The sequence below is a fragment of the Sceloporus occidentalis genome, unplaced genomic scaffold, assembly GCF_023333645.1.
Source record: "Sceloporus occidentalis isolate IW3139 unplaced genomic scaffold, rSceOcc1.0.p SCAF_26, whole genome shotgun sequence".
NCBI lineage: Eukaryota > Metazoa > Chordata > Lepidosauria > Squamata > Phrynosomatidae > Sceloporus > Sceloporus occidentalis.
The window spans coordinates 13,905,094-13,977,182 of record NW_028317006.1 but is presented as its reverse complement, the minus strand read 5'-3'; the positions used below and the strand labels follow the sequence as shown (position 1 = coordinate 13,977,182).

General features: G+C 42.3%; 2 protein-coding genes across 2 annotated transcripts; one reads left to right on the top strand and one right to left on the bottom strand.

Annotated features, from left to right (window-relative positions):
• Positions 1 to 30,244: 30,244 nt before the first annotated feature.
• On the top strand, positions 30,245 to 39,277 carry LOC149300213 (PH and SEC7 domain-containing protein 1-like). Its single transcript, XM_089485661.1, has 15 exons — positions 30,245 to 31,180; positions 31,886 to 31,943; positions 33,035 to 33,179; positions 33,716 to 33,847; positions 34,237 to 34,317; positions 34,667 to 34,779; positions 34,923 to 34,981; positions 35,218 to 35,307; positions 35,439 to 35,482; positions 35,640 to 35,809; positions 36,934 to 37,004; positions 37,193 to 37,338; positions 38,216 to 38,360; positions 38,448 to 38,591; positions 39,020 to 39,277. The coding sequence occupies exons 1-15, from the start codon at positions 30,245 to 30,247 to the stop codon at positions 39,275 to 39,277; spliced, it is 2,592 nt and encodes an 863-aa protein (XP_089341787.1).
• Positions 39,278 to 50,714: 11,437 nt separating this feature from the next.
• On the bottom strand, positions 50,715 to 65,841 carry PAX8 (paired box 8). Its single transcript, XM_089485631.1, has 11 exons — positions 65,817 to 65,841; positions 58,048 to 58,213; positions 57,170 to 57,367; positions 56,974 to 57,056; positions 56,594 to 56,719; positions 56,019 to 56,194; positions 55,819 to 55,939; positions 54,928 to 55,134; positions 54,324 to 54,422; positions 51,743 to 51,829; positions 50,715 to 50,791 (listed from the first exon to the last, which is right to left on the bottom strand). Exons 1-11 carry the CDS (start codon positions 65,839 to 65,841, stop codon positions 50,715 to 50,717), a joined length of 1,365 nt encoding a protein of 454 aa, XP_089341757.1.
• Between the last annotated feature and the right edge of the window lie 6,248 nt (positions 65,842 to 72,089).

Genomic DNA, 72,089 nt, shown 5'->3' with positions numbered 1-72,089 from the left:
GTTTGTTATTCACACTGTTCAATGTCTTTGTGGACCTTGCTTTGTGCACTCAAGAAACTGTTCCCACAAAGTTGGAGCAGAGCACTGTACAAAATGCCTTGATATGCTAAAGGGGATAAACCAAGACATCTTGGACAATGCTATGCTTCCATCTTTATGGGAACAGTTTGGGGAAGACCCTTCTCTATCCCAGCATGACTGTGCCCCAGCTCATAAAGACATGGTTGGATGAGATCAGTGTGGAAGAAGCTGAATGGCTGCACAGATCCCCGACCTCAACACCATCAAACACATTTGGGATGAACTGGAATGGAGATTGAAAGCCAGACCTTCTTGTCCAACATCAGTGCCTGACCTCACAAATCCTCTACTGGATGAATGGTCAAGGATCCCAACAGACACCCTCCAAGATATTGGGGAAAGCCTTCCTAGAGGAATGGAAGCTGTTATACCTGCAAAGGGGGGGGCAACTACATATTAATGTATTTTAAGATTTAGAATGCAAAGTTATAAAAGTCCCTGTTGGTGTAATGGTCAGGTGTCCCAATACTTTTAGTATAGTGTGTGTGCATATATATATATATAAATCTAGATATAATCTAGATATAAATCTGTAATACAGTTACATGGGTTTATTTATTGTATTAAATATAACATGTCGAATTTAGGAACAGTAACAAAGCATTTTAAAGTGTGAGCAGCTAATACTGACATTACATCGGTTTGCGCCATCATTGCATAATCCTTACTTCACCAGGTAATTAATAAAAGTATGCCTATTTATAGAAGTTATTGGTCTTTGAAATTGTTTCCTCCATTTTAAAGCATCTAAAGACAGATCCCACACCTTCCATAACATGCCCTTTATCACTAAACTAGAAATGCACCTCCATGAAAATGAATGTTTGATGCACATACCCGCATTAAGCCAATTGGGGTTTTCCCCTCTGCTGGTTCCTCTGCTTACTACTTCCTTAAACTGGGATTTTTCAGCAATTTTCTATACTATTATAACAAAGTCAGCATTCAGAGTTTGCACAAAAGGCACTGGCCTAAAATTTAGGAAGTTTCAAGTCTATGAATACTACAAATACTCACCTTGACCTTGACAAAAGTTAACTGCTGTAAATACTAATCTGTGGAGCATGGGATTACAACTCGCTATTGCAATAGCAGAATTTAGGACAATGTTTATTTGTGCAGCTAGGTGGGGGTTAATAATTCCCACATTGTGCAATTTTAATTACTTTCTCCCCACTGTACCCTTTTTTTCAATTCAACTGTACCCATTTGTTTCAGTTGCCTCTCGGTTCTTCTAGTGGCAGTATAGGGTTATGCTGCTGTGGGAGAAAATTCCAGCAATCACCCTATACAGCCATTAGAACCTATACAAGCTGCTTAAACACAATACTCATATTTCAGTAGAGTAGCATATTTACCCACAGAGCTATAGAGTGATGGCTTCTACATCTGGCCTTGAGGTGCTGCTGTGAATCCATGGTCATGGGTTTCTCCATATTATCATTTACACAAATAAAGTATTCTCTTATGGGTGTAGATATTTTGGTAAATGTTCAAGATTGGCAACTGCACAATCAAGGATCCTGGCTGATATTAACAAGGATTTACCTATTTAAAAGAATATTTATCTAATTAAATAAGGCATGGAGAGCAGTCATTTAAAGGGAAATAACCCCACTTGGTTTAGTGAAGTCTGGATGTCTGTTCTACGTAGAATTATGTCTCAGAGACATTTTACATCAGAACAATGAAAACTGGATTATTTATCAATCATTAAATACATTGATGTCAATCATCACTTGAAAGTTGTCATTCTAGTTCTCATTCCGAACTGGTTCTTACCATAAGCACAGAGGTTAATTTTGTGAAATCCGTGGAGAATTCCTCACGCAATTAACATTATTAGTAGACTTGTGCATTCGTATTCAGGTGAACATGAAAACAAACACAAAGGGTGCGTTTTTTTTAATTGGTTCTTAGGGCGCCATGACCCTAATTTTGATTTATCAATTCTTTGTTTGGGCAGACTAACCATTTCTATGGCTTAGCTCCCTGTGATCATATGTATTAATAAATACCTTCATATACCCCCTGATCTGCCGTAGGGTGTAGATCAGGCTAAGATAATAGAACTAGAACACATACACATGGTTAATCTGCAGCTGCCTGAAAATACGGTATTCTTAGAAAACTAGAACTGCTTCCAACCTAGAAGAAAAGTGGGAGTTTTCAACTCTTTGCTTTTGATCCAAGTCTCTGAGTCACTTTCTTCTTCTCCAAACAGGGGAACAACATTTAGCTACATCCACTTCCCAATCCTACACCCTGCCCGCTTAAGATTGTGGGGGCTAACCTTGCCCCTATGTGCAGTTAGCCCCGTCTCTATGTACAGATGGCTAGCTCCATTCCTTTATGAAGCCACTACCACAGAATAGGGAGTAGCCTACTGTGGGATGCTCCTCACATAAAACTGTATAGTTAATTTTACCTGTCTTTAACACACTATAATCATAGCGTGAAATGCATAACAGATATCTAATTAATCTGTAATTGCCATACAATGAGCTGACCTGGAGATTTTTTGAATATTAACCCTACAATAGCTCATCACAAACTTTCTGTTGTAGTGAACCTAAAGGTGAAAAACTAAATTATTCTAATAACTGCCCTTTTAAAATCAATGTTAAGTGGTTAGTAGTATATTGAATGAAGTCGCCTATAGTCATGCAGGGATTGCAGCTGTGATATACCAGCCAGGGAAACACCAATCAAGATGCAAAGTTATGACGTCAGAGTAGACATCTAACCATCTTATGAAGTGGCTTCATATAATATTATTATATATTAGTGCTTCTGGGTCTTGGATGCAGTGGAAGGCTGGCACCTTCAGAGTTCAGTTCTTGGGCCTCTGCTCTTCTCCATCTACACCTCTTCACTTGGACAACTCCTATCTTCTATATAACCTATATACAGATGACCCTCATCTATATCTCCTCTCCTGACCTTTCACCCTCTCTTCTAACTCGCCTCAGCAACTGTCTTTCTTGAATTGCATCATGGATGACATGGCATTACCTGAAGCTTAACATCTCAAAGACTGAACATATAGTTTTCCCGCCATCCACTCTGGCCACAATTCCTGACAACTCTATCTGTTGACAACTCCGCCATCCAGCCTACAGGCCAAGATCGATGCCTCGGTGTCACACTTGACTCTGCTCGATCCTTCATCCCTCACATCCAGTCCCTCACCAAATCCTGCAGCCTTCCTCTGAAAAACATCTCCCAACATTTGGACATACTTACACAAACAACCAAAATACCATTCCACTCAACCCATCCTCATCCAAGCAGTCCTCTTCTACTGTTTCACTTCCCCCTCAACTGACTAGATTGTAAGCTCCCAAGAGCAGGGACCTCTTCTCCTTTTGTATCGGTTTGTGATTTCATATGTATCCTAACGACACTGATTACTGATCCTAAAGCCTACAGAATCGGCCTAAAATGTAATCTAATGTTCTGGCCTGGGGAGCAACTTAAGACTTACAAGTCATCCCTCGCTTCCACTCATGTCATCATAACTAGGGTGTATTCCATATGTAATATTTGCAGTATAAATTACCAATAATTTTTGTACATTCTTTTGTGATGTCAGTAGGGCTTTTGTATATTTGGCCAATTTTTTCAAAGTTTCCTTGAATTTCCAAACTTTCATCTACTCCGCTTCCTTTCACGTCTGCTTCAATTTCTCCTGTGCTCTTCTTCCTCATATTTTGAAGTAGTATTAACTTGTGTAACCTCTCTGTGGGGTCACTAAGATTCCTTTGTGAAGAGCTTAAGTTCCTTTTGTAACTTCACTTCATAAGCCCTACAGCACTGCGTGATGCAACAGTTTACGGAAAAAGGCTGGTCTTCATTTCTTAGAAAGTATTGCATACGGGCGACTCGATTCCTGTTTATATCCTTTTCTGATTCATGCTTTTTATCATGTATCATGTATGTGTATGCATAAATTCTGTGTATATACAGGGCTATCCTTATTACATTAAGCAGTGAGGCTGACCTGGAGGGGTGTCTCTAGGTTTTAGACAGGAGCATGCCTAACACAATAAAAGCAATTAATTCAATGTTCTTGTGTACATTTTAAACATATAGTGATGTAACTTTATAATCCATGCCATTGTTGGCCAGGTCACGGGACCATCCCTAGCATACAGGTCCCCTAGGCACTAGGCCAGGGCGCTGAGCTGGTTTTGGAAGCCACCATGTATCTCTTTCCTATGTGAGAAGGAGGGATTATCAGGCTAATAGTTTGACTGGGTTAGTAGAAACTGTGAATATTTGTGCTATGACATCACAACACGCGCAATAACTCTGTTTACTGCCTAAACAGAGACTGTAGTGTCACTTATTCTTGTATTTCTTAAAAAAAGTGGTGGGGTAAAAATGATAACAACTTACCAAAAGGATGTAGGAGGGATAGAGTTGCGAGGGGTAATTTTAGCAATGCCATTTTCATAGTCAGTGAGGCAAATCTATCAGAATTTTAATTGTTAGCAGCGTTTTTTCACGCATTTAGAATATATTTTAAAATACAACATGTTAGAAGAAAGCTTTCATCTTTAGCTATTTTACCGTGTTGAGCTTTATATTTTAAATTCATTGAAATTAATACTATGAGCACTGCTTCTGGTTGCACCAGTGAAGGCATTTTTCAAAAATCTTAAAACGTATTTACATCTAACTATTAGCTAATAAATAAAAAAGAAACATATTCACAAGGAAGGAAAGGTTGGTAGATAGGCTTCCTCTGCTGTGTATATATATTAATAATAATATTATAATAATAATAATATTGCTTTCTTGTTATACTACTGTACCCCACAATAGGTGGCATATAGACAGTAGGGGGCGCTCATGCTCTATGACAGTATTTTTTGAGAGGGAAACTAGACTGCACTGTTACTTGGCTGTTCAACTTTATGCGCTTTATCTTTTACGCCAGTGTCCTGCTCCATATCGTACCTTGATGCGCCTGCCTATGCATGTGAGATGCACATTGAAACCGAGGGGCCGGAGTTGGACAATAAGTAGCCCCAGGCCTATCAGCGGTTTTGCTGGAATGCACACATACCTCTTTTCAGAGACGTCACATGAGAACCATTGTCCAAACTATCACTTCCCGGAACCAAACACCATCAATGTGGGTGGCAGACAACAAAGCCCCCATACCTAGTGCTACGCAATCGTCCCACAAACTTCTCTTGATTGTTACATTTTTTAATATACAGATTTATAGTTTCCTGTGCTGCAGATTTTATACAATACCATTGAAAAGTTTGGGGTCCCTTATCGATTGTCCCTGTTTTCCATGAAAACAGCTGGCTGTGTAACATAATTGCAAAAGGGTTCTCTAACGAGCTTTTAAACTTCAACTTGGATCAGCGAACACAAAGTGCCATTGGAACACAGGAGTGATGGGAGTGATAAAGGGCCATTGGAACACAGGAGTGATGGGAGTGATAAAGGGCCTCTGTACGCTTATGAAGATATACCATTAAAAATCAACCGTTTCCAGCTACAATAGTCATTTACAACGTTAACCCCGTCTGCACTGGATTTCTGATCCATTTCATATTATGGTAATGGACACATTTTTCTTTCAAAAACATTGACATTTCCAAGTGACCCCAAACTTTTGAACGGTAGTCCATCTGACACTTAGTGGGTCGACACCATCTACCTTGTGCAAGCGAATATGGCGGGGGCAGCTCGTTACCTTTCAGTCACTGAAATACCGTCACCTGGTTATATTTGTTCATAAAGCTGATGGAACAATAACTATACACAGCCTGTAGTGTAGTCTGCATAATCTTTGGTTTCAAGAGACACTGAATGAAATAAGTAACCAAGACGGACGGAAGAATACAGTGATGGCCCCCGCATTAGAGGGAGGCTGCCCAGTGAGGGCCCCCAACACCAGAGCTGGAAATTCCCCCCCCCCACGTGCTGGGCATACTGCTGGGCCAGTAAGTCGCCGACTTCCTCCATCGATCAGTCCCTTGTCCAGCAATAAATACATAGAGGGTCTGAACAAGGTAAGCACAGCCCCCAGGAATGCCCTCCATACTGGCGCTCCTTGACGAAGTGGCAGTGTATGGCATTATTTCCCGGCCCTCAGCCGTAGGCTGCGTATAAGGACTCCGAGGGTGCAGCAGAGCTATTAACCGCCGGTGGATTAGCAATTGTTACAAAGAAAGAAAATCAGAATCACATATGTAAATGTATAAAACTTACACTATGTGAACTGGACTAAAGATGTGTTTGTATACATGTATATACCGTATTTGCTCGATTATAAGACAACCCTGATTATAAGACGACCCCCCAAAATCTCAATATTAACTTAGGAAAAAAAGAAAAAGCCTGAATATAAGACGACCCTAAAGGAAAAAAGTTTTACCAGTAAATGTTAATTCATGTAAACTATTTTTTTAAATAAAAGCTATGATTGAGAAAAATATTTTTTTTGTTTTTATTTCCTTGTATTTTCCAACCTGTCCCCCAGTTACGCACATCTGCCCCCAGGCTTGCCACACCAATATGGCACTGTGGCCCATGATATGCCTTTTAACCCTCTATATGCCACTGTGCCCCATGGTATGCCTTTTGACCCCCTATGTGCCACTCTGCCTCCAGAAATGCCTTATACCCCTATATCCCATTCTGGCATTTAGGGGGTTAAAATGCATATTATGGGGCAGAGTGGCATATAGGGAGGTATAAGGCATTTCAGGAGGCAGAGTGCTCTATTAAATGCCCCCTTAACGCCACTCTTTCTCCTGAAATGCCTTATACCTCCCTATATGCCACTCTGCCCCATAATATGCCTTTTAACCCCCTAAGTGCCAGAGTGGCATATAGGGGTATAAGGCATTCCAGAAATGCCCCATGCCCCCATTTAACACACACACGCACACACACACAACGTCCGCTGCAGCCGGAAGGAGGTGTGGCTAGCAGCGGGGGTTTGTCTGCGTCCGTGGCGGATACCTTCCCCGGCTGTCGCACCGGTGCGGGGAACTCTGATCTCTGACAGTCGGGGAAGGTATCCGCCACGGACGCAGACAACCCCCGCTGCTAGCCACACCTCCTTCCGGCTGCAGCGGACGTTGTCTACGCGGATCGCGTAGACGTCAACCCGCTGCCCCGGCAATACAGCAGGAAGCACCGGTAAGTGTGGGGGGGGGGACACAGGAGGATCCAGGTCCCCTGCAGCGGTGCGGGGGATCTGGATCTTAGTCTCATAATCAGACCTCTATTTGAGGTCTGATTAGAAGACGACCCCGATTAGAAGACGAGGGGTATTTTTCAGAGCATTTGCTCTGAAAAAAACCTCGTCTTATAATCGAGCAAATACGGTATATGTGTAGATGTATATGTGAATTTGTGAGTATGTACACTCACTGGCCACTTTTTTGGCTTTTTTTTTTTTTTTAGGTACACCTTGCTAGTACTGGGTTGGACCCGCTTTTGCCTTCAGGACTGCCTTCATTCTTTGTGGCATACTTTCTACAAGGGGCTGAAAACATTCCATTCCAACTTTCATGTTGTTTACGCCAAATTATGACCCTGCCATCACAGGCAACGTTCTTCCATTGTCCAATTATGGTGAGCCTGTGCGAATTGTCGTATCACTTTCCTGTTCTTAGCTGGCAGGAGCGGCACCCGGTGGGGTCTTCTGCTGCTGTAGCCCATCTGCTTCAAGGTTTGACGTGTGTTCAGAGATGGTATTCTGCATACCTTGGTTGTAACGAGTGGTTATTTGAGTTACTGTTGCCTTTCTGTCATCTCGAACCAGTCTGCCCATTCTCCTCTGACATCAACAAGGCATTTCGTCCACACAACTGCCGCTCACTGGATATTTTCCATTTTTTGGACCATTCTCTGTAAACCGTACATGCCTAAATGCATTGAGTTGCTGTCATGTGATTGGCTGATTTGTGTTAACAAGCTATTGAACAGGTGTACCTAATGAAGTGCCCAGTGAGTGTATGTGTGTGATTGTGTAAATGCGTATGTATATGTTAGTGTAGACAGGAGGCTGGGGCAAGTGTCATTTAGAGTGCAAGGAACCTGATAGTGTGGGAATATGACACGGAGACGTAATGGTGAGGTGCACAACAGAAGTAGTAGCCGTGCAGAACTTCTCAGGGTTGGCTGCCCAGGGCTAGGGCGTGAGAGGGGCAGAGTGTGGCCAGAAACTGAAGGCTCAGCTTCCCAGCAATTCAACTAACCCAGGGAAGCTGCAGCTCTCCCAGAGACTCCGGCTAGTTTCCAGATTTGTATATAAGTTGGAGCGAGTAGGTCCACCACTAACCTCCATAACGGTTTTGAGTTTCAGGGTAAAGGGGTCACAGGAAAGCTACGTTTGGTGAACTGTTTCCTATTTTGCTAAAAACCATACCTAGTATTCTTATGGTATGGACGTCCTTTGTTCCATACTTCTTTCCTTTTTTTGGTTTTAAGAGACCTCAGCCACCACATTAACGCATACTGGTGCTTCTAAGGTTCCTAGATCCCTAGCTCATGAGGTGAAAATAACGACATATCACTAAAGAATAAGATTGGTAATTCCATGCCGTGGGCTTGTTATTTTAATGGACAAACCAAGGAAATTTCTTAAGTGACCCCAAACTTTTGAACACTAGCGTGTGTTTATAAGCTAACTCGTAAACAGAGTTACCGTAATAGGTGAGGCTTTGTCTCCTAACCATCCTAATCTTGTATTCAGGAAGACTGAAAAACATGACTTTCAACACTGCCGTATACTGCTGAAAAGAGCAGAAAGTTACACAATGCTGAGCAGGAAATTATGACATTGTACCTTCTACGGGTGAGAGACGTTCAGCTATCACAGTAACCACGTCGCTTCTAGACATAGCTGCTGATAAAGGAGCCACAGGCTACAGCTTCATTAAAAAGAGCTTACAAATAACATATAAAACCTCTAAAACCGCACACATATTCCTGTCCCACCTACTTGAAACGCTGCGACCGTGCAGTGGTGGAGCGGCGGCTCACATAGAGAGTGTGAGCTGCACTGAACGCAAGGTTTTGTGTGGAGGAGGGAGGGGAGAGCTGTGCCAGCTGCACTAATACTGGGAGTGGGAAAGCGTGAATGTGTGTGTATGTATGTGTTTATTGTTATAGTGTGTATGCGTTGGAGAGAGTGTGTAAGCGTACTAGAGTATGTGTGTCTGTTAACACTAACACACATAGTAACAGCATACAGTGTGTGTGTTTGTGTATAAGTGTATGGTGTAAGCATGGGTGTGTTAGAATTTGTTGTCCGCATATGTATGCATGTTAATGTATGGTGTTAGAGCTGGCCTTGGGAGATTAAGGAGTGAAGTTAAATGTGGGAGGGGCTAGATGCAGGTAAATAGGTAGGGAGTGGGAGGAGGATTGGGCACAGTGGGTGTGTCTAAACACTACTCCCTTGCCCAGGAGAATGAACCATGGAATGATCTCCTCACCCCATGACTCCGGATCAAACTCAGAGTTCCCAGTTGTGTGCATCACACATATTGCAGGTGTCGTGTGTTATATGTGGCTGTCGGCAACATGTTAAATGTACGGGTATCGAGGGGGCGTGGTCTGCTCGCGGACAAGATGGACGCGTGAGTCCGGAGCTCTGGTACACCCGGCCCGTAATAAAGCTTCTATTCTGCTTCTATACGCACGATGGGCAAAACAAATAAGCCGCATTCCACCCCGAAGGCTTCGGGGTCAAGAGACAGGGGTTCACTTGCCTCGGTGCGCTTGTACTTTGCCGCTTCCCCGGATCGGGATTCGCGGGATTCTGAGCATAGGCCGCCATCTCCTTCCGCAAGCCTGGACAGCGAGGCCACTGGTGTGAGTGCCCGGAGACTGTGGCTGCCTTCTCCGGGTCCGCCTGATCACTCCTGGAAAGAGAGGCTCGACTTGCTCCCGACTAAAGCGGACATCGCCGAGATTGTTGACCAAGCGACCAAAGGGATCTGCTCAAGTCTTACCGATATCCAATCGGATATCCGTCATATTGGTGAGCGCGTGGCGACGCTTGAGGACGACCAACCGCGAGTACACGCAACGGTAGACTCCCTGACCTTCCATCTCCGGGAGCAGTCGAACATCATAAGACACTTGTCTCGCAAGTTGGAGGATCTAGACAATAGGGGCCGCAGACACAACATTCGGGTTCGGGGATTACCTGAGTCAGTGGCGCGTGAAGATCTCCCTAACACTCTTTGAGCCCTTTTTAACAAGATTCTGAACCGCGATGTTGCCGCACCCGTTGGATTTGATAGAGTACATAGGGCCCTCAGACAGAGGCCTTCTGACTCGCTACCTCCACGGGATGTGGTCTGTTGTCTGCAGGATTTCCCTTTGAAGGAGGACATTGTGCGGGCGTTCCGAGCTAGACCTACCTTTGCGTGGGAATCCCACGCCATCTCTGTTTTTCAAGACTTGTCGCCTGTCACCGACGTGCGCTCCAGCCACTTACCAAGGCTCTCCGTGCAGCGAACATCCCCTATCAGTGGGGCTTCCCCTTTGCCCTGCTTGTACGGAGGGTTTCTACAACGCTCGTGGTACGTCAGCCCGAGGATGTTCCACCTCTCACCAAAGCTTTGGGTCTTCCGCACTGTGAGGTACCAGCATGGGAGTACTCCTTTACTCCCCCTGCCAGCCTCTCGGACCCTGCCAGGGAGTGGTCCCCGAGACCTCAGAGACCAAAGCGCCGACGACGCCCGGACGACGCACTGCCCTGATGATCCCATTCAAGCTCCTCTGCTGTGCAGTTTTCCATCTATTTGCTGAGCCTCTCGTGGTCGTGTTGTTGCTCCCCGGAGGAGTTTTGATGTTTGACCTACCTGTTGGGAGCCTAGACCTGCGAGCTGCAGTACCCTCGTTCTTCTGCATACGCCGGGCGGTGGTGGCCCTCCGCCGCTTCAGCTCATCGTTTCTGTTGTACATCTCGACGAACACTCTTGGCCTCGTTGGGCCTCTCTGGGGACTTTTCGCGGAACAGTGAGTGGGACTGTGGGTGTGGGGGGCAGGTGGGGTGGCTGCTCCCGCCGTCAGGAGCGTCCTCTGGCTGGTTCCTGCCCGTTTGTTTGTTTGCTGCGGGCGGAGACACTTGGCTGCTGGTTTTGTGGTCTCATTCCGGAGACCACGCTGGGGGCACCGGCAGTTTGCTGTCTTTGCCCTCACCGCTCTTATCCTCTGGCGGGGCAGGTTTCCCGATACGGTCTTGTGTTTTTCTATTTTGTTTTCCGCTACGGATCGACTCGTTTTTGAATTTATTTTATCTTATTATATTTTGTTTTGTATGCTCTCACCCGTTCGTTTTTCGTTTTTATACGCACTCCCGCTCGCACACACTCGCACTCACTCACTTGCTTACACACGACTGCATGCCTCGCTAATTTCATATGCGTGCGGTTGTGATGCCTATCGCGCATGGCCTTTGCGGCCCTTTGTCGCACACATCCACTTCATGAGTCCGCCCCTACATTCTCCTACTTCGCCGGGCTCCTGTGCTATCAGGGCCGGGTGTGCCTCTCAATCCGATATGACTCAACCTACACAGATTGTAGGAGTTTCCGTTGTTATGGTTCACTTCTACACCCCTCGGAGCCGTCCTGCCTCCTTCTCCTATCGGAGTGGAGTGCAGGTTGTCGACCTTTCGTCTGGTCATTGGGCTCATTACTCGGTGCTTCGGCATCCAGGGTCTTTGGTGGCTCGTGTTGTGCCTACTTTTGACTCTAAATGTTCTCGTTTGGTAAGTTTGGTTTTACTTGTTTTATTGTTTCAGTTTGTACACTGCTCGGGTCTCGCCGGCCTCCTCTGCTCTCTCCGGATCTCCATAGATGGGCCCTGACTTAGTTAACTTCGCCTCTCTCAATGTACGAGGCCTCAATAAGCCCCAGCAAAGATCTAAATTGCTTCACAATCTTCACTTATCCAGGACGCATGTTGCGTTCTTACAAGAGACCCATTTCAGGTCTGCGCGGGAATTTAAACTTACAGACCACCGTTATACTCAGGTGTTCTTCTCTAGCTCACCTGACTCTAAGACCAAAGGAGTGGCTATTGTACTGCATAAATCACTTTCCTTTCGCCTGTTGGATATCTGGAGGGATGCCGACGGTAGGGCTATATTCCTGAAGGGTTTCGTGGGTAATCGCAAAATTACCCTTGGCAATGTTTATGCGCCCAATCGTGGGCAACATCTATTCCTCTGTCGAATGTTGTCTAAGTTCGCAGACTTTCAGGAAGGTATAGCTATCTATGGGGGGGATTTTAATATGACCCTTGACCCTCTTAGGGATTCCTCAGCACAATCCTCGCATATACCCTTTAAACACATTAAGAAAGTGAGGAGAGCCCTACACGCTTGTCAATTGGTGGATGTCTGGCGTTCGCAACATCCTCTGGGGAAAGATTACACGTTTTACTCTGCGGTTCATAACCGTTATACCCGTATAGACATGCTTTTTCTCTCCCATCATCATTTATTGCACTTACATTCGACTGACATTGGCGTGCGCTCGTTTAGTGACCATGCCCCGGCCCTTTTATCTCTTAAATTGTCTCAGTCCTCCCGCAAACCCTGGTGCTGGCGGCTTAATGAAAATCTGCTTGACAATCCCTCATCACTAGCGGACCTTTCGGACCTCCTTACCAATTATTTTCAGGACAATGATTCGGACGAGGTTCCCTTTCCCACGGTTTGGGAGGCCCACAAAGCCTTTATTAGGGGTCACCTTATAAATCTGGGTGCCACACTTAAGAAGCTTCGGTTAGCTGATATTACCGCCCTGACTAACCGTATCCACCGGTTGGAGCAATCACATAAAGCTACGTTAGACGCGTCTCTGTTGTTGCAATTGCAGGCGGCTCGGGAACAACTGGCGTCTCTCCTGGATAGTAGGGTGAAGCGGTCTTATTTATTGACTAAGAAGCAATTTTATGAGCTGGGCGACAAGCCGGGTAAACTGTTGGCTCGGGCTCTTAGGGCTAAGAGGTCAGACTCGTTTATCCCTAGGATTCGCGATCCTAAGGGTCCAATCCGGTTTGGATCTCACGAGATTGCCCGCTGTTTTCGGGATTTCTATAGTGACCTATACAATTTGCCGTGGCCAGACTTGCCTGAGTCTCGTCACTTGGCTATGATGAAGGAGTATCTTCATAAATACTTACCTCGGCGTTTAGATGTCGAGGCCTTAGCTGCATTGAATTCCCAGATAACGTGCGATGAAGTCAAGGCAGCGCTGAAACTCACCCCTACGGGCAAAAGTCCGGGTCCAGACGGTTTGACGAGAGGTTACTACAACCGCTTCTTCCCAGTCCTGGGTACCCCTATAACAAACTTTTTTAATCAGCTTGCTAGCGGCCGCTCCCCGGATCCACACACTAATTTAGCACATATTGTCGTTATTCCCAAGCCGGGTAGAGATGCGGACTGCTGTTCCAACTACCGTCCCATCTCCCTGATAAATACAGATCTCAAATTACTTGCCAAGGTGATGGCGCTTCGTTTCCAACGGTACATACCGGGCCTGATTCACGGGGATCAGGTAGGCTTTGTCCCCGGGAGGGAGGCCAGGGATAACACCATTAGGGTGTTGAACCTGATGTCTTACGCTCACGCCCACAAGCTTCCCTATGCTCTGGTTTCTATGGACACCGAGAAGGCGTTTGATAGGGTTGCTTGGCCTTTCCTCTTCCAGACGCTGGATGCTATTGGCCTGTCCGGGAATTTTCTTAACCTTGTCAAAGCCTTATATTCTAATCCCACAGCCTGCATAAAGGTTAATGGTATCCTCTCCGATGCCCTCCGTATTAGCAACGGTACGTGACAGGTCTGCCCCCTGTCACCGTTGCTATTCATTCTGACCATGGAGCCCCTTGCCTGTGCCCTGCGGGAGAACGTCAATATCACTGGCATCTCCATCGCCAACCATGTCCACAAACTTGCTATTTACGCTGATGACATGCTCTGCATGATAACGCAGCCGCACTCCTCTCTTCCACAGATTGTAGCGGAGCTCGACTCCTTCCAGACGCTCTCGAATTACAAAATTAATTTACAGAAATCTGAAATTCTGGGCATTAATGTTCAGGACTCGCTTAGGGAGAGTCTTGCGCGTGTCTTCCCCTTTAAGTGGCAGCCGGTGGCGATTAAGTATCTGGGTTTGATGCTACCTTCAGATTTATCTCGGCTCCGTCAGCTGAACTTTGATGCCTTGCTTTCCTCTGTGATAACGGATCTCCGTAAATGGTCGGTTCCGCACATATCTTGGTTTGGCCGCATAGGTGTCTGGAAAATGAACATTTTGCCCAGATTTCTGTATTTGCTACAATGCCTGCCGATCTCTCTCCCCAGGGCGTATTTTAAGACCTGCCAGAGTGTGTTTCGTAGATACATCTGGGGGACTCTGAACCCCCGGTTGGCCCTCACTCATCTGATCCGGTCCAACCGTAGGGGGGGTTTGGGGGTTCCATGTGTGGAGTGGTACTGGATGGCGGCTCACTTACGCCGCATAGTGGAGTGGTCCTTGGAGGTCCCGAAGCTGTGGGTGCCCCTGGAGAATTCATTCCTGGTGCATCACATCGCGGCGGTGCCGTGGCTCCCAGACCGTTATCACACTTTGACAGTGTCTTCTCACCCCACTGTTACGGCTACCTTACGGGTCTTTAAACGGCTGACCTCCCGCCACCTCATTTCGACGTGTCCCAGTCCCCTCTTTCCCCTCTCGCATAATCCTGCTATTGACCGAAATATTCAGGCAGGCCTCCAAGGTTTCTGCCTACAACTACGTACGAAGCACATACGCCTCTTTCAATTTCTTCAGGGTTCTCAATTTCGGCCCCTTAGGGACCTCTTGAGGCAGGCCCCGCATTCCTTTCCCTGCGTTTTCTTACATCACCAACTCAAGCATTACATTTCCTCTCTCCTGCCGAACGCACTCACCAGACCTCTCTCCCATTTCGAGAACCTGTGCATTGCTCCCCGCGAACCTGCCCACCTCCTCTCGCAAATCTATAACATACTGGTTGATGAACATTGTAAAACTAAGCCGTTTTTCCTTAGTTTGTGGGAGAGAGATCTTTCCCTGCCTGTCCCCTTTTCTGATTCTGAATGGGATAAGATCCTAGTGCTGACGCATAAAGGCTCCATTTCGAGCAAGATACAAGAGTGCTCCTATAAGTTATTATCCCGTTGGTAAAAGGTCCCCCAGGACCTTCACCATTACATGCCTCAGGTCTCTCCTCTATGTTGGAGGTGTGGCGTAGCTGTTGGCTCTTATATTCACCTTTGGTGGGAATGTAGGGACATCAAGCCATTTTGGGATACGGTGGGGGCAGTGGTCAGGGAAATTGCTGATCCCGACTTCGTCCCCTCTCCAGCGGCGTACCTTTTCCATCACACCCGCTCTTTCTGTGGCTCCTATAAACGGTCTTTAGCCTTCCATCTTATCCAGGCGGCTAAATCAATTATTCCCCATTTTTGGAAGACCCCGGGTCCGCCTCCCATAGGGGCCTGGATCTCCAGGGTAAATACAATCTCCCAGATGGAAGACTTAGTTGCTTCCGCCAAAGGGGAGGAATATTGGAATGCCCTTCGGTGGCTCCCGTGGTCAATGTTTCTATCCTCGCCTCGTGTGCGGGATCTGGGTCTGGTTTAACCCTACCTCATCTGATTCGGTCTTCTCACCCGTGTGTTGTCATCCTTACCTGCTGGGCTACCTTTATCGGCTGGGGTTACCGGTCGTATTTCGGAGTTTCTCACACTTCGGTGTGGGTTGTCATGTCTTTGTCCGGACTACCGTGCAGTGTCTTTCTTTCTTATTTTGTACTTTTTGTTTTTATTTACTTTGTTACGTTTTCTTTGTATCATTGTTTCCTCAATGTCTCCAGCATTATCTGTATTTATCCATATTATTGTGTAGCGGCTCTTCTCTATTTGTGTGATTATGGTCCCTGGTGTGCCGTTTATACTTTCATGCGACCCGGTGCTCTCCACCTTTGTACCGACCGCAGTGATCGGCTCTAGGTCGCCTATGAAGCGTCTTACACTTGTCTGATTTACTGTACACATTGTCTGTATAACCTTTATGTGCGCTCATGTTTTCTCTCATTGTGCATATTTTCAATAAAGGAGAATTGAGAAAAAAAAAAATGTACGGGTATCCTGAAAAAACTAATACTGGCATAACTGGCTCTCCAGTTGGTTTGTGTCATAGTGACGTAGGCTCCTCGTTCACGGGGACTGGAGCGATATAATAGTATGAGGCAGAGTCCTAATCTCCTTTTATGAATGAGCAGCCCAGCATTTGAACAACTTTGATAAGTAATCAGTTCAAATGTTTAACCTCACTTTGACAAATTGTAGCAATACCTCACATTCATAGAGCAGCGTATATAAACATTATATTTTATTGTTTTAACTAACACGGACTGGTTGTAAATGTATGAAATTACTTCAAAAGTCAAAAGCACCTACCCCACCAAAAATCAGGAATCCTGCTGCACTCCGGCATTTCCAATGATCAAAAACGATGGTAATATAAATTTAAAAAAGGCTCAGCATAAACCAGATTTAAACCCACATCATGGTATCGTGAGCAACAATTAGGAGGGCGGTCACTGATTAGACTTATGCGGACAACGAACGGAACAAAAACGGGTAAATAATGGCACAACCAATGTTTTGTTATTTTTATATTACTTAGATTACTATTTTATAAGCAAAATAATCCACAGCCTGGGTTACTTGTATAGAATCGCACAGCTCTTTGTACGCTATTTCCTCGATGAACATTTGTGTATTGTGCGAGATGCTTATCTGCAAGAGTCCTATTGCTGGATTTGTGCAAAACTTAAATCAATAAAAAGGGTATTGTAAAAATGAGAGTCATGAACCCCCCAGTCACAGGCCAGGCTAGCGTAGAAGTGCTGAGAAGCGTGACGAAGGGCCCAGGATGTGGCCAGTGCAGCGATCGGCAGTCGTGTGCGGTGCACCCTTCACGGAGACACCACTGTGACGGGTGCCCAGCGGGACCAAACTTCACACCAAACCCACACCTCAGCTTTAAGGGCCGGAGACCAAGCTTTTACCCTCACAGATACTCGCCTAATATAAGCCATAAAGCAGAGAAGCGACAAACACTTCTAAACAATGCATTAATGCGCGTACAATATATTTTTTTTATTATAAAAGGCCTTCTGGTTACGCTTTATGACACTTCTTTTAAGCTGCTGATATGGCAACCGTACACATTCCTGCTCCAGTGATATAGTTGTGTAAACGTCTAATACATTAAACTTTACCACCTCTGCTGGGTTGCTGATGTAAGCAGAGCCGGCCTTAGGTGTTCCGGCACCCTGTGCGAACTACTCCTCTGGCACCCCCCCCCCCCCCTCTGCCCCTTCAAACTACCCCCTCCCCTACTTCTCCTTATCCTAACTTACCTTGAGGAGTCCTGCCGGCATTTCATGTTGAGCGCCGGAATTACCGGAGTCACGGAGAGTAAGTGGCGTCGAGCGGTTGCTGAGAACTTCACGAGCAACCGCTCAGCGCCCCTGCCCGGGACATAAATGAAAACATTGTTGGTTTTTTAACTTTATGTAACATCCTCCATGTTAAATAAAGTTAAAAAAACAAAAAAAAAAACAACAATGTTTTCATTTAGGTGCAGAGGGGGCGGCGGTGGCGCCCCCCCCCCCTGGAGTGTGGCGCCCTGTGCGGTCGCACACCCCAAAGGCCGGCCCTGGATGTAAGAAAGTATCCTGTATTGATGCCTGTAGCAATACCTGCATGTTTAAGGCATATAATGCCCAATTGCCCATAGCTCCTCGCTTATATGCCTGTGGCCTGGGAGCCCAATCATTGTCATGGAAACTTATGGAGCTCAATAACCCCTATATAATACGTTACACTGCGGGCGCTACTGTACATTTACACTCCAATGGTGGGCAGGCTCAGTTACCTTTGGAAAAAGAATAGGCCTTGGTTGCCAATGGGGGGTATCAGGAAGGCCAAGGAATGAGCAAGCGGGCTGCGAGCTCTCACAGCAGGTGGGGGAAAGGCTGGTGTGGAGGGGGATGGTAAATTGTGTCTGCCTCCTGCCATAAGGTAAATGCCTCTGGGGTTATAACCATGAACCTCTGTGCACACAATGCTCGGGCTCCACGGACGGCTTCCTTTTGTAGGTTGGAGTTCGCAGCAGCTCTGAGAAGAAAGGACTGGGCTGGCTGAGAGTGATGGTTGTTACAGATAACTAAAGTGTTCTGGTTGTTGTGGCTGGCTGGCGGAGAGCGGCAACTGCAGGTAACTACAGCAGAATGGAGCTCTAACCGAAGAAGAGATTCTATTGGCTGGGAGTGATGGGAGTTGCGGCCCGGCGCTATGGGCTGAGGTCACGTGACCTTGAGGGTAAGTCTCGCACTGAGCTGTCACGGTGACGGCGCTGGGATCCGTGCAGCCGAAGCCTGAGACCTGCCTGCCTGTTCCTTTTTTTTTTTTATTTCCGGCAAAAAAAAAAAAAAAGCTGCGACTGACAGCGAGGAAGACATTCCGCTCACTTCCCAGCGTCACCGGGGAGACTGCCGGGCAGGGAGGCCCCGGAAACCCCATCTAGGAGGCCCGGGGGTGGCATCAAGGTGTGAGGACGGGGCAGCCACAGCAGGGGATGCCGGAGCTGGTACCAGGGGGTGAGTAACCCGGCCACCGTACTACGTATTCCCCTGCGTACTCCCGGGCAGTGTATTGGGAGTAAAGAGAAGTCAGGTCACCGGGCATGGCAGGCATACGGCGGCCAGATTAAGCAGGACACCCCCCCTCCGAGTTTCTGCAAGTCCAAATTGGTATGTAATGTAGTTGTGTCCTGTGTGCCCCTTGTACACCGCTGCAGAGTATGGTGGCGCTATAAATATATATATATATATATATATAATGTGTGTCAGTATTTAAGAAGAAGGATACATTCCATATGTATAATTGGCATTTCTTTCTCAAATCTGTTGGTGTATTTCCCCCTCAGTCTTAAGACTTATAAGAAGCCTGCTATGGGGATTCAGTCCTGTAGAATATACCCCTTGGTGCGTGACATGTTAGTGTACAGCGCTCCGGTATATACGTGTGCTATATAAATCAATATATAATAACAATAGAGTTTGTGATACAATAAAGGACATAGCTGTTGTTATACAATCTTGCTGTACAGCTTCGCTTGAGCAATCATGACTTTTTTCCTCTCCTTGTGTTTATCTGTTAGACAATTCCTGAGCCATGTGTAGAGCAGACTCTTCCTGAAAGTATAGCTAATAGCGAAAATAAATACATATACAGTATATATGTGTGTGTGTATATATATATATATATATATATATATATATATATATATATATATATATATATATATAGGAAATAATGGCATAGCCAAGTTACAAGGGTTAATTTCAAAGGCGCAAAGTCTGAAAAATGGTCCAACAGGACCATCACATAGGTTGCTATGGCGATAAGACCACGTTTGCTCACCTCATTCAAATAAAATGCCTTCTAAACCACAATAAGGAAGGGAAACCAGTTTCTATTCTTGTCTGTCTAAGGCGTAGATTCTAGTAAATATATATTTTTTTTATTATAAAGAATTTGCATAATTTATCATTTTTTATGCCATTTTTTTGTTAGTCTGGGGAAGGTTTGATTTGTTTAACTTTCTGGGCCAGACACGATTATCTGAGATACTATTAAAAAGAAACTAATCTCTGTTTCCCTGATAAAGGATACAATTATCAGAGAAATATATCTGCATGTATTTGCTGAGCCCAGATAAATGTTATCGGTGGTTTGTAACTGATTTCTGTTAAAAGGTTTCCGTTATAATAAATGGGAGGATTGGTTGCCAGAGACGGATTTATCGCAATTTAGAGCGTATTTTGTGAAGTCGGGCTTTAAAATGGCAATAGTGACAGGTTGTGCTGCGCATGGAATATATATATATATATATATATATATATATATATATATATACATTACATACATACACTATTGGGTTGGATAGTGAATACCATAACGACGTCAGAGGGGCGTTCGCAACACACGGCAGCTGTACCGGAAAAATGAATAATGAAGCTGTTTTGTGTCTAGAGTAACTAGGGTTTTTTCAGCATTTACGCCACATCTGGATTCTTTATGTGCGCCTATTACGGGACCCTTGTCCTGCACAGCCCCCTTTTGGCCCATATTATTTGCTCTGTTCAGCAGGGTCTCCCTTGAAGGCAAATAATGCCAGACCCCTGTGCCATGTGTACTTAATAATTGTGCTCTCGCCTTCTACACCGGACAAGTAAAGGGGCACCTTCTTTGTAAGTATATAGACTTATAGGATCTGATGGCAAATAAGAACCCATTGTTCCTGATTTTAAGACCCTTATTCAGTCCTTGGCCTTGTCTTAGATCCAGGATATTTATTCCTACGCCATGCATATTTAACCGCATTCACTCCACCTGCAAAAGAAGAGCGAGCTGCAGCCCCCGATGCTCTGTCTTTCCACTGCATTGCTTAGATTTTTACATATGCTTACAGGGGTCTTATTGACCCCCACGATCATCCAGAGCCAGCACTGGAGCTGACTGATGGTGAGTACCGTATTTGCTTGATTATAAGACGACCCTGATTATAAGACCCCCCAAAATCTGAATATTAATTTATGAAAAAAAGAAAAAGCCTGAATATAAGACGACCCTATAGGAAAAAGTTTTACCAGTAAATGTTAATTCATGTAAACTATGTGAACTATTTTTTTTTTAATAAAAGCTATGATTGAGAAAAATATTTTTTTTTTTTTTTTTTTTTTTACAACCTGCCCCCCCCAGTTATGCACATCTTCCCCCAGGCTTGCCACTCTGCCCCAGAAATGCCTCATACCCCCTATATGCCACTGTGACCCATGATATGCCTTTTAACCCTCTATATGCCACTGTGCCCCATGATATGCCTTTTGACCCCCTATGTGCCACCCTGCCTCCAGAAATGCCTTATACCCCCTAAATGCCACTCTGGCATTTAGGTGGTTAAAAGGCTTATTATGGGGCAGAATGGCGTATAGAGGGTTAAAAGGCATTTCTGGAGGCAGAGTGGGATTAAGGGGGTAAAAGGCATTTCATAGAGCGCTCTGCCTACAAAAATGCCTTATGCCCCCATTTAACACTCCCCCCTCCCCAAACTTACCAGTGCTTCTGATTCCCCGGTGTGGTGTCCGGGCAGCGTGTAGAGCTCTACGCAATTTGCGTAGGCAACTTCCGCTGCAGCCGGAAAGAGGTGCGGTTAGCAGCGGGAGTTCTCTGTGTCCATCGTGCAGACCTTCCCCGACTATCAGAGAATTCCCCGCACGGGAACTCTCCTCACTGACAGCCGGGGAAGGTCTGCGCAATGGACACAGACAACTCCCGCTGCTAATCGCACCTCCTTCCGGCTGCAGCGGAAGTTCTCTACGCAAATCGCGTAGACGTCTACACGCTGCCCCGGCTTCACACCGGGGAATCAGAAGCACCGGTAAATTTGGGGGGGGGGGCATAAGACAGGAGGATCCAGGTCCCCTGCAGCACTGCGGGGGATCTGGATCTTAGTCTCACAATCAGACATATTTGAGGTCTGATTATAAGATGACCCCGATTATAAGACGAGGGGTATTTTTCAGAGCATTTGTCTTATAATCGAGAAAATACGGTATATCTTGTCTAGGCAATCCAACCCCCCCATGCAACTTTCTGCCTTTTCAGCAATAAGTGGCCTCCATACTCACACGGCATTGCACACTTCTCCTAAAAGTGTTTTTTGCCGGCTTAGTTGGCGGCTTATTTTCGGCAATACGCAGCTTCATGCCAGTGGCGTGTGAGGATGCCAGCACCCTATATAGTCCGTGGTCTTCTTCACCTAATGCTAGCTAAGTGCACAGCACTGGGTACACCACTGGCTGCACAGCTATACCACCATATACAGTGTCCTTCTAACTGGGGGCCAGTACACCTCATCGCCAAAATGTTTAATTTGAACATAATCAGACAGATCACAGTTTAAAGCTCTGACCCCTTGAAGAGACGTGCGTAGAGCGCCGTTTGAACAAAGGTCAGCCAAGGTAATGATACAGAGCCGGGGGGGCGCAAACAATCATCACGTTCCCATTCAGCTGAAAAGAAAAGGTTGTTTGCTTTGGGTAGGGAACAATGAGTCTGTAATCTCTGCAAACACGCATTATCACGGCCAGGCAGTAAATGCCACTAGTGAAAGTTCCACAGGTCCCGGGTTGTGTGTTTGTGTAGGTGGGGTGTGACGGGCCGCTGTACGGCTTCATTCCTGCACTGAGCTCATGCGAGGCAGGAAGCCCCCTCCATGTGTACATAGCAGGAAATCTGCCACATGTCGCCAGAAGGGGGGCTATTACTGCACACACAGTGCTTACGGGGCAGTAAGAGGGGATTTTCAGTGTGTGGGGGGGATTTGCTTTTATGCAGTGGCAGTTTTCACCAAGGCTTGAGCAGGTGAACGGAGGTGTTAATTAAATTTCAATTATGATTTGACTCAGAGGACTTTTTCCCCAATGATCTAAATGAGAACATTTGCTATTTGTTTATTAGCGGCACGTTTTAGTATATGTGTATATATATATATATATATATATATATATATATATATATGTGTCGTCTATACGTGTTATTAAGCATTTCCATCGAGTACAGGGATTCGTAAAGCTTGTCTCTTTGGCGTGAGCGAGTTTGATGGCGTGGCACGTAGGATTGGTATTGGGTGCTACACCTTCACCGCTCCTTCCCTGCTTGGCTTTTTTATTTCCCATAAGCAAAAAACATTTTGCTGACTGAGTTCGATGTTTTGTTCTAAATAATAATTTAACATTCGGTAAGAAAGTTGATGAAGATGTCTTGCCAGTGTCCCCTTTGCATACCTCCCAATGGTCCTGATTTCCGGGCACTGTCCTGCCTTTGTGGGCAGCAGGGATCATGATCCAGTTGGGGGATCCTATGATCTCCCCTGACGGCCCAGGGAGCTGTAAAAGCTGCTGTAGCTCCCATGGGGGTCACCTTGAGATGCTCTGCAACTGAATGCAAGAAGGTGGTTCTTCAGGCAAGATGGACGTCATAAGATGACAAGTCATAAGATACCACGGCTGGCTGTTTTTGTAGTGATCTTGGTGGATGTTTGAAGTAATTCTAATATTCAATATATTTTTTGTTCATGCCTGTCTTTTCCCTGTCTGTTTAGGTGTTGAGCCATAGAAAGAACCGTTGAGTTCCTACCAAGTTCATTGGAAAGGAGTCAGTAGTTGATTTGTAGAAATGCCTTGAGTTGCCACGAGCGGAGAGTTTCCTGAGTTATTCTGGCCGATTCTGTACCTAAAGCTCTGGCTAACTCTAAAGAACCCACCGCACAGTAGTAGATGCTGATCATGGTGGGGGGTCCAGCTTTTCTATAGAGATCTGTCTGGAACTCACACGCTGCTTCTAATGATGGGGCGTCAAGGACCTGTCTCTTCTTTACAAGCTGAGGTCTGAGGCCATTAAAATGTTACCATGAACTGACATGTAATAACACACATAATAACGCATCTTTGATTGTACATCATGAAAACAGCAATTGTATAACAAAAACTTTTATAATGATGTCATAGAAGATGCCTTATTTGTAACAGGAGCCCCAAAAGGCACTTGTGTAGAGTGCATGCGCCTATTCACCCCGAGAATCGCTGCGTAAATTGTTGGCGCTATATAAACAAAAGATAATAATAATTCATAGAGGCCGTGTTACTGTAGGTTAAATAGTCTTAAAATAAATGGATTGCTTCATAGCTCTTGATGAACACGCTCGTATGTACGCGAGCCGTTTAGTGATATTGTCTCGTGCGGTCTGGTAGGTTTATAGAGTAAACGCCACTTCCTTTTCAGCTGCTGTCTGTATCCGGACCTCAGGCGTGTGCAAGCTTTACAATAATAGCGTGAGCAAAATCAATGGGGTTATTGGCTGTCATGCGCGGAGAGAATTTGCAGCTTATTATTTTACGGGAGAGATCTGGTGGATTTGGGTCAGTCTGATGGGCTATCTGGAGGAGACCTTGTGGCTTATTGACCAAAGTGGAAGTTGGTAAGAGAACTGTGGTTTCAGCTCACCAACATCACTATGTGTTATGAAGGGCCAACCCCAGTGACCTGCTGCCGCAAGAAGAGCAGACCTGGCCCTGTATAATGCATAGGTTGGTCGTTATAGCTTAGTTAATGGTGTATTTTTTTTTATTATTGAAGTATGCTTAATGCAGGCCTGACTCGCCTGGTCTTACAGAAGAATCTTGCCATGGATGGCCCCTCATCATGCATATACATTTAATAACGTGTTCTACACCTGCGTTGGTGTATAAACACAGTGCCTTGGCACGCTTACATCTACTGGGTGTGAATGGTGGCTTTGATGGCAGTCCGGGTTTTAATAGTTATACCTTCTGTCTTGGGCTCTAAAACTATAGAGATTGTGTGTGGAAGGAGGAACTTTCTAAGTGACCTTATTTTTGGCTCTTATGTATAAAAAGAAAAGGCCTGGAGGATAATATGGTCTTTACATCTATAAAAGGTATCAACTTATCACTAAAACTTTTGACTAATTACTTGATATTTTTGCAAATCTTCCTTTTCGGGTGACAGTCATCTGTTGAGGAGTTGTTGGTGTGCAGGAGTTGGAGTTGTTGTTGTTGGAGTGGAGGATTTGTTGTTGGAGTGGAGGAGTTGGAGTTGTTGTTGTTGGAGTGGAGGAGTTGGAGTTGTTGTTGTTGGAGTGGAGGAGTTGGAGTTGTTGTTGTTGGTGTGGAGGAGTTGGAGTTGTTGTTGGAGTGGAGGATTTGTTGTTGGTGTGGAGGAGTTGGAGTGGAGGAGTTGGAGTTGTTGTTGGAGTGGAGGAGTTGGAGTTGTTGCAGTGGAGGATTTGTTGTTGTTGGAGTGGAGGAGTTGGAGTTGTTGCAGTGGAGGATTTGTTGTTGTTGTTGGAGTGGAGGAGTTGGAGTTGTTGCAGTGGAGGATTTGTTGTTGGAGTGGAGGAGTTGGTGTGGAGGAGTTGGAGTTGTTGTTGGAGTGGAGGATTTGTTGTTGTTGTTGGAGTGGAGGATTTGTTGTTGCAGTGGAGGATTTGTTGTTGGTGTGGAGGAGTTGGAGTTGTTGCAGTGGAGGATTTGTTGTTGCAGTGGAGGAGTTGGAGTTGTTGGAGTGGAGGATTTGTTGTTGGAGTGGAGGAGTTGTTGGTGTGGAGGAGTTGGAGTTGTTGTTGGAGTGGAGGATTTGTTGTTGTTGGAGTGGAGGATTTGTTGTTGCAGTGGAGGATTTGTTGTTGGTGTGGAGGAGTTGGAGTTGTTGTTGGAGTGGAGGATTTGTTGTTGTTGGAGTGGAGGATTTGTTGTTGTTGTTGGAGTGGAGGATTTGTTGTTGCAGTGGAGGATTTGTTGGTGTGGAGGAGTTGGAGTTGTTGTTGGAGTGGAGGATTTGTTGTTGGAGTGGAGGATTTGTTGTTGGAGTGGAGGATTTGTTGTTGGTGTGGAGGAGTTGGAGTTGTTGTTGGAGTGGAGGATTTGTTGTTGTTGGAGTGGAGGATTTGTTGTTGTTGTTGGAGTGGAGGATTTGTTGTTGCAGTGGAGGATTTGTTGTTGGTGTGGAGGAGTTGGAGTTGTTGTGCTATTATTGTGCCAATTATGATTATTATAGTTTTATAGAAATCTCCCCTCCCTTTTATTCTCGTATAAGAAGAGCTTTACGCACATAGCAGAGCCATGACGCAGAACGCCAAGGAATTCAACTTAATTCCGATTTTTGTTATTCATTTATTTTATTTGCTGCATAACTCCTCGAGTGGCTCCGATCCTAGATTATGTAGCTGTTTGTGGACATGAATCAGCCTTTCTGCAACCAGGAGTCCGATTATATAAATGTGAGAATGTACCAGTATACGATTCTAGTTCTATCGTGGCGAACAAAAGTGTAGGGAGGGTGCTGGAAATGCAGTAGGCATTCAGATGTTGGAATGGCCGGCACCACACGTGAGCAGAGGCAGAGAAGAAGTTTATTCCTTGTAGAGTTAATCTTAAATTAGTTTATAAATATGGAGTCATTTGTGTGGCTGAACGAGGGACTGGTGGTGCGCATCACAGGCTAGCTGTCACTGGCGGCCAAAACCAGCCATCCTCCGACGGACGGGTAATCAACGTCCAAAGGCTGACACCTCTGTCTTCGAGGAGGGTGCCAGGAGGTATGGCTAGGATGGCACCACTTTAATACGATGTGTATTCCTCACTAATGAACAGCTATATAGAGAGAGCCCAGAAACGACGATATGGAATCTGACGGGTCTGTGCTGGAGTGAATATGGAGATGTCACGTAATGGGGGGGGTTGCATGTAATGCGGTTGCATGTAACGGAGGGGCATAGACATTTCCTGTACCTGGCTGGATCTCCTCTTCTGCGCTGTGATGCATTTCCTCTTGCGGTAAATTCATTTCCTGCTCGCTTGACATCTCTGGCAGGATTATCAGCCTTTTCTATGCAGCTATGTGTGACGGTCTCGTAGAAAAATCCTGTTTCTATGGTACATGCCGTCCCCGCATTCATGTTACAATACGACCCAGGACACCAGACCTTTCACTGGTCCAAAAGCTACCCCAGCCAAAGCTGCCAAGTGTTAAAATATGCTTGTCACTTGTGCCCTAATGTGGTGACCCCATCCTCCCCCCCCCCCCCACGCAGAGCGTGGGCCGTACAGTTGTGTAACATGTAAAAGGCAGGGATTGAGGTTTTGGGGGCTGCTCCTCCCTCGCCGCCTGCACTTGCTAAGTGATGCTCGCTGGCAGGAAGTGCGAGCGAGAACTGCGCTGAGTGCAGGGGCTCCGTGGCGAGTGCAGGGGCTCCGTGGCGAGTGCAGGGGCTCCGTGGTGAGTGCTGTCCTGTGGAGGGCCGCTCACTACTGGATGGAACATTAAACTTTCCTCGTCCTTCTCAGCGGTAAGTCTGTGCCTAGCGAATGCTCTGCTCATTGAGGCAGGAAAACAGTATTTTGTGAATGTCTTTAACCCTTTCATTGCTTTGTTTAGTCTGTTCTTGTACAGCAGGTATAGATTTAGGATTTCTATAACATACATTAAAACTCGAATATCGAGTTCCTCCCCAACGCGTATTGGTATCGGCATGTATTGGTATTGGTATCGGCATGTATTGGTATCGGCATGTATTGGTATCGGCATGTATATTATAGTAGTGGTATATTTTAAAGCCTACCTGCGCTATTACGTCTGATCCTCCCGACTGCATCCTAGATCATCGCGGGGGGCTCTTGCCTTCTTCAGCCATTACTTGATCTCCTCAAGTGCTGGATTACTTTTCTAATTCGGCAGCAGTAGCTGGAATCCGTACTTACAGTGCCTATACAGGAGAGTTCTAGTGTTATTCGTGAAGACATCAGCTGTAACTTTGCATTGGTTTCCACGGGGACTGCTCCACATTTGCACTTTATCCCATAATGTGCAAACGCATCACCCATATCACCCACAGTCTTGAATGCTGTAAAACAGGAGTTCTGCCCATGGTTGGCCATACTGCCCTGTAGATATGCTTTGTTACACACACACATATATATATATATATATATATATATATATATATATATATATATATATATATATATTATACACCCCACCAGTTGTGATACCCCAGGGGTTATTTATTATACCTCTTATTGAAGTTCTCTTCTCGCACAGATCTTTGTTGGAGTTGCTCTTGAAAGTTGAAATTTAGTCTGATGGATAATGGGCTGACTGGTAAATCAAAGGTCCTCTGTTTCTGCGCTGTTCCCAGCAACTGGCTTAGCATTATAGGAGTTATCATTTATAGGGCAAGTCTGTATTATTCTCATAAACTGCTGTGTGTCAGCTGTGGAGTTTAACAAGGTATAAAGATAATTCTAGCATGGATTACAGCCGTTTTTTACATTTATTTATTTTCTTTTGCTTTGTTTTACTCAGAAATAAATGATGGAATTTGCGTTATCTTCAGGATTTAGGGTCGCTCCAACAGGGACATTGGGGATTATGTATAGAATGTGATTCTGGAACTTTTTTGTTTCCTATTGATTTGAACGTTGCATTGGTTGCTACGGTGATAAGACCACATTTCAAACTTTGCACCATTTTATGCATAATCCAACTGCGTGTCGGGATAATCAGCAATAGACTTACTTTTTTGTAAATAAAAGTGTGGCATTAAAACATTGCACCCCGGAAGATACGTCTCCATTATATGCGTGTCCACACCTGTGTGGTATAAAGAAAACGCGTTGCCTTTGCATATTTTTCCACCGAGCCGGTATGATGGTAGCCGACGCTTCTGATGCTGTATATACACAGATCCACATTGTTAGGGCGGCTGTGGATCCATGGAGTTGTACTTTATGCTGTATTGTGCCTGACGGTGTGTACAGTGCTGCGTGACATCCGGCTGGCTGACTGTGTATACAGTGCTGCGTGGCATGCTGTCCTTTGACCCGTTGTGACATTGTATTCTGTTGCAATATACCCCTGACAGTGGTCCTTGTGTAACAGATTGTGCCAGTGGGCAGATCTGTGTATTTACAGTGTCTACCAAGTCATTGGGAGGTGAAATGCAGCTAAATTATCTCCTCGCATTTATTACATGCCGTTTGCTGGCCCCAGAGGTGTGCATTTGATGTGCTTACTAAGTGCATAACATTGCGGTGATAGCCGGCGTCTGAGCAGAACGCTCATAAAATATGCTGGTTGTCGTCGCAGGTCCACCTCGACCCCAGCTCAGCCCTGGGGGTTTAGATCGCGCTGTGAGCCCGACGCCTCGCTCCGGATTAAACAGATGGAAGGATGCCGGGTTTTCAGGAATACCTGTGATCCAGGGTGTGGGCGCACGCAACGAGTCTGGGCAAAACGAATAACTCCCCGGGGTTGGAAATCGGCAAACAGCAGCTTCTTACGAGTGTCGCACACATACCCTGCACAGATCCTTAAAACCAAAAAAACATCCATCTATTAATCACAAAGCACCGGTTCGTTAATATATACCGTATTTGTTCGAATATGAAACAAGGTTATAGATCGCTCTTCTTTTATATTCGAGTTCCTCCTTATAATCCAACCTCAAATAGAGGTCTGACTATAAGACTAAGATCCGGATCCCCCGCCGGCACTTTCACCGGGGCTTCTATGACCGAGCGCCGGTGTGACGTGACCTTCCGGTGCTCAGTCATAGAAGTGCCGGGCAGAAGTGGAGGACTATGCGCATTGTGCAGACACCCACCGACTGCCCCCACTAGACACCAGGGAGTCTGAAGCACGGGGGTTAAGTCTGGGGGGCAGAGTCTGGGGGGCAGAGTCTGGGGGGCAGAGTCTGGGGGGCAGGTTGGCAAATAAAAACAAGAAATGCATTTTTTTCAATCATAGTTTTTATTAAATATGAAAAAATAGTTTACATGTGAATTAATATTTACTAGTAAAACTTTTTTTCTTTTTTTCCTAAATTAATATTCAAATTTTGGGGGGTCGTCTTATAATCGAGCAAATACAGTAGTAGGAGTTTAAACACGGGCGGCAGTGAGATAAAATAAGCAGAGCCTTTAATATGGGCGATGCTGGTAAGGTCCGTTCAGGGCAGGGAGTAAGTATGCCAGTTTTGCTACAAATTATCACTGTACTCTATAGTGATGATTAGTTCTTTACTGTTAAAGGAAATATTTCTGTTAAATAAAGCAATATCCTGAAAAAAACAGAAGGTATTGATAGAGTTAAGTAACGATGCCAGAAGCTACAGTATTTAAATGACTGTTTCTCTGAAAACCCTAAAATCGTCTTAAACATGTTTGGAATTGACAACCAAATTTCATATTCTGCTACTTCTGCCTCGCTAGGATTAACTATTAACCAATTCTTTCTATTTGTCTTTTTTTCCCCCCATGTTTTTCAGGGCAAAGCACAAGATGTTAACGCAGATGAGCCCTACTCTCAAAGACCAGCATTTAGCACAACTTAGCAAGATGGGCCAAACCCCAGAAGAACTTTAAACCATCTACTGGACCAGAAACTCCAAAGACAAATGAACAAAGTGAAATGGAAAAACTGCAGCTCTGCTTGGACGATGAGGATGACTTGCCTATGCGTAATGAGACAAGATCCACAGACCGCCACGAGGACAGTGCTCCGCAACCGGACATAATGTTTGAATTTGCCGCATCAGCTCGCAGTGACCTTAACCAGGAGAAGTCTAAGTGGGATGATCATGGCTGTAACAAGAAGGCAGCTACATGTGATGGTTTCGTTACGCTTTCCAATACTGAGTTGCCCTGCAAAGGCAAAGACAATGTCCGTGTTGACAATTTGGGGAGGAGGGTAGACTCTTCATCTTCTTTTCAGAAACCGACCAAGTTGAACACCCAAGACGCGGCGAAAGCAAAGAGCAGTTCGGCACAGGATTTGTTTTGGGAGAGCATGCTCCGGGCTCAGTTGTGCGTTTTAGATCTCCAAGATGAACTTGAAAAAAAAGAGAAGCACATAAACATCCCTGAGATATCTCCTCCTGAAATCAGAAGCCCTCTGCCATGCCTAGACTCTCCCTCTACAGGTCTGCTAGATGACGGGGCAGAGGAGGAACCCTTTGAAAACTACGAGACGTTCTGCTGTGAAGAAGAGGTAGAAGACGAGAGCTTGTTTTGTGACAATCCTATATTCAGTCATGCTCCCTCCTCGCACCTCACTCACCCCAGTACCCAACCATGCTATCGGCTAAGAGCTAATACCGATGACCTCATAACCACCGATGATGGAAATGGTCAAGTGCTGCACTGCGTGCATCCTTTAACCTCTAAAGACATTTTGCATAGTAAATATGAGGATCCAAACGCTGTTTTGGAACAGAAGATGCAGAATACAGAATCATTGGAAGTTCTGCAGATATTCGAAGATGACTTTGAGGAAAGGGAGTCCTTATCTGGCAGAACGACTGCTCCAAAATGGCCTGTTTATGACATTCCACGTGGTCCCCCTGCGGTACGTGGCGACTCGATTCATGTGTAATCTGCGTAAATATCATTTTGGGATTTTTGTTTAAGCAAATGCTTACTTTTTATACTCGGGGCCCGCTTCACGCTCAAAACCTCTTTACAAGTTCATACTTACAGCAATGGTTCATTAATTCAGTGGTTGTCTGAAATCTTAGTTTAAGGGGCAACCTATTTTTCTGTTTCTATATGGACTGAGAGTGGAAAAAAAGAATATTCATCAACTAACCAAATGCAGAAACCTTTACATTTTATACTTCAGTACACTAAATAAACCAATGTAATGCAAATTACTGATTTTCAAAAAGAAATCTAAGCACCCATTAGGTATATTCTGTCCCCCCCCCCCCCCCCGGTTTTCAGTGATTGTTTTATGTTTTCTATTGTTAAAGGGGAAGTCCCATGGGAAAATAAATATTTGAATACGTATTGAATACGATACTGTACACATTAGTATAATGACCCTTAAGGGAAGCGGGTTTTAAGTTTCATTGGGTTAAGAGAGACGAACCACATAACATGTCGGATATGTGAGATCTAGAACCGTCTTCAAGTAGACGGGGTTCTCTGTCCATCGCTATAGAAAGTTCAGTCTGTGTGAAGTTGGTGGTCATCGGAGGATGTCTCGGGTTTATGCAAAGTTACCATCGTGTATGAGTTACTTCTTTTTAAAATGCGCATCTGTGTCTTCCAGAGGATCTGTCGTTCAGATGATGTGAGGAGCGACTCTCCGCCGAAGATGCCCGGAGCCTGTAAGTGAGACGTCTTCTAGACCCGCGTCTGTCCTCGCCGCACAGCTGAATTACTCTTTCAGTTCCTCTCTAAACCGACAGCTGCACCTGCGCGTGTCGTGCGAACTCTAGCATCATAGTTCAGCTGCCTGGGAAACGTGTTATACTTCATTAAAGAAGAATACCGTAATAAATAAACCATGCAAATTAATATTTCAAGGCACAAACTTGGCCTTTAGGGCCTTAAAGGGAAGTTACTAACTCGTAAAGCGTCAGCAAGCAGTGATTCTAGTCCCGCTCTTCCTATATGTCCTTAAAAAGCGTCCACCTTTAAAGTGCAAGAAGTATTTTATTTATTTTTTATGTAGTTAAGCCTAAAATATTACGATTACATTTTTAAACCCATTTTAGATCTACATTAAGGTAGTAAATGTTACTTGAATACAAGAAATTCAAGCAAGGATAAGCCTGTGTTCCTTAGATTTAAGAAAAAACTGCACTAAAATGTAAATTATAATATATCCTTATTAAATAAAGCAAGGGTCATAATCTGTTATCAGGGGGAAAAAATATATTAATTTACTTATTCCCAGAATATGTCATGTAGGTCTGGATTTTCGATCGAGCTGTCCCTTGGGTATAGCACCACGTTTAAAGGGTTTTTTGTGGTCTTTTAGTGCATCTGTTGCATTTCTGCTTTAAACTAATGAGGATGTGAATCCTTGCCTTGGATAGAAAAACAGGTGAAAAACAGACTTACTATAAATAAGACATTTATGGAAATGAGTTCCAATATCTGTTATGTAATATGCTAATGTGTGTGTGTGTATGTGTATATATATATATATAAATAAATTGTGTGTGTGTGCGCTAATATATGCTTGGGCTTTTGACAGCACCAAGTCCGGAGACCGATACAGAAGAGGAAGGTTTGCTGTTTTCTCCTTCCAATGTCTCCCTGGTGACGGCATTACTGGAGGGTGACTCTCAACATGATCACTCTTCATCCTCTACTTACATGGACGACCCGACCACTCCACAAACCCCAGAACAGCCACAAGAGGAAAGGATACTATTCCACGATGTTCCGGGTGTACATCTTGTATGCCAAGGGTGCAAGGAAAAGGAGCATTCGTGTACACGGGAATTGGAGCAGCAGACAGAGGAAGCCGTGTCCGCACAGCAGCAGGACCTTCCCCAAATTATAAGTGGGCAGACTGATGGTCTATCTACAGATATGGATTTGGACACATCTTGGTAAGTGCCTGTATTCATTAAGCATTTCTTTAGGCTCGTAAAAAAAAAAAAGATATGTGCAGAATAATGAAATGAATACCAGAAAAAATAAAATAACATGCATAGTGTCATCTAAAATATATAAAGCAGGAAAGAAATATGTAACAAAGAAAATAGAAAATAAGTAATATACCTGTATCTAAATGCATAGAAGCTGTAATGTAAATGACTCAACACACAAAAAATAAAGATAATTTAGACTTCATTATATTTTTTATTATATATAATAAGTGACCGTTAAGATGCTTAAAACTTTACCGAATGATTCATTAATCTGGATTCACGAACGTCTGACAATAGAGGACTTCATATCAGGAAATACATCAAAGGGCAGCATTTCTCTGGAGTACTGTTATGTGGGGCATTACTGGAATCACATGACCGCGTTTTCACTTGAAAGCACTTTTTTATTCTTTTGCTTCCTCTTGAATACGATTTACTCAGAACTTCGTATCGGTTATATTTACGTCAGCAGCTCCTTTGTTTTTTTTACGCAGCTCTGAGGAGGTGACGTACGTAGAAGCCGTTCCAAACAACCGGGATCTAGAGGCGGCAAAATGCTTGGCCACGAGGCTATACCAGCTGGACGGCTTCGAGAGATCTCAGGTCGCTCCGTACCTCCAAAAAAAGTAAGCGGGGTGGGTTGGCGCTGTCCATACGCTGTGGAAGGAACGCTCTCTGCATTCCCCAGGCAGATGTTGGAATGTCTCGTATTTCTCATCTGATGTTGCTCAAAAGGGCAAAAATGTATATTGTGACTGGTGTTTGGTGTTTTCCATATCACCCTCAGAAGAAAAGCAGCAAATTGCCACAAAAAAAATAAAAAAAAAAGCTAAATGCTGCAAGTTCTACTTTATGTTCCTATCAAACTATTATATGTACGGTGACCCTGTGTTATGTAATTATACAGCGTCTTCATTAACAGATCATAGGTTACATGTGCAGCGAGCCGTGTGTGTTCACATACAGCAACCGCATCAGCCACCGATCTCACTTCTGTTTTAATATTCTTCTGCAGTAACGACTTCAGCTCCATGGTGGCCGAGGAGTATCTCAACCTCTTCGACTTCACAGGAAAAACGTTGGATGCGTCTCTAAGGTGAGAAAACCAACTTGAATTGAGTACAGTATGTTGGTGATGAAGAGTATATATATATATATATATATATTTATTCTTTCGTTGCTCTTTATGAAATGTCTCTTTCATAACCTTTAGTATTAATAGTTTCTACTCGCAGTGACCATCTTATTCTTTCTGTGTCGTATTTGTGTGTGTGATCATTCCAGAGCTACATTTGTTGCTTTGCTGAGTATGGAGGTATCAGGAGGGCACGAGATGTTGGTGTGGCTGTAAATGTTTCTCTCTCTTAGCAGACCATATGTAGCACAGCTGCAGTTTGAGGTTCTGTGTCCAGATGCAGTATGAAATGGTCCTTCTCCCATTACAGGTCTCTTCTGCAAGAGCTGGTGCTGACGGGGGAGACTCAAGAGCGAGAACGAGTTTTATTTCACTTCTCGAAAAGGTTTCACAGGTGTAACCCCAAGGACTTCAGCTCCGCAGGTAGCCGTCTAAGTGTGAATATCTACTCACCGTAATCCCACCACTTATGGGTTTCCCATGATCTCACTTCTTCACGTGTTAAGCATGTATACACACGCTGACACCGCCGGCTGCCTCGTACCCACTAATCTGTTTCTTGGCAGATGCCGTACACACGCTGACCTGCGCACTCATGCTCCTGAACTCAGATTTACACGGACAGGTAAATCTCTAACTGTTCCGGGATTATAAAAATAATTTCATATTTTTATCTTTGCCATATTAGTTTAGGGTGTATGCTGACATCATCTGTCAATTTGCAGCCATAGTGCAAACTAGTTAAATGAGCATGAATAAATTCCGATATATATAAATGCCTTATAAAGGATTGCTAAGCACTTCTTACCTTGTGCAAAATGTCCTCAATAAATCCAATCTAATCAAATTTTTATTCTTCAGAACATTGGGAAGTCTATGACCCAGCAGGACTTCATCAATAACCTGGATGGAATGAATGATGGAGACAGATTTTCCAGAGAGCTTCTAAAGGTACCTGAGTCATGGGTTATATATGCATAGTGAGTGTGTGTGAATGTAAACATCTGGAGAGAGATAGGGATATGTACCCGTTTTGCGTATGTCTGCATGATATTCACAGCGTTCCGTTATAATCTTTGCAGGGACTGTATCATTCTATCCGTAACGAAAAACTGGAATGGGCCATGTAAGTGGATCTGCGTTTTCACAATCCTCGATTTGTAACGTTTCATTCTTGCGGTCTCTACCGCCCCCTAGCTGCGCACGCTTCGTGTTCTTTCCTGGATCTATTCACTGTGTCCTGGAGCTTTGTTTCTCACGCAGTTTCCTTTTTCTTTGGCCAGGAGCGAGGAGACGTTGGCGAATGTCTTGGTTTCCAAACCAGAAAGCGTCCCCCTGACGCGCAAAAGAAGCAACCCCTTCTTGGACGTTCCCTGCCCCGATCCCCAAGCTCCAACTTACAAACAAGGGATGCTGTACCGTAAAGTGCACGCTGACACTGATGGCAAAAAGAGTGAGTGCTCACTAGGCTTTTGAGGCGGTTTGTCCTCCCAATAGTAAACCAGCAAACCCAGCTAAGGTGTAGTAAAGTTGTAAAAGAGCTGACAATCGAGTCTTCCCTTCAATATATAAACGATGCAAAATCTGTGATGATGAAAGAATTGTTTATAGGAAGGGTTTGGGTGTTCAGCAGTACAAGGAACATTGTCTCTAATGCTGCATTTACATACAAAGGTTTTCTCCCTGAAAACTGTTTGCCGTACCCTGAGTTAGCGTTGATAATTTACCCGCACCCTGCTTATCGCATTAAATATCACGTAGCGAGAAAAGCACTGACTTCTGCTGGTACTGAAATGTTTAAAAAGACTCGGTCGAATGAATAAGGGAGGAAGGATGAGCACAAAGAGCTTGAGCCGCTCATTTCATAACGGCCAGGAGCCGGTGTGTAAAGGCACTCAGGGCAGTGGACCCCCAGTTATAAATTCCAAAGTACTGGGTTTGCAGGTGAGCAAGTGGTTTACAATGGGAATAAGCATGCTTTTATTGACTTCATGCTGGAAACGGTCTTGGCATTTATGGTCTATGGACAGATTCATAATGGAAATGGGGGTGCACATCGGAATAAATTAGGCCCTTGCAACACCAATGGCGCAGGTGAGACCCCTAGGGGGCATTTGAAGCTGACAATAATACGATCTACTGCTCTTGCATTTTTCAGTTATCGTTTATTAGTGCAAGACGCTTGTTATAACATCAGTGGCTTATTGTTGTGTTATGAAATGAGAACACGTACACAGAAACAAGACCTGTAGAAAAACCTCAGCATCGTATATAATGCTTGTGGGTGGACAGAGTGGATATAGGGGGTTAATGGATTCACAGAGAGCTGGTTAAAAATGTCAGCAAATGAGAGAATGTACTGTAGGTTGTTGTCATTTTTTTATATATATATATAATATATATGTGTGTGTGTGTGTATATATATATATATATATATATATATATATATATATATATATATATATATATATATATATATATATATATATATATATATATATATATATATATATATATATATATATATATATATATGCCTTGCTTTGCATCTTACTTCTGACTTTCTTACTTCCGCAGCACCCTGGGGAAAGCGAGGCTGGAAATCTTTCTATACCGTGTTAAAGGGGATGGTGATGATCTTTCTCAAGGTACAAAGCATTTCATACAACAAGGAGGTGATCACTAACCTCTCTTTTGCCAGAGATACGCATGGAAGCACTTACCTCTTCACTGTCACAGACACAGAAAAAGCCACCCTCACTCCCGCCACACCAACGACTCCCTTCTCTGCCGGTACCCGCATCCTTATGGCTTTGTTCTTTTTCTATGTGTGCAGGACGAGTACAGGTCCGATCTTCAGTGCCCCGAGGAGGTGATCAGTGTGCATCACACGCTGGCCGAGCGCGCCAGTGAATACACCAAGAGACCACACGTGTTCCGTCTGCAGACAGCTGACTGGCGCGTCTTTCTCTTCCAAGCGCAGTGAGTATCGAAAAGGGATTGGGAAACAGCAGAACGTTTAATGTTTTACTGTGATCTAGAGTAGATTTTTGGTGGAGCTATCGTACTATTTAAAGGGGAAGTCCAAGGGGGAAACAAGTGTTCTCCGTGAGCCTAAAATCCAGCGCTGTATACAGTAATGTAGGTCGTCATTGACAGAAAAATTGATTTATCACATTTTGCTGCAAAAAAAACCCCTGTAGACTGGAGGCAGCCATTTTTGTTAGTCTTGATATTTTGGGTGACCATCCATGCTCAAACACCACACTGAGCTGATTCTTTATGGCAATGGTAAATACGGTGTTTATCTAGAAGATTGGGTTTAGATAACAGAGCGAAAACTCATACAAATTGCTAATACGCAGCAACCTGAAAACACTTATATTATGGTGAAACTAGACTTTTTTAATAAAAAAAAAAAAAGAAGAAATATTTTTGAAATATATTTTTAATCCAATACTAGTAAGAAAATAAATTGGTAAGAATTCCCATTAACGGTCACCATGCAGCGTGATAATTTTTACAAACTTTTCTTTATTTTTTTTCCTATGTTATGCCATAATCAGTGGTTTTCAACAAATCTGTCCAGCAGCTCTCGTTTAGTTCCTCTGTGTTTTTGCCTTCGATGTGAAATGTATAGGTCGCTGAGGGTGCTGTAGGACTCTCCCATCTTAAAGCCTGCTTTTCGTTGTGGGTTTGAAATCATTTATTTTACTTGCAGTACTAAAAAGATGTATAATTTTATTCCAAGGTAATGCAATCTCTCTGCAGTCAAAGTATTTAGTATATGCCAGTGTAAGGTTTAAGGTATACGCTCATAGCCCTGTGCTCATTAAGATATTTTTAATGACCTTCCTAGGACATCGGAGGAAATGAATTCTTGGATTGCCCGTATTAACTTGGTAGCAGCCATGTTTTCTTCACCACCATTCCCAGCAGCTATTGGTTCTCAGAAGAGGTTCGTCCGACCAATCCTTCCCTCCGCTCCATGCAAGCTGTGTCTGGTAAGCCGGTGAAATCAAGTTTCATGGTTGTTAGAAGAGAGTGGAGTGTCTGCTCGTTTTGTGTGAGTGACGGTTGTGCTCTTGCAGGAAGAGCAGCTTCAGTCGCACGAGTCGTGGATGGACACTTTCACAGATGATCTGACCGAACATCAGCGCAACCTTCCAGACTCCAAGAGCAAAGCGCGAGACTGGGAGGATTACCATCTGAGAGGGGAATATCTGCGCTTTGAGGTAGGAAACGGCAAAAGAATATCACAATAAAGTACCGGAGCGCTCGCCATATATAAATACATGATGTGCTTTTTGTTTCATTTCTGTAGTGCTATTGGTTTAGAGCTGATGACTTGTTGCAAGTATTCTTTCCCTACATGCATAGAATTTAAGGACTGGGTATCCTCAGTCATGGATGTTGCACCTAGGGGTTTATCCACTAAAGGGAGAGTTGTAATTTCAACCTCTTAACTATCTAATACATTATGAAGGCCCGTCGTCAGGTTTTTCCTGAATGAAAATGAGCTTGTTGGTTATTTCACTGAGAAATAGATGGTTCTTTATAAAAAATAAAAATCTAAAAAAACCAAAAACTTCTAAAACTAAAAAGTTACTTTCACTCTTATAAAGGTACCATTTATGATTTTAGTCTGCATTTGCTTTCCCAGAAATCCAGGTACGAGACATACGTGAAGCTGTTGGCCCTGCGGATGCAGAAAGGCTGCGACGACCTCAGTATTTGGGAGTCTCTTCTTGGGGTGTCCAACGGGGTCCAAGAAGACGATAGCTGCGGCTTAAAGAGATCCCATTCCAGCCCCTCTCTAAATCCTGAAAGTTCACCTATGGTGATAAAGGTCAAACGAAACATCTCTGAACGGCGAACTTACCGTAGAATCATTCCAAAGCGCAATAAAAACCTTGTGTGACCAAAGTGTCATCTCCTCAAATGGACCTTTAAACATCTCCTCTACAGAATCCCTCCCTGTGCTCACGAGAGCTTCACTTTGGTACGCTGCGGGAGATTCATTGTAAAGGAAGAGAGTGGCGGGAGCTTCAAGATGGCCAAAGAAACATAAGCCTTAGAATAAATACAAGGATTCGTAGGATTTTAAATATTTAGTGTTGTTTTCTTACACAGGTCAGGATTGTTTTGTTTTAGATTTCTGGACACAATGATAAGTGGATCTGGTCTTGTGTCTATTTGCCAGCTTTTCAATATATGGTATTCACAGCTTTAAGGATGCTTGTGTGATGGTCATATGGATCGCTGTGAAGCCATATTTTAAAGAACGGTGTTAGATATCATGTAGAAAGGGCTATTACACGTGCTGGAGTGCAGTTATATATTACATTTTAGGGATATACCTTTTTCTGCAGATTTAATGGCACTCCCAGCACCCAGCTCTAGATGGCACAGTTGAATTAAGTCTGCATTGGAGTCCTACTCAAGCATTCCGGCTCACAAGGGGTCGCTGGCGGGCAGTAAATCAAAATGGTCAAAGCCTTCATCCCAGTACCGTATAAGCAAAAAAAAAAAAAAGCAGGATTCTACGCTCCCTATTGTGTTTTGGTGGAAACATCTCACACTGACTTGGATATTAGGGATCCGCAATATCCGATCAAAACGCCTCTCTCTCTCTCGTGGTCGAGTTTAGTGGTCGCTCGTACGGCCCTGCGTCTGTGTGCCCATTAGGGGGCAGTATTGGCTATTGAGATGTGATGCACATTACAATGAGTGTGAGCTCATAGCAGCCACATAAATACCGAGTTAATTTATTGAGACATTGACTAAATCACTGAAGAAAAGCCAGTTTGTCGATGACAAATAATTCAAATAGGTGAGAGGCCGGCTAATCCACAGCAAGTTAATGCTATTGACACAAGAAAGGTGATGTATCATTCTATCCGTTCAATAGAAACAAACTCAACATGGATCATCCAACAGAATGCTGGACCTGCCCGGTTCTGCTTCTCCTGTGTGTTGTGTGTTTTACGTTCCTGCGTCTACTTCATTACTTCAAAAATAACGGATGTGTCCTTCTTGGCTATACTTCGTGTCCCGATATTTCCTCCGCTGGATCATTCAATGTCTCGAAGATAACGAGTGCCTTTCTTCGCTTTCCACGCACTTTCATGCAATGTTATTTAGACTGCTTGCTAAGCAAGACCATAAACCAGTAAGAATCTATACATGTCCTACTGGTCCGTGCCGTATGGGAACACGAGCTATTCCTTTTTGCTGATATTTTTACGGGTTTTGGGGGTTTTAGTTCCACAGAATGAAGAATGCTTTTCCATGTACATTCCTTGTATGTGGTGTATGAAATGGACTTTTTGTTTCCAAAAAAAATCTGCTTCGCACTCTGCTTCTCAGGTACTAAATGTAGAATTTGAGATTTTCACAGCAGGGCCTTGGTGCTCCTGCATTTTGCACTGGAAAATCAATAAATAAGTATATTTAGACTTTTTCTTTGTGTGTTTTTTTTTATTGGAGCACAGAAAAAAAAAATCTAGAATCTGGGTCTGTTCAATACCAGAAGAGGGACCATATTCAAATATATCCAGATATTCACTGGAACTCATTCTAGAAGCATGGATAAAGCTGACATCAGACGCGGTATGGTCGGCCCTCTTCAGAAAATGTATGGACTTGGTCATGGAATGGTAGAAGATTAGCAAAAATTAAAAAGTGATAAAATCTTGGCAAATCCAAAAAAAACCCAGTGTCTTGGTTTACTATACTAGCGATTCAGACAGGGTCAGTCAGCAAACCTTAAAAGAGAGTATGAACAGAAATTCTCGGCACATCCCTAAGTACCGTAATTAACATCGCGGATTACGTATAGTTTCCTTGTATTTTTATTTTATCCTGAAATTATATGATAGAAAATAAAGCAGATGTGCACACCAAACGCTGTATAACACGGTACAAAAAATATATATAGTATTTTTGAGGGTTTCTTATTGGTCGTAATATTTAAAGGGACAGTTGTATGGCAGTTCTATATATTCCAATCTCTTTGGCAGTTCTTTTATGTTTTTTCATACAACAATAATTCTTAATATGTCAAAAAATATCTTACAGTCCTATTTTTACAGGAGGACTTTGCTAATCATTCTCACATTTTTCATATATATGGGATGCTGTTTATTGAATTTAGGATATATTTAATCCTATGCCGTTTTCCTAGGATTACAGGATGGCGCCTCCAGTGCCTCATATTGCACAGAATATAATGTGTGTGTGTGTATATATATATATATATATATATATATATATATATATAATTTTTTTTTTGTTTGTTTTTGTTTTTATATATATATATATATATATATATATATATATATATATAATTTGGGGATGCTATTTCTTTAATAGTGTCCTAGGGATGCTTTTGAAAGTCAAACCAGACATTGTGAGTATAAATCTTATGGTGGCACTGATCGGGAACAAATGACGAAGATGTTTGTTTAATGCTCGACTTGTGGAAGCGTTTGACGTATCACTGAGATTGCGTAACCTTTTAAGCAATTAAAAGGCACATCTAAGTGTTGTTGACTAAAGTACCTTAGTTACACAAGAACTAACTCTGTGACTCGGAACCTGAGCCGTGCTGCGTGTCCGTCTCCCAGCGGTAACCTCCGTCCTGTAGAATGATCGGTTTTACCGCTAGGACCTGTACCCCACAGCGCTTCCAAAATTCACATAGTATTAAAGTATACACGCTTCTGGCCGCGCTGCTCCTACTATACATAGCACTATGTCCCTTCTCTCAATCACCCGTCGCGTTACCCCTATATACAACATCGTTCGAGAAGAATCTATATGTACAGCTCTGTTCCTATGTTAAAGATGCTGTTCCAATCGGTGGATACACAGCAGATCTTTTATGGAGCTTCTTTTTTCTCAAATCTCCTTTTATTGAAAGAAATACTGCAAGGATCATGAGGACCGGTACAACAGGCATTGTATCAAAACAGTGTACATCAGGCAAGGTAGACAGAAGAGAAAGGCAGTTCGCATGTGGACAGCATACGCGGACATCGTACATCAGATACCGCTAAGAATGACAACCAACAATAACAGTCACAATGCATTCAGGTCCAATAAACAGAAGTCCCACTAGATAGGCAGCACAGAGGACTGAGTAGGAGGAACATCAAAATGGATAACAAAACAAAAACATAGGTAAAAACAAAAAGGGAAAACTAACAATGCACGGAAATAAATGGAAGGTTGGTTCACCAAATAGATGGTAACCTAGAGGAAGGTCAAAGGTCAAAAAGTAGGATCACCCCATAGGCGGGGGAGAAGTCCCAGTCGCCACACGTCCAAGTTGGGGGGTTCGTCAATAAAGCCACCCAAGTCAAGGCCAAAAACTCCCTCCAAGGAAGCCACTTCAGGCCGTTTTTATAACCGAGTCCCCTAGAAGTCATAACTAAATCCTTTTTGGAGCTTCTTCTATGTGTTGTTACCTGGCTGATGGAAATAGTTTAAATATAAGAAGTTAAGAGTCTTCAGAAATATGGGGTAACGGGAAGGGCTGACACGGTAGGAATTGCCTCTTTCTGCTTGCCTGGATTTCTGGCTACCTGGAGCAGTATGCGTTTGTGTTATTGTGTGTCATTTCCCGTTACCACCCGGTTGTCCAGCATAACGTGACTTTTAGTCAGCAAGTACACCATGGCTGGTAACTTTTCTGCATCCCTTGATTGAGGAGCCTAGACGTTGGCCCAATATAAGGGATCAACTTCCATTTTCCCTTGGGCTAACGTAGCTCCAGTTTCTCACAACACACCTTGTGACATAAAGGTAGGTATAAATTACAATAACATCCAATGGTGTCTGACGCCCCACGCTGAAGCCATGTTTTGCAGTAAAGGCAGCTAATTGCGTTGTTGTTTCTGGGAATTTCTTCACGCAATGATTGTCTGATGTCATAGCGGGATGTCACCGCTCCATTAGGTCCGCAGCCCGGCTAGGAGAGGCGACACTGGAGAGCAGTAAGGGAGGACACCCAGGGAAGACGAAACCTAGGGAGCTAAGCACACAGTACTACTTAAAAGGCGAACTCACATTTGCATGCCTCCCAATATATCAGGTACCCAAAGTGGGAAACTGCCCCCCCTCCAGGAAATGTTATGACTTTAATTTTGCCCATTGATTGGAAAAAAAAAAAGACGGGCAATTCGAATAATCAAATTGTCTATCTTACTGAGCAGACATGGTTCTAGACAATCTGCCCAACAGCAGGGCAAATTTATTTCAAATTGTCAATCCTCCGTATCATTCTGATGTCACACCGTGTCGGAATGGGAAGTGAATGTTATCCCCACTCATGCTTCACTTTATCCTGCCTATATCTCACCCCTTGGGTGGATAACTAGCTAATCCATCCATTCATTCATTTCAAGATGAATTGAAAGAGAACTTCAGGTTATGACATCATACCGCAGCGCTCTGCTTCACGTTGCAGGGTGGCCACATGGGAGTTGTGATTACAGTGCTGCAAACGAGCATCCCATTCTTTTGATTTTACATCTCGGTGGGTCCTATGATCTCCGCTAACTGCAAAAGCGGGCGAGTGGGGCAACTTCCTGGGGCAGTGCTTGAAAATCTGGACTGTAAATGGGACACTTGGGAGGTATGCGCCCGAGATTAATCCCATAAGTGAATCCACCACTGAACGCGACATCACTTGAGGGTTTTTTTTTCCATTTTCAAGTTATTTAGCTTGAGGTTTGCCATCTCTGACATCCCATCGGCTTCCACCAAAGGCAAAGCCATGATAATTCATGGAAAGTCTCCTTTTTGCATTATCGCTAAATAATGGTGCAATGGAATATCACCACGTCAGCCTAAAGAAGTTGTAACACACTAACCAGTTACAGAACTTAAAGCACTTTTACGAAAGTGCTGAAGAACATGTAGAAATCCAAGAGGACACTATTTCCCCACCATTAGCATGGCTGCATTATTATAATTACTTTTTAAGAGCTGGTGCTTAATTAAGTGTAACTTTTAAGTGTCTCCATTAAAGAAGATCTAGTTATCTTTTAAAACTAGAATGTGGCAGCTGCAGTTTAATGTTGATAAATGTAAAATAATGCACTTGGGATGTAAAAATTGGGGACGCTGTACTGTCAGTGACAACAGAAGAGAGGGACTTAGAAGTAATTATTTCTGATGACTTAAAGGTAAGCAGGCGATTCAATAAAGCGTCACAGGGTGCTTGGTTGAATGGCAACAGATCTCTGCTCAGGGCTCTCCTAGAGTATTGCGTACATGTCTGGAGACCCCCATCTCCAGAAGGATATTGATATATTGGAGAGAGTTCAGAGGAGGGCTACAAAAATGGTGAATGCTTTGCAGGAGAGAAATTATCAGGGAAGAATAAGAGACCCTATTATGTATAGCTTGGAGGATAAAAGAGAGAGGGCAGATGTGATAGAAATTTTAAATACATAGCGAGATTTAACAGGAGGGAAGTTTATTTCGAAAGAGGAGATGTGTTAAATAAAAAAAGATCATAATGTAAAACTAGAGGTTTTACTGATTGAGTGGTAGATTAATGGTGCAGCATCCCAGCAGAAGTGTTAGAGGCAAAAACAGTAAGAGGATTTAACCATGCATGGGATAGGCATAAGGCGATCCTGAACGTAAGAAAAGACCAAGGACTGATTAAGGTCTTAGTCTCTACATCGTGGGAAATGGGCATAGTAGATGGGCAGCTGAGCTGGGATGGGTGGCTGTTTTAGAGAGAGATTCAGAAGTCGTGGAATGGCCAAGAAGGGCGCCGGAATTGCAACGAGCTGCAGTAATAAGTGTCCAAGGTTTATGGGGGTAATTAGCGTCTGTGGAGCAGTTGCTGAAATGCCTGTTGTTCCTACACCTGAGCAGAGTTTTATTGGCAGAATTCTGGAAATGGTAGACAACCGATAATGAGAGAGCGAACTGGTAAAGTGCGATGGTAAAGAAGAGAGACGGCTCACATCACTCACCAAAAGGGAATCACGATGGACGCACGGTATATAGACTACAATCCTGGGAAAAGTGAAAGAACGCATTTTATTCCTTACATTTCTTTACCAAATTCAAACTTCATCTTCACTTTTCCTCGATAAAGAAATCGATACCACACCGTGCTGCACCGGTATCAGCATTTCATTTATAACGCTCTGTAACGTATAGAATAACACAGGTGCGGAGTTAAGGGGCTCCCTGTATGTTGTACGTTTTCTCTACTACTGATTCTGAGCGTTACAGGTAAACAGACAAAAGCGGCTAAAGCTGAAGAATTACGAATTTAATTTACGGTTGGCATTTGCCGAGGTGTGGTGGTCCTGCCCGGGTCAGGCGTTATACATATAGGTGACAATTGTCATTTACTGTTTATTAGAAATAAAGGAATAAAGTCTAAGTGCTGCTGCAGTCCGCTGTGGGAAAGGTTGTCTCTTTAACCCTTTCTGCGCCACCCCTCTGGCACAGATGGGGTTAACGTCTGCGCAGAAAAACTAAAAAGTGAAGTCCTGTGTTCAGACAAAGAGAAACAGTAAAGAAAGCCTTTGTTTTTGGGCAGCCAAGCAGGACCCAGGAGGTGGAAGTGAATGGGTAATGAGATACGATGGGATTGCTTTGTTTACAGGGGGATCTCCTGGAACACAGAAGGTCACAGTGCAAAACCCGTAAGAAGGGGTGACATTAGAGAACAGCAACTGTTCACCCCATCCAGACCTAAAACATACAGGTTTTTTTATTTTCAGTGTGGACTTCGCCAATCCAATGCATGTATCAATCTCTTCACTGTATTGACCTTTACCACTTCTGCAGGGAGGCTGTCCCGCTTATCTACCACTCATTCAATGAAGAAGTGCTTCTTACATCTGTGCCTCTGACCTTCTAGATTTAGACTCTGACCTCTTGTACTTACATTTGTCATTTGTTTTTAGGTATCCTTCAATCTTCTGCGTTGTGTATTTAAATGTTTCTATCGCCTCTCCCTCGCACTCTTCCCTCTGAGCTGTACGCATTGAGATCATATAGTCGTTCCTGATATGTTTTATTTAGTTAGCCATTTCTCATTTCAGTAGCCCTTCTCTGGATTCTCTCCAGAATATCTATATCCCACTGGATAGCGAGTATATATAGACTGCGATGGCAGATATGACCGTTTCGGCTATTCTAGATGGTTTGGCCTTTTTCATATCCCCTGTAAATATGTTTGATCATGTATTAGAGCGTCAGGGCTTCAGGGTCAAGCACCCCCAATTACTATCCATAACAGAGCTATGTTTCCTCTAACGGAACGTGATTTCTGCTATTTGTGAAGGTCTGTCTATGAAAAAAGGCGGATATTCCCTGTTTTGTTCCTTACCTTCCCAAGGGAACCCCCCTTCCCCTTTCTTACCACGGAAAGAGGGCAGGCAGAGCAATGATCCTGAAAATTGGCACATCTGTATGATTTGCTTTTTTTATTTTCTGCTTCGTCAACCTTTATTTGCAAATATTAATCCCCCCCTACCCCCTCCCAAAAACAAAAATCACCACCTTTCCTTAACTGACTCCCATCACTCTTAATCCCGGCTCTTTTAACCAACCGCTGACATTATATTGGGCGGGTAGCGCAGTAGACCCTTAGTTCACAATAAAGTGGGTTTTTTTGTATGTTAACTGAGAAGTAGATTTTAGTGTGTGTGTGTGTGTGTTGCGCCATTAACACTTTCAATGCCAGAAGGAGAGTCTGGCTTATTCGCTTACAGCGCATACCAGACCATTCTGGAAATGAAAGGTTTGCCTGTTTAAGAGGGGGGTAGTGAAAAGTAGCAATATGGCTTGTGTGCATCCAGCTCGCCATTATCATCAAGGAGGGGGGGAGAGAATATTCTGATTCTTATAAGAAGGAAGGGGGGAGAAAGGAGTATGAGAGGGGGCTGTGCTGAATGGTGGGTGTAATGTTTCTGCTTCCTGCGGTTACTGCTTTGATTTATTCCTAATGAGTTCTCAGCACATGAATGATCACAGCTCTCTAAGGAGCCTGTCCCATAATGCAGCATCACGCAGCTCCCTGCCAACTCCCTGCAGCTTCCACACTCAGGTTACTGCAGCCTCGCCTGAGACCCCTGCTCCCGATACCTCCGCTCGCCATTCCATGCACACACACACGTATATATATATATATCTTTGGTTCTTTCGTAATTAATATTTGCTGACTAAATGCCCCGACTCGTTGTGCCGTGTGCCGTGTTTCATCATGCGATATACTGCTCAACAAGATAACCAGAAACAGAGGCATAACTGTAACATATAAGTGATAATGTGTGCATGAGTCCTGCTGATGAAGACGGTGGATACCGAAGTACCAGGGTATTTGGGGACAAACATCCAAATATCCAATACTTCTGTTTAGAACTCCCAGCCCCCCTCACTAAGAAGTTGGACGCTGATGTTCGGGGGCTACGTAACTAGCTAACATGGAGGAGTCTTGCAGACATTTCACCAACTCAACCGAACACTTCTTGTTCCTCTAAGAGTTTGTACCTCAACACCTGTGGTCACTACAGTGACGTATCCCGGCCTAGGTCTACGGTAGCAAGATGGCGGCTGGGGGTGCTGCCCTAGACCTCTCCTAGTGCCAAAGGCAAATACACCACTGGGTAACAGATACGGCAAAGACTGAACTTGATGGACAAGTAAACTGGTGAAGTTGACATCTCCTGCCATTTACTTTGAGTTATACGGAGTTTCACTTTTATCTTCTTGCAGGAGGCTCGCTTCATATTGCATGGCGAAGTTGATTTGAGGAGTTCAGTTCTTTTGCAAGCAGTTTAGTAAATACAGTTGGATAGACCTTACTACACTTCATCCAGAATTCCTCATATTATCCTTTGTGGCATATCCCAGAATTCCCTGCAAATAGTTCTAGCATATTCTTTAATGTACATACCTGCCAAGTGTCCTGTCCCCTGTAATGCCCCTCTTGTGGAGGCGTGGGAATGAATCACAGCAGGTTATCTCTCAATAATGTGTGTGGAACGTTCTTTAACAATTTATACTCCTTGGTTTTGTGTACATTTTGGTTCTGTCCAAACTGATTCTCTCAACCACACGGTGAATACATAAAGAAGGAACACAGACTCTAGATCAAATTTTGGCACTAGAGTGCCAAATAGTTTGTAATCTGATGCAACTATACAGGAAGGAACAGGAGGGCTGGCACATTATGGCCCAAGGGGCAGATAAAGCTGAGTGCCCCCCCTCCCCTGGTAGGTGACATACACACTAACGCACACACGTTCACTCTCACACTTCTGCGCCTCACACCTAAAACACCTTAATATTACCGCAGAGTCCGGTAATGTTGCGTTACATGGCCACCACTATCCTCCTGCCTCCGCAAGTGAGCCAGATCATTTCACCTGCTTAAAGACTTTTGGATTAGCCCAAGGGGCAATTGACCCCCTGGCCAGCCCTATCCAGTTAGTTAACTATTATTGAAGATGCTGTTCCATCTAATCTTCTCAAATCAGCACTTTTTAAACTATATGCAGCTTTGGAAACTCAATTCTTATGATTGTTGAATGTCCAAACCTTCCCTCCCTTAAACTCTTTAATCGTTTTTTAGGGATTGCTTGTCACGTGACACAAAAAGTTGTCACAAAAAGCTTCTTATGAGTTCCCCTGTTGTTTTTATGTGACTAAACCTTTAGCCGATGATGGATCAGTTCTGGTTCATTTGTTTGACATACTCAGTTAATGTTTTGTCTAAGTGAAATAGCAATTTGGGCACTCAGGTGTTTTTTTTCGGTGCTTTTAATCAGGATTATGCATGGTACAAATATCCTACAGGCTTCTAAACTAATATTATTGTAAAGGCCGCCTTATCAGAGATATGTTAAAAAAAACATGGTTACTCCCAATACTGTGAACCCAAAATGGAGTGAAACGTAATTACTCCATTGATATATTCAGACTATTATCTTCTCGAAGTCCTGTCCAGAAACACCACCAGCCACATTTATCATCATGCTTTTTTATTTAAAATATTTTGCTTTACAAATATTGTATTTACATTTTTTTCTGTAAGTTAGGTATATACACAAATGCTTCAATCTGGTAAAGTGTGCAGAGATGCCCCCAGAATCCTGTAAGAACCTCAGTTCCATGCATTGTTACAGATCAACAAGACCATCTGGTGAAGTTCGGTGGAGACTCACTTAGGTAAACGGATTGGTAAGAACGGTCTTTTATACCCGGGCAAATATGAACCCATGTTAGGCATATTTGACAGCTAAGCAGCACATGGGACTGATTGTTATTAAATAATTTAGTGTTCTTTTTTGTTATATACTGCTTTATGTAGATCTTTTAGCTGTTCAGTATTAAATGGCTGATCTGGTAACCCAAGTTGAACATAAAACATGGTCATCCACAAGGTAATTGTCCAAAAAAACAAAGGACATCTGTGTGACCATCACAAAACATGGTGACAAGATGGCTTTTAGATGGGGACACAAGTAAAATATGTACCCAGCGGGGACGCACAACCCTGCAGTGGTGATGCATTCTGGCATTGGCCAACTGGGCCTGGGGTGTTGGGAGCCCCTTTATCGTTGGGGCTGATTACAAGGGAGATCTATTTTACAAAATGAATGAGGTAAACATGGTTACTAAAATTGTGGCTATTTCAAGGGAGGAAATCTCAGCCTTTAGAGTGTTGGCCATATTCCATTTTGGGTGCTATGTGCTACAGCACTTATCTCCAATGGCGTGGTCAACCCATACATTGATAAATCTAATGTATGAATTACTTTCATATGTGGCATGCTGTGTATCACCATGGTTCCTTTATAGAATGTAAGGGTTGTGTTGACATAACAGCCAGAAATCTGCCTTCATATGAAGTTCTTATAAGGAAATTATACAGCGGACACTAAGTTAGGTCATAGCCACTTCTCTACAATTGATTTGTCTGTGGCCACCCTTTAAACACTCAACGGTGCATTGTTAATATTGCTACTAGCACCATCAATATGCCAGTGCACATACACATATGGAGAGGTATTCGCCTATACATTTTTCCATGCACTGTGGTTTCTGCCAACGTAACATAAAGATGGAAACTCGGTATCCGTGTACGCTGTTGAAGTAAACGGTGGATCCCACGGGTTGTACCATATCTTTCGGAGAGCTCAGAGGTGCTGAAGATAAAGGATTGTCCAAACAGAATAAAGTTGCTTTTGTTGTCACTCATCCCAGATATCTTTGGGTTGGCATGGAGATGAGTTATTTTGCCCATCATTAAGCAGCACTCCCAAGGTCCAACTTCCCTGTTGCTTGAGATAGACTATTAGGTTTGGTAGACACTACAGGAGATCGTAAGCCCCCGCGGGGGTGGGAGGCGGCGCAGTCCTTGCAGTGGAGCTGTAATAATATGGGGAGCCTATGGAGAGAAATGGAGAAAGGACAGTTACACATTGTTAATAAATCAACTTTAATCTACCATTAATATCTAATCCCAGTTTATCATCATGGAAACAGCATGGGAGATAACCTAATAAACAAAGGATGAGAGGAGTCACATGATTTGTGTGAATCCAAATATTACCACCTAGAATGAATTCCATCACAGAAGACACAGTCCTGGACTTCAAAAAAAAAAACACATGCAAATACTTTCTCGGTGTACACGGTATTATAACGATGTGTACAGATCAGTCAGACATGTTCCTGGGAATAAGGCCAGCGAGCATTTTCCATCCATCTCGAAAAGAAACGCTACAACTTTCTCCAAATAGCACTTCTGCTGCAATGTGTTAGAAATGGATGAAGTCTTCATGTAGGCTCTTTAAAGTGTCCTAATGGGACACATCTCTCTCAATGGCCCCCTACTTAACAGACTATGAGATCTTTATTGCATTTTACTTAACCTAATACAGAGTGTAAGCGGTGATTTAATAGCCGAGTAGGGATTTCTAGGATAGATGAAACTATTATTTCTCAAAATGTCCAAGCTCAGTAACAGACTGCCAGGAAGTAAAATTGGCCAACGTGGGCTTAGAACGAGGCAGCTGGCCTCTTTTTCTTTTCTAGAAGAAATGGAACTGGCATTACATTCCAATAAATTGCCAGACTGATACATCTAATCCAGATCTCTCTAGTAAAGTTAGACACATTTCAAAGGAGAACTAGTAAACCCCTGCCTTGACACCATAAGCGTGTCTACCTAAGGATTACAGGCATTGTAGTTCAACGGCAGTAGGGGTGTTAGTGCCCTCCATGTCCAGACCACTTATTCTGGTTCCATAGATGTAGCATTATGACTAAGAAGGCACGATGCTGTAATGTGAATACCCGTGTGAGATCCCTTCCTTGTAGTCATTGCATTACTTACTAAGAAGGCTGGAACTGGGGAAACGCCAGCTCTCTCCATACGCAGCGTATGCTCCGTGGCTGTATGCATTTCCAGAGTAATCGCCTCCTGCTGAGAAAACACAAACTGTAAGGTCACAGTGACAACGGGGTAAGAAATGTCTTATCTAGCTACTGTAGCGACACTGTATGCAGCCCAGCACGCTGTGGGGGTTATATATATATAAAGAGTAATTCTGGGGCAAAGTGCTACAAATCAAGCAATCAACAGGAACATTCTATTTAGTTGCTATGGTGATTTGTTTCACAACTTTGCACCAGAATTTTTCTTTATATTTAAACCCCAATAAGACATTAACAAAATCCTAAATCCTTCTTCTACCCCCCCCCACACTTAGCCTTAGAGCAGCACTTGTTAGTATATGTGACGTGTTTGTGTAGAAAATATCTCATGCAATGGGAACATCTGCGGTGTGTCATATTTTGTCATGAATAATGCTTTAGAATCGTCTTCATGTTCACGTGTCGCAGGGGCATGCATTGTATAATGCAGAGCTAGATGGAGTCTTTTGCTAACTGTGCCCGCCAAATATTATATGGTCTTTATTGTAGGACATAAATACAATACTAGGACCCAGCCCACTCCTGTGAGAAGAATGATGTCCAAGGTCTTTTCTTTAAAAAAAAAACCTCTTGTCTATCACGTTCATTTTTAAAGGTTTTCAATTTTGCCCTAAAACAACTTGTTTAGTGGATTCCGCATCCTAACTGCACTTACTGTAAAACAAAAAAGCAAAAAAGCTATCCAATGCTAAATATGACGTTCCCCAAGCTTACTTCTATTTCCTTCTGCGCGTCTCATTTAAAGAGTAAATACAACAAATGAATTAAAATATTAAGTGATTATGTGAATGCAATCAATGGAGTGTGCGTGGGCTGCTCGGGTCTGCAGGGGGGGGGTAGAATTGTGTAAATGTGTGGATGTGTGTGGATAGGATTGGGATGTGTTCTTGTGTGTACGTAGATCAGTATCCCTCTATGTGCGTGCAGATTATAGGGTAATGGGAATGCATTTGTCTCTTACACATACACAGTTAAAATATAACTGCTCCTTTTTATTTATCTTGACCAATCTCATTTCACGCTCCAAGGGAGGAAGGAGTGTGTGCGTCGTGCGGGTGTGTAGTGTGGGGGGGGTATAAGTACTTTATATTTTTAACGCTGCATTAAGCGCGTCTCCGTGGTAACGCAGTAAGACGCTGGCTCAGCAGGTTACGGAGCTATGAGCTTGAGAGTAGCGGGGGTGTTCTGCACGTCTTTCTCATTTAAATGTACCTGCGGAGGTCATCCGAGGTCACCCCACCAAGCACAACGCATTGAGTTCTTTAGGATGGTGGTGACACCTATGCGCTTTCAAAATTTATGGATCAGTCAACAAAGCATTGGCGGCGGAAGCCGCTAAAAAATATATCGAAATTCACAAGCGCTTAGGGCTAATCCACTGGCAATCAAAAAATAATAACTTGTGCTTTAACCGGGTTGGGCGCATGAGGTCAGATTTGGATTCATGTAGAACACCAGTATGATTGCTGATCCCCTTAGAAACAAGTTTACAGTTCAAGTCTCACCAGCTTTGTAAAAAAAAAAAATGACTTGTTAAGTCCTTTCCCTATAGACTTTCATTAGTCAGATGGACCCTCTGAAAATTAATAGATGCCAGAAGACAATCTATTTATTTATTAAGCTGCAATAAGAGGTGATATGGACTTTGTGAGTTTGTCTAGGGGACTAAGATAACGCACCTAAAACATACACAGAAACTACATGATGAGCCATGCGGAGAATTTTTGAAGGAAAAAAGACACAGGATTTGTCCTTAAGGATTATCTCGGTACTTGGACAGCAAATAATGTATATTAAATAAAAGCTAATAATAATATTTACTGTGATATAAAACAGCCTTTTGTTACATCAACAAGATTTAAGACAAACGTTTTACTAACACAGGGACATTTCTCAAATTGTCTTTTGGGGATTAAGTTTTAACATCCCAATTTAGTGATCAATAAACACCAACCAGGGAAATTCAGTTGAAGATTTTCTCTTACAGTGAGGATAGTTAATATATGGAATTCACAGTTACGTATTCTCAGCCATGTGGGTTTTTTAACAAATAAATGTAGCCAAAATCCCATTTTCTTCTTATTCCAAAAAAACCTTAACATTTTGTAAATATTCTGTTGTTTTGTTTTACCGACTTGAAAAAACCAAAATCTCTGCTAGACCCAGGCCCAGACTGGCCATCTGGCACACTGGGCAAATGCCTGGTGGGTTGCTGGCCTCTCTAGTGGCAGATCGGGTGCTGAAGCGTGTGGCCAGTGGATGGATATGAAAGGCCGCATGCTACGTGTTAGAATGTTCTTGCGAGCAGAAAGTTGCGTGTGGCCATGCATCTCAAACTGTTGGCCGCACATTTCATCACATGGCCATCAGCCTTAAAATGCCATGGCCGCCTGACCATCTGCAGTCCAGCACTGGGTATTCCATCTGAAAAAGTTGGCGTATTGTATTTTATGCCCCCCCCCATGGCACCCATAACTTACCAGCTACCATTCCAGCAATAGCAGACGATGCGTAATTTCCTTGGCCACTTGGTATGTGTGGGGGGTACCCGGGCAGTGTGGATCCAACCATATCACGCCCTGTGCAACAAATAAAAAAGACGTATTAAAACCAGCTTTCCATTGGCCCCAAACAACCCAAAACAGTATGAAAAGTGATAACTCCAGCCCAGTAATATTACTTCTTTCGGGTTACTTCTAAACAGCAACTTACGTGCAAAGCTTTTACATTGTTCTTAGAAACCCAGAATTTAACAACACATAAGAAACATTCTTCCCATCTAATCTGCCTAATGTTTTCTGATGTGTAATCAGACCTTGGTCTAATCTTATATTCAGGATAGACACAATGCATGTTCAAATTCCCTGACTTTACTAGCCTCTACCACTGCTTCTGAAAAGCTGTTCTACTTATCTACAACCCTCTCAGTAAAGTAAAGGTTAAATCTAAAATTATTTCATTCTTATCACTGTAGCAATCAGTGTAATGTTCCTTTAGGACTTTTCCACTGGTTGGAATAAATAGTCCCCTATGGTGCACAAAATGGTTTGGTCCAAGCCTAAGGTGTGCATCTTGTCACCCTACCCTTCAACCAGACCCTACCTGGAACTGCCTGGCTGGTGAACTGTCCATAAACAGGTGCAGAGTGGGAAAAGGCACTGAAGGGTTGGACTGAAGCTCCTGAGCTGATTGGCTGAAGATCCAGGAAGGTGGGACTATATAATGATGAAGGGGTGGAGCTAGTGCTGGAACTGTCTGATGTCTCTTGTTTAATGGAGAATGCAGATAGTTCTATGAGGAATGAATGGGATGAATATGAATGAATAAGCAAGCAAACATAAAACAAAGATGATGATCAAGATGAAACAGGATATTGCTGTATATTTATTTGCAATACAGTCAGTAGTTACTAGAGGACATCAATCACCAGATTTTAGACAGTATTAACTATAATACTGGATCCTCTATATGATCTCTCAGTTAGTGTGTTTTGAACTGGACTAACCAGAAGACATTGACACAAGTGTGTTCATGGTGTGCTATAATATAGAGCCTTGTTGCTGGCACATCCTTTGGGTTAAAAGGCTGAGTTGCACCAAGATGAAGCCTCATTGAGGTTGCTGTAAATTTGGTTTTAGAGAAAAGCTTAGAACTTGAAAACTACAAATTCTGACAACGCGGAACTCAGGGGGAGAATTTCCCCTGAACTCAGAAAGGAATCGAGTGCTGAGGATTCACCTGGTGCAAAAGGCCATTTCCCCAAAACTGAACCACAGCCACCTATGGTTATAGCAAACAGAGTCCACCCTTAGGTATTAACTTCTGGTCTCTGAGTTCCCATTTTCCCTCTGCTGCACCTGACTCATAGACAGTCCATGTGTGCACTTGATTCAATATAAGGATTTTTGGCACAGTAAGTTCTGCTGCATTATATTTGTTTTATTTAAATATTTGGTCTTTTCTATGTACACCTACCAGACAATGCAGAATATCCCTGGTGTGCGGTGAGGTTTCTGCTGAGTGTAGCATTGCTGGAGGTCAGAGCGGATTTTCCATCATCCATTGCGTTGTTAAGCAGCGGTAAGGGATACAAAGCCTGGAATAATAAAGTTGCTAGTGATCATCCAAGCCATGCTTTATCATAAAAAGGGTTTTCTTCCTGCCCCTGTACATACCTGCTCCGCTTTGCTGTGACTGGAAGAGGGGTAGGAATCTGAAAAATGTTGTCTCTGAAAATGACATTCAAGTCCATCCAAAGGATGCTGTCCATAGGCGTCCGTGCGAAGCTGCTTCCTGCTAAGTCCACCACTACCTTGGGAGTCAATGCTGAGTCTGCAGCTGTCCTGGTCACCTGTAGTCATTCATTTGCAGATATATCTCAATAATGCATGATTTCAAACCATATTCAGAACTTTTATATTGTGAATATGTGCACTGTGTATTAACAGATATATAATCCCCTACAGTTTTTCTTTTTAATCAATATTAGTCCCAAGGGTTTGTCACGATAATCCTATATCTACGCATATTAATGAAAATTATACTGCTCTACTTACATTGTCCCTATAACTCCCCCTGTCGCTCGGTACTAACTTTTACTGACCTAATTCTGTTACCATAGAACTTCTCTTACAGGTCCATGGAACCCATCTCTATATCTCCTGCTGTTGCTCCATACTACCTCCCCCTGTATGTCCTTCATATGATTAGATACATGCATGGCACCTAAAGTGAAATATGTGTTACTCACTGTCATCTAGCTTTCGTTTCCCATCAGAGCTGGGTTGAGCAATTCCCAATAAGCCATTAATAGAATAAGTAGATCCAAGCGAGTCGGAATGTGGAGACTCAGGAGGAGTTACGGCTGAGCTGGGTACTGCGAAGAGAGGAAAGATTAGGAATCAGGACTAGGAATGAAAACTTGGGATGTATTGATTTTTTTGCACAGGTGCTTTTCCAGTATTCCATCACTAAGTAGAAGTTTTATCCTTCTTACTGCTAATTACATGTTAATTATGGATATATTTAAGCTCCATCAGCATTACACCCCTGAGGATCATGTAGATCCCCAAATTCACACATTATGCCGGTAATGCACTATAACACAAAGTGCGGCCAAATGTCACTTACTCAGCGTATGTCCAGGGCTTAATGACTTTACGCAGCTCTCTATAGGCAGATTAAAGAGCTGCTGGACCTTGGTGCGGATTATTCTGTATGAAAGAGAAAAAATGTACAGTAAGAATAATCACAGCTTCAACAACACCCAACAAACATGCATTTCCACCTAATATTTGTAGCAAGCCTAGCTACAGTCCACACATACCTGTTGATGGAGCTGACACTAGGGACAGTGTCATTGTCACACACTCCTTCTGCTAGCAGACGGTCCCTGATCTCCCAGGCAAACATGGTGGGATTCTGCCGCTTGTAATCTCCAATCTTTTCTACCACTTTAGGAGTGGCAACTTTGGGCTTGGAACCCCCAATGACACCTGGACGGATACTGCCTGTCTCATAGTACCTACTCCAATACAGAACAAGGTATAATTATCCAAAACCGACAGTTGGATCCACCTAACATATGGTTCCACTAGGCACCCTTTAACAAATGATTGTACTCCCCTTATTGAGTCACAGAGGCATGCAATCCATTAATACTTCTTTCCTTACTATGTAGTCCCTATTTTGGATACATATCATCTAAGTGTCAGAACATTTTCACAATGATATATAATTGATATGTAATATATAATACATAATATATATAATTATTATAATAAATTATCTAAAATATATAATAACCTTCCATTATACAATGACACTGGCATTATTTAGTACAAGTGTTGCTAACATACCTATCCTTACATTTTATTTTTTTTTGTCTATCTAACAAGTCATAATCAAAAACTAGCAAGTTTTAGGCTTAGATGTAATATAAGAAAGCACTGAGATGGTGGTACATAAGTGAAATAGCATCCCAGCAGAAGTGCTAGAGGCTAATACAGTGAGGGAATTTAAATATTCATGGATAATACAAAAGAACAACCATTTGTGCATTAACCCCCTTAAATAAAACATGATAAAGCATTCAATTATTAGATTTAAATAATGAACTGGGGAATTTTGCGATTTTTTTCTCAGTCCTACCCTGTACCACCTCTGCTGGGAGTCTAGCTCTTGTTACATTTCCTGGCTCCTTACCTGCCGAGTATCTTGCTGACGCACCCATGGCTGACCCTCAGTTGCCGTGAGATGTCACAGGGACGCACACCTTGATGAGCCAGGTCGACGATCCTTTGCCTTACTACCTCTGGCAGGGGGCGCCCATTCACAAATGCCCCACCTAGCTGATTCAAGCCTCCATGACCTGAATGGGTAGAATAAAATAGAAGAATTAGTCTTTGTGTTGCAAGTTCAATGCAATGGGTCCTACATCAATAAATAATATTATTAATAGTATTAAATAATTTTAAATCAACTAGAATATATAATTGTCCCACTTGCACAATGGACAATACACCCCCAGTTTTTAAGCAATAAATATACCTGGTATGGCTATATAACATGCATAAACTGCACTGTAATAATGGAATATTTGATATATATATATATATATATATATATATTATATCTAAAAACTTATATGACGATTACAGCATGATGATGTCTAACATATGTATAGACACACAGAGGTTTTTACTTCCCATCCCTTATGTGCAAAGAGCAAAAAAGTAAAATGAATGGGGGTGAACAGTCTAACGTATAGAAAATATATAGAGTAATGTATACGGATATTATGTATGCAATAATAACATGTACCCAGTAAGAACTGCCATGTGGTATGATAACAGTCTACTTTATTGTATAATTTCTATAACGTGTACATCAGATCTCATTCTCTTATATACAACAATTTTCCCACATTGTGCTATACATTGCCAGTATGTTACTGTATCCACCTTGCTACATTTTAGCACATTACATCATACACTTGTGTGCATTTTGCTACATTAAATTGAATGTAATGTGCCTAACCCGTGTGCAGGTTACAATGAGCTCACTAAAAATTACCCAAGGGCACAAAAATATCAGCTTGCCTTCATCTGCATGTAGTACAGATCGATATAGAAAAACACCTATATACCATACATATACTGTATGTCAGGACACCATTGAGGCATTATAGGGCGTCATGGAACATTATTTTAACTTTGCTGATATGAAAGATTTAGCCAAAATCTTTCTTTACAAACAGTATGAGATACAAATGGCTGAGGGTTTCAGGGACCCAAAAAGTTTGCTTATCTGGTAGACGTGCCCACAAAACAGTACTCAAGGCCACACCAGCCATAGAGGTGACCTGGGCAGCTGAAGGCCCTGATACATCTTCTCCTGTGCACTGGAGACAACGTTCTTCACCCTGAGACCAGCTCTTACAGTATGGCTGCTAATAGGAAGGTTTTTTAATGCTATCTATGTGGTTAGTAGACAGTACTGGATGTTGCTGACGTATGTGGGAATATTCAATGCCTGCTTATTATACATGTAATAGAAGGAGCCTCTGACCTATATGCAGTGAGCTGGTGGGTCCTGTGCAGCCCCTCTCTGAGATGAGTTCTGTGGACAAATGATTTGTTTTAGACAAAAAATAAGCAAACTACATGCTTTATCGGGATACACATACACCAAAGAACACAGGGCGATCCGCTCCATACACACTTCATTTAGTTATATATATATATTTTTTTTTTTATATAACAAAAATCATATTGTCCTATGACGCAAGGACATTATATATACATATATATATATAATGTCCTTGTGTATATATATATATATATATATATATAGACAAAATTATTGTGACACCTGACCATTACACAGGGAGTTTAATGACATTGCATTCCAAATACATAGATATTAATATGTAGTTGGTCCCCCCTTTGTAGCTATAACAACAAGATTGTGGAGAGTTTCTGTGGGAATTTTTGCCCATTCATCCAGTAGAGCATTTGTGAGGTTGGCACTGATGTTGGACGAGAAGGCCCGGCTCGCTATCTCATTTCCAATTCATCCCAAAGGTATTTGATGGTATTAAGGTCAGGGCTCTGTGTGGCCGGTCAAGTTCTTCCGCATCAGACTCATCCAACCATGTCTTTAAGGACCTTGCTTTGTGCGTTGGGGCTCAGTCATGCTGGAATAGAAAAGGGCCTTCCCCAAACTGTTCCTACAAAGCATTGTATTGTCCAAAATGTATTGGTACATCTCCTTCAACAACCAACTTCCTATTAATGTCTATGTATTTAGAATGTGATGTCATAAAAGTTTTAAAAGTGTAATGATCCGGTGTTCCAATACTTTTGTCCATATAATGTCTATTTACTTAGGGTTGAACTGTAGTAACTTACAATATGCTTCCCAACCACCAGGGACATGGAAAGTCAGCGGTAATTTATTGCAATCAGATAATATCGCCATAACTTGTATTATTCAATACATAGTGATTGGTCCTGACAGTTTTATGTGTATATACCATATTATAGTCCAAACATATAACGTTAAGTACAACTTACTGTAAGCTACAAATAAACTATGGAGGTATTTTGTAATTGCTGTTGTATACTTGCAGTAGTTATTACCAGGAAGAACATATTAAAGTTTATCTGGATTTCAATATATCCTGTAAAGCATTCATGTTGATTGTTGCAATGTAAGTACTGGCGATTATCCCGCACATTACACATGCCCCCAAAAAACTGCCCAGGTGCTGCCACCATCAATACCCCAAGGAAGAATAGGCAGCTGCCTGGGAGGCCCTGTTTTCCAGAATGACCAAGAAAACTGGTCCAGGTATTAAATGGGTATCAGTCCTGCTTAGGCAATGGTTTAAGAGATAAATAAAAGATAATAATAATAATCATCCTCATCATATATGCCATGGACTTTTATGGAGAAAAAAACTGGGTAAGAAAACACAGTAGGTACCAATGACTTGTACTGACTTGTTGAACAGAAGATAAGAGAGCTGCTCCCTTGGGGGATTTCTAATGTATTTGTATGTTTATCTATAAACACTATACATATATATATATATATATATATATATATATAACATATGGATATTTAGAGAAGGGAAAATGTATAGGGACACTAACATATCTGATTCTCAGCAGTGTTTGGAAACCAAGTAGTTATTCCAACTAGTAAAAAGTCACCCAGATATCTCCAAGTGTTTCTTGGATTGAAAGCTAGAACTCAATCACAGCAGCACAATAAATACCATATATTATTAGCTTTGATTTCCAAGTGATATTTATGTCTAATCTGGGTTTAAGTGCAGAATGTTTAAATCAAGTGACCTAGTATTATTATTATTATTCATTGATTTATAAAAGCACCATTATATTCTGCAGTGGTGCACAATGGATAATATAGAACATATTTGCCTGCAAACACACAGTGTGCACAATATGGTCCTATCCAACACACACTCACACATAAGATAATCAATAGAATGATAATAAAAGTAAATAAAGGGATCCCAGAAAGGATGCAGACCTCCCTGCAGCTATATGTGGGACTGCAGGAGACACACAACACATACTAATATGCAGAGTCAAAATTGTGTTTATTGGCTTGTCCATGTGCTAGGATTTATGTCTTGTAGTTCAATTGAGCTTATGCAACATATCAAGGTTTATAAATCACATGGAGATAAGGATAAAGATAATTAATCTTTTTCATATTTTTAAGAAGACCCTTCAAGCTACAAACTGTGCCAGCCAGGAGTTTAAAACTGTAGTAATTTCAATCAATATAGATCATATCCAGTAATTAAAGCAGCTCTCTTGCTGACACTGGCAGGTAGCCAGTTGCTCTGGACTACCTCATCTCTCCTGGCCTGGCATCATGAGAGTTGTGGTCCTCAGTGGTTGGGGTACCACTTTGCCTGCCTCTCTCTTGTAGGAGCTCAGAGATGCTACTGAGGCTGCTAGATGATGAAGATATCTCAGGACGAGACTCATGACGTCATGCACAATATTATGACGCTGTCAGCACATAAACCAAGTTGGTACAAGCGTCTATATAGACATATGGTTTACATACTACTGAAATTACTGGGTGTTAATGTATTTGATTCTCTGACCAATGAGTGAATGAACATGGGGCAGCTCCTGCAACAAATATAACATATAGCTGAACATAAAACTTCATAGGATACTGTTTCATTCATAATCAATGTTCTCCACCATCAAACCTTCAAACCTTTTCCGACTTTAGCACTTTCAGTAACAGAAGTATGCCCAATTCCCATCTCCCTGACACTAAAAGGGTAAAACATGTCACTTCTTGCTGCTGTAGTTATTTTATTAGAAAAGGCTTGTTATAGATAACATGCCCAATGATGGAAAGAATCGATTAAACAACTTATTTATTTAACTTTATTCTGGCTAATTACTGTGGTTTTCTCTGGCGGAAAACCGTGCATTTAATCCACTACTCTAGGGAATTACGTGCATTCCAGCAAACAAGTCTATCTGAGCTGTATGGTGTATACAAGGATGACAAATATATAGCCACGAAAAAAAATTATATCTGCCCTGATGTATCCATATGATAATTTACTAACCTTGATTAACATTGTATAAAATGGACACATACAGAATATATATTTATTATTACATAATAAAATATATTCCATTATAATATTATAGTAATAGTCTTGTTATTTAACTAATTCCTGTACGAGTTTGTAAAATATATTAAACTATTTATATCTGAATATTTCGTTATTAATAATAAACTCGATTTTACAGGAGACACAACCGAGATAAACTCCTCTAATGTCTTAATACCGGTGTATAGCCGCAAATAAATAATGGTGAAATGGTTCATTGGGCCAAAATTGAATTTAGTAATAACATGTTTTCAGACCCTTATTTTTAAAAAAGACAAATAGGAAACGACCATAAAATGTGTATTGGAAAAATAAATGGCATTATCTGAAAAAGCATTGCCCAAAATGCCAAAAAGCAGAGAGTAATATACTAAAGGGTTTTGCTATATATATAGATATACATGATGTCCTATTTAAATATATATATATATATATATATATGTAATCAAAGCAAATGTGATATATAAATGACTATTTGACATTATATGTATTATATATATATTATATATCTATATTACATATCAAGAATTTAAAACTACTGCATTAATTCAAATTTATTTTCTATGAAACATTTCTAATGTTTAAATTGGTCTCCAGAAATAACTGAAAAGGTTCAGATTTTCTCTTTCTGGAAAAAAATATTAGTTTTTCAATCTTGTGCAAAAATTGTACATTTATGAGTTACTAAGTATTGAAGTTCATGAGCCAAAACTAGCTCTTCCTTAGGTAAAGTTTAATCTTTAACTATAAAAAAATATTGTTATTTCCATCTGTCCAAATGCACAAGGAAATTAACATTTTTATTTATAGAATATGTAGATTGAGATTGTATTTAAAGTATATTAATACAAAATACTTTGATTAGACTTAATAATTGCTTTTAATTGCGTAATATAAAAAAAAGAATCCGCCTTCACAGATCCGTTTATAATTTAATTTTCCCCTTAATATGAAATCCCTCCAGATTACTCAACTCAACTGTTCCTGAATAACCAATCTTTTTACTGCATACTGTGCAGCGCTACGGTACATGATGTCGCTACCAATTTATTATTATTGTATTTCGAGCTGCCCCAATTTCCTGATTTACTTAGTGAATATAATCTTCTTAAAAATACATGATTACCCCCCCAACTGATCGAAATGTGAAGAATAAAATATAATTCGCTATGAGTAGAAAAGGTTTTTCTTGATGTTTTTCTTTCATTTTCTAAATTTTTTTCTATATTTTTTAGTTTGAGATTCAGTAATAAAAAGTTATATATATATGTATATATAATCAGTAGCTAATAGAGCATTTGTACTAAATAGAAAGTCCTGTGGATATATATATTTAGGAAATAAAGAAGTAAAAGAATGAGAGCCCCAGCTTCAGGTAATGGAGGGGTGAATTATAGCTGCAGCCCCCAGCCTGGTGTAACTTTAGATCCACAGAGATAAGTAACCAAAACTGCCACTTAAGGCACTGAATAGTTCTCTTGAATTGAGATGACATGAAAATTGTGATCTCCTCCTCAGATCTTCCCTGAAGCTGCATCCATCACAGGGGCAGTTAAAGTGTCACATAGAGCTATAGTGATCATTCTGCAGCCAAGGAAATTATCTGCTAATTAACTTGTATTCAAATTGAGATATGACCTCAAAGCATCTATTTCTGATTCAACAAACACCAGAGATGCACACAGGATACTTTAACCCACGGAGAGCATTTCACACCTGCAGGAGATGCTTAGGTCCTTCATTCCCACTCAGCATTTCTCCAATATTATATTATAAATATATATTATATTATAACAATAACACATAAATAACATCCATGTTACATCCATATTACCCGTTATTTAACTCTTTAAGAGTCGCACACACCACTAACTCGAATGGTAACATTATTGTTATTGAAGGATTTTGTCTGTATGATTTTTGTGGGTTTTTTAATAATTGTGACATTTTCTGATAATTTGAAAACCAAAATCCACAGAACACATAATGTTAAAATAATTCCACCCACTATACATTAGCTTATTCTCTAACAATAAACAACTATATAAACAATGTGGTCATTTTGTGCAAGAAGCGACATTTGGATTAGAAATCGCATCACATGTTTACTCAGAATGCCATAAGAATTGTAATCATTCTCAGAGCCCAGCGGACTTACATTTAATTGCAACTATCTGTATAATGCTGCTGCACGATCGTAAATAAATGCGATAAATAGATCGCAAAGTATAAAGAACGCAATGAATACATATCATTTATAGAAGGAAAATAATACGAATGGGATATTCACAGATAAACGAATCGAGTAAAATAATCAGCCACCTCTACTGGGCTATTTGGGGGGAAGTTAAAATATTCACCCCCTGATTGGGCTTTTTAATGGATATGGGGACCATTCAAAGAGAATTGAATGATTCTATCGCTCTAACGAATATGTTATTTTAATACTCAGGGGAGACAAACTCAAACATCAGATTCCTTAGTAAATAATGTGATATACTGATAGATCGATGATAGACAAATAGATAGATAGATAGATAGATAGATAGATAGATAGATAGAAGATAGATAGATAGATAGATAGATAGATAGATAGATAGATAGATAGATAGATAGATAGGAGATATGGGTGGCACATGCTTCCTGGTCTAATAGAGACATAAAAGGACACACAGTTGTATCTAGACGGCTCAATGTATCACCGCGGGGCCCACACACCGCCGCCACCCCTTCCTCACCCTAATGTATTGTGTACACAGAAAGAGCTATTAATTGGACGAATTTATTATTGATTAGCACTGGGAGGAACGTCAATTAGAGTATTTTTTTTGTACGGCACACAATGTACATAGAGCGATATGATATGTAAATATTCATGATATTAGTTATATCAAATATATAAATAAATATATGAATATGAGGAGACTCGTTTCTGTAACTCGATGTATTTCCATCGATCTCTATGTAACTGTCCGGATAATTCGTCTCTCTCTATTCACTTCAATTGGATTATCTGCTTTTGGGTTCATTTCTGTTTCTTTAAGTTTTGCAAGTAATGCAAGTAATTTAAGGAGTTTATATGATATATAGTAATTCCGTGAGCCGATCTAAGCGATATCAGTATAGCGCACGGTATATATACACTGTAAGGAGTACATATGGATGTGTCAGTTACAGGTAAAACCGACACCCGACAGCACACGACTATAAACCCTCTGGCCGGCTAACACGAACCCGGGTTTGGTTTTTCTTGGAAGTCGGTATAAGGGTAAAGAATTGTCGGTGCACTTACCCGATCTCATGCTGTTATGGGGCATATTCCGGGCAGATGCCAATATATCCTCGGTAAAGTTCCTTAATGATAAAGACAGCAGCTCAGCAGCCAGTACCCAGGGCACCTGTGAACGGGAGACAGCGCTGATTCATGGGGCAAAGAGCAGGGGGTAAGGGGCATAGGAGCAAAGGGCAGGGGGTAAGGGACACAGGGGCAAAGGGCAGGGTGGCAGAGAGGTTAGGCTGACACAACATGTGGAACGGCATGGGACAGTGGCACTGGCAGGGGCTATTGGCAGGTATGTTGGCGAGGGGCATGAGGGGTGGCTGGAAAGGGTAGCAGGAGGTGATAAGCTATCAGACAGGCGCGAAGAGGAGACGGGAGATTTGGGAAGGAGATGCACACAAGGCTTGCCGGGAAGGGTGAGAGTCGGTGGGAGCGGGCGAGTTGGCAGTGAGAGGACAGCACGGTGAGAACCGAAAGAGGTGCTGAAGGTTATCCAGAGATCCCACATCTCACGGCGGTAAATGCTGCTCCTGAGCGCTAATAGTGCAGCGATAAGTGATGCAAATGGTTAAACGCAGCAATCACACAGAGGTGTTAGTGGAATGAGTCGGTGGCTACATGAAGCAGAGTTAGATGGACAGGCAGACAGAGGGACAGACAGAGAGGTGAGGGGTGCCGCTCACCCGGTAGCCGGTCTCCGGAGATCCCGCACACACAGCCCGCACTCTGAGCGAAGTTTCTGCTCCCACCATAGGCTCCCGGTCGGGGGATTTATCCCTCGGAAGGGTCTCAGGGCTGCCCCGCACCTCGTACTGCGCACTGATTGGCTGCTGGGCATTACAGAGGTGAAGGGAGGTGGGGCCAGCTCACGGGTGGGTGATTCCTAGAGAGTCAAATCCCCCGAATATCTATATGTGCCTATGTGTGTGTCTATATATATCATCATATATCCATCTATATCAGTTATCTATCTATCTATCTATCTATCTATCTATCTGTCTGTCTGTCTGTCTGTCTGTCTATCTATCTATCTATCTATCTGTCTATCTATCTATCTATATCTATCTAGCTATCTATCAATCTATATCTATCTAGCTATCTATCTATCTATCTATCTATCTATCTATCTATCTATCTATCTATCTATCTATGTATCATCTATATTTTTATATATATATATATATATATATATATATATATCATCATATATCCATCTATATCAGTTATCCATCTATCTATCTATCTATCTATCTATCTATCTATCTATCTATCTATCATCTCTATTAGCTATGTATATTCTATCTGTTCTATATCTATCCTCAATCTGTTAATTTATCTATCATTTTAATTATTGAAGCCGCATTTATATTAATTCATATAAACATCGCCATGTTTTCATCTTACAAATTATTCTTTATGTGACAAACTTTTATATAAATGCGTATAACCAGCACAGTTTTATTTTATTTTCTGAGTTTTCTCTCTAGATAATGGCGCCAAATTAGTCACCAAGAATAACAAAGTCCTTATGTTGCATTTTTTCGTCCATTTGAATGTATCTATATGTATATATATATATATATCGTGGTGTTAGATAGATCTGCTCATTGTATATGTGTGTTAATGGGTGTACTAAAAGCGTTGGGTGTTCTCTATGATGCTGTATGTTTAGTTGGTCCCGGGCCATTTCATGCATAAAAGCTCTTGCTCTGCCCCAGTTGCCCATGCGCAGCCCTGTGCACACTGCCAGACTCATCATAGGCCTCATTTCTCCGCTCAGTCGTTTTGTAAAAACAACTAATTGATTAAAGGCCGACTTTGTATCACTTGGGGAGTTTGAGTCCAAGGCCTGGGCGCTCAGATAATGTAATGCTACAGCAATAAATCTGGCCTCTCCGCGGGGTGCACAGCATTTGGGCTAGTTGGCTAGCTCATAAGGACCCGGGTCGGGGAGGGGTCTTTTCCCATATCACACACAAACGGAGGGTCCCCGGCCAGCGGGAATAAATTGTCAAAGCCTCTGTTCTGTCAGCTTTATGACCCTGGGCCTGAGAAGACAAAATCTATTAGTTAATGAAAAGAAAACGCACTTTATAATCCGTGTTAAAAAACTTTAATGAGCCGGGGCAGAGGTTACATAGCAATCGTTTGTTATCTTATATTTGTACATACATGACATGCGCAGCACCACACTTTCTTTTTTTTTTAATGTCACTTATATACGTAGGTTGATCAATAGAGCTTACAATTTAAAAAAGCTTGACCCAAGAGACCCTCAATTAGAGTATACATGCCCACCACATCCGACCTCAGATAAGAAAGGAAATTATAAGGTCAATCGAACAGGGTCACCTTTGCTTACGCTTTATGATGGTTTAGCTTTGGCACTAATTGTTGCGTGCGTTATCTCTCCAATATCCGGCATTTGTTCGCACTCGATCTGCGACCGATATTAGAAACAGCCATTTGGCTTGTAATGTTCACAGTGGGCACCAGTGTTAACTCAATGGGCTTACATCTATATTGTAGGCTTTCTAGAATATCAAAACCGAATCTTGTAGAGCAGCCATCTTTTTTTAAATTTCCTTTGATATGTTTGAGATTTCTTATACACGGAGATGGATTTTAGGTTGAAAATGCCTCTAGGTGCAGCATGTTCAGTACCCACTGGTCAGAGTCATTTTAACGCACCCCTTAGCAGAGGGGGCAGGAGGACCCATACATCAGATATAGAGAGCCCAGCTTGCAAGCTGTATTTTTTGGTAATATTGTATATTTCGGTAATGCGTGTGCAGGGGCATAAGTCTGCAGGTTACATGGATTTGTTGACCATGACTGATGACCTGGTGGCAGGGCAGGGATATTTGTCCCGCTCCATGACATACCTCCTCATGCTCAGTGTCCAGTAGAGTTTTGGACCTTGGATGGTGCTGAGTTATGATGTCATTATTGCATTGCATAGGGCAGGGGAGATCTGGCAAGGGGGCAATTACCCCTCTTGAGCTATGCTCTGTTTTAAAATTTATGACCACCATGGTTTTTAGTGGAAGTTGACTTCAGGCATCATATACATGGCGACTGGATTCTTTATATTCCACTATACCCTCCATTCCTTTCTGTAAATTAATTTTGGGCAGGACTGACCAGCATACCTTAAGCATCATGACTGTCAAATGTGTTGTTACATATTACATAGTTACATAGGCTGAAAAAACAATCAAGTTCATCCTTTCCTATATCTGTTAATTTGTTGTCTTTTTATTCCTGGGCCTCTTAGCCGTACCAGCCACCCTCATGCTAAATATTGCCAACATTGGCTTACAATCTCTACAAACAGGTCCAAGATGTGTTTGATCTGTCATGACAGAGCCACTGAGCACATCCGAGTATTTGCCACACACTTGCCCCTGCTCTGTTGTTAGGGCCACTACTAAAGTCTTGTGATTTGTTTTACTTGTGATAACACATGTAAAAACTAGCGTATCTAAAGTCTTTAGACAGAACTTCATTTACTCACTGGCTAGATCCTTTCTGAGCTCCTGTCATGGGCTTTCTGCATTTCTCTTTCTGTGACAGGATAGTGAGTGTTCTGTCTGCCAGAATATTGTCTGCTTTATCACTGGGTTGAACATATACCTCCACCAGCTGAATGGTACCAGTACTCCACCAGTTATCCTACTGGGTATATTACCGGCAGATCCAGTGCTAGTAAATGATGTCTGATGTCTCTGTGACTCTCTCCCCAGACCTTGCATGAGCCAAGCAAAGCTACCAAATGCGAAATCCTTTTTATGACTTCTGATAGCAAGGATTTCATAATTCTAACGCTTCTGAAGCTCATCACAACATTGTCTCATCTCTGCGCGGAGTTTCATCCATATATTTTTAATGTTTTGGGTTATTTTCAAGAAAAATAATACTGGCCGATGCTCCTTGGCAGCTTAAACATACTTCCAAGCTTCAAGCCACGCATTTCACATTGGTTCATTCATACACTTTTCTTCGAAATGAAACAAACCCTGCACTAGAAATCAGAAGTATTCTAGATCTCACCCCTCTGCAGCTGGAAAGATCACGTGAAATGTTAATTCTTAAACAAGGGGTTAAAAAAATGACACTCTGTCCTCTAAGTTATAAGAGATATAAGAGATATGAGAGATTGCCGTGGTGTGAAGTCTCTAATAAAATGGTCATGGGGCAGATTGATGCAGAAGAGTTGAGTCCTCTGATATTTTGTTCAAAGCTTTATCCTTATCAGAGGAAGTGCGAAAAGTGACCTTTATTCTTTTGTCATGTCCCATAGATCTCCTAACCCTGCCTTATCTGCTAGATCCGAGATGCAGATAAGGACAGGGGCTTCCAATTAAACCTCTACCCCCTTGGATATTATCCATAAACAAAAGGCAAGGTGTTTGTAAATAAACAGTCGCGTTACAAAACAAGGGCAATAAGTTTCAGATCTTCCACAATTATTCTGGAATTTGGGGGGGGGGGACATATTTGCCACAATTCTGGAGCAAAACTACTTCTAGAGCAATCGTACAAGAAACCAAGGAGATTTTACCCCATTTTACCATTTTACCCCAGTATTGCTCCACTTCTGCCTTGATAAATATGGCAAGAAGTTTGTGACCTTCAGGGCGATGATGTCCTCTCCCGGTTTCTTCATTTTTCCATATAACAAGAATTGTCCTGAACACATTAATAGTAATAAATATTATATGCAAGCGAGATAACTCAGCCGAGAAAACAAACAGATTGACAATGGATAAGAATGAACGTATTATTCGATGTACCTTAAAGCACCTAATAATGTGTTCTTCCTCATACATTGCAAATTTGAATTTGTTGGTAATTTTTAGTATACTTCCTCCCCTGGACGGTTGTTTCAGTTCAAACTACTTTTGCACCCTCCGCCTAGAAATATTTAATGTCATGTACTCAAGAGTTACAAAATATCCAGTTTCTTAGTAATTAATGCATCTCTTTGTGTCCATAACTCATTAAAGACAAATGATATGAAGCCTGAATTAAATAATAAATAAGTATCCATTGATATAGTTACATTTAAACACATATATATATATATATATATATATATATATATATATATATATATATATATATATATATATATATATATATACACATCAACCGATTCATACCATTCATACCCGGTGCTGTGTAAAGTACTAAGTCAATCTGCGCTGCTCTATCAATAAGTAGACTTGTCGCCGGTGGAAAAGTTTGTGTTTGTTTTTGTGTTCATTTTCAGGGGGAAAAAATTCATCTTATTCGATGAAATTCGTCCGTCTCCGTCTTCTTTCCGGACGAAATTTGTCCAACATTTTTTTTTCCGGAAAACCTATTCGTGCGTCCGGGTTGCCATGGAAACAAGAAATAAATGCATAGAAGAAGTTGAATTAAAATAGCGAGATTCTCCTCCTCTTAGCGTAGTTACAGTGGCGGATGAGGCCACTCAGACGAAACGGTAAAATTCGTCAGGAAAACGCATTCGTACAGCAAGTCTATAAAAAAATAAATGATAATTATCATTTTTAAATGATAATTATTATGTATATATATATATATATATATATATATATATATACAGAATTGTAAATAAGTGTAAAAAGAAAAAAATTGGATTATGGTTATTTATGTATAAAACAGTAAAGGTTAAACATACTGAAAAAGATGATGTGACAATCCCTGCTCGTAATACAGAATATTTCACACCATGTATTCTGCATGGCTTGCTCATCGATGTCCCGCGTACAGAGATCTGATGCTAAGGAGTTCACACGAATCTCTAGCCGGGATGTAGGGAAAGGCGGTTAAACAGTGTCCCGCAAATGCAACCTTTACAAGGCTCTCCATAAAGGTAGCTGTGGTTGAACTGGTATGACCCTGCCATTAAATCAAGTGACTGAAAACGTCCTGCAACGCTAGCCCAGATACTTAGGTCATTCCCAAATGGGACATCTGGCAAAGTTGGCAAATGCCCAATGGGCCAGTGCCAGATGGCATGGGTCACTAAACCTTTACTGCCTCTGGTGCATCACAATGTGATGGCCTTAAACTGCTAGGGCAGCTTGATTTCCCAGTCTGACCCTGATTCAGGGTCTACTGGCATGGGTTCCACTGGGATTTGGCACGTTGCAGGATCGCTAAGTAAATGCATGGAGGCGATGCTGGACACATAGTTTGCATTCTTATATTATATACTATAGACTTATCTATAAGCCCCAGGGCCAGCCCTGGTTTTCCACACTATACATCTGC

Bases quoted from the DNA above. Each gene is read 5' to 3' on its own strand.
- LOC149300213 (XM_089485661.1), top strand. From the start codon at position 30,245: ATGGAAAAACTGCAGCTCTGCTTGGACGATGAGGATGACTTGCCTATG. The intron at 37,005-37,192 runs GTACAAAGCATT...CTATGTGTGCAG, and splicing joins TGGTGATGATCTTTCTCAAG to GACGAGTACAGGTCCGATCT. The intron at 38,592-39,019 runs GTAGGAAACGGC...TTGCTTTCCCAG, and splicing joins GGGAATATCTGCGCTTTGAG to AAATCCAGGTACGAGACATA.
- PAX8 (XM_089485631.1), bottom strand. From the start codon at position 65,841: ATGCCCCATAACAGCATGAGATCGG. The intron at 55,940-56,018 runs GTATGTACAGGG...TTATTATTCCAG, and splicing joins GTCACAGCAAAGCGGAGCAG to GCTTTGTATCCCTTACCGCT. The intron at 54,423-54,927 runs GTAGGGTGACAA...TTTGTTGCACAG, and splicing joins AGGTAGGGTCTGGTTGAAGG to GGCGTGATATGGTTGGATCC.